The sequence below is a fragment of the Melitaea cinxia genome, chromosome 8 (assembly GCF_905220565.1).
Source record: "Melitaea cinxia chromosome 8, ilMelCinx1.1, whole genome shotgun sequence".
Taxonomy (NCBI): domain Eukaryota; kingdom Metazoa; phylum Arthropoda; class Insecta; order Lepidoptera; family Nymphalidae; genus Melitaea; species Melitaea cinxia.
This window is the reverse complement of record NC_059401.1, coordinates 5,270,902-5,342,990: the sequence shown is the minus strand read 5'-3', so window position 1 is coordinate 5,342,990 and position 72,089 is coordinate 5,270,902. Positions and strand designations below refer to the sequence as shown.

The 72,089-nt window shown below is 31.9% G+C and overlaps 1 protein-coding gene and 1 long non-coding RNA gene across 2 annotated transcripts; one reads left to right on the top strand and one right to left on the bottom strand.

Annotated features, from left to right (window-relative positions):
- Positions 1-13,335: 13,335 nt before the first annotated feature.
- On the bottom strand, positions 13,336-17,340 carry LOC123655938. Its single transcript, XR_006743473.1, has 2 exons — positions 16,883-17,340; positions 13,336-13,496 (listed from the first exon to the last, which is right to left on the bottom strand). It is a non-coding gene; the product is annotated as an uncharacterized LOC123655938 (long non-coding RNA).
- A 9,552-nt stretch (positions 17,341-26,892) lies between these two features.
- On the top strand, positions 26,893-71,024 carry LOC123655970 (pituitary homeobox homolog Ptx1). Its single transcript, XM_045591705.1, has 4 exons — positions 26,893-27,088; positions 51,123-51,251; positions 60,665-60,906; positions 70,431-71,024. The coding sequence occupies exons 1-4, from the start codon at positions 26,893-26,895 to the stop codon at positions 71,022-71,024; spliced, it is 1,161 nt and encodes a 386-aa protein (XP_045447661.1).
- The last annotated feature ends 1,065 nt before the right edge of the window (positions 71,025-72,089 follow it).

Sequence of the window (72,089 nt, the reverse complement as noted above, 5' to 3'; positions counted from 1 at the left end):
TTTTGATTTTTGACCCGACTATTAAAGGGTATAGGTGATATTTCCGTGTGTTTTGTGTATAATGTACACGTTTGTAATATTCTTTGCTATAAGCTAAGGAACTTATCTGATTTGTAAGTATGAAGCTTAAAATACAATAACGAAAATAGACAATGTAAATGTCAATATGCTTTAGATGTAGGTACATGGTTGGCTTAATTTTTTTTTTGTTTTTAATTATAATGGAGTTCTATTTTCGAATTATATTGAAAGTGTATATAATTTCGTAATTTATTGCAACAAATTGCAGTACTGTGTATGGCTAATACTTCATTATATTTCACGAATTTCGTAAAGCGAGGGTGTATCTTGTAGGTGTTCGAGTATGATTAATCACGCTACATGAATATGCATGAGTGTTAGGGCTGTCAGGTGCGGGCCCGCCTTTAAATATCAAATTAAACATGTAGGCGCTCACACGTACCTACCTACTCGATCTGAATAGGTATCCGAAATTACGTAGCTTTGTTTAAATATTGTATACGTACCAACTGGTATAAACGTTGTTAACGTTATAATATAATATAATCTTCTAACTATGTTCGTTGGTATTAAATAGGATTCTATTCCGTACTTTTATTTATTTTATACGTTATCTACTGTTTTTTTTAAACATTTATAACTATTATTATGGATTAAGCGCTGACTTTAAATATAACGATCGCTTTTAATAAAACTTTCACCCTACATTTGCTCTACGTATGTAATTTTACACTTCGTTTTTTTTTTCAAATTTCATTATTTCGTGTTGAATATTATTTTAGGCCTAAGTTTTTGGAGACATTCAATTTAACAATATTAAAAAAAAAAAAAAAAACGAAATAAGTGATGTAAAAAGTATATGTGTCAGCTCCGACACGCGACTGGAGTTTCAGTCCTGTGTCAGTAAAAATTAAAATGTTCTATAATGAATCAAATTATAAGTAATAAAAAAAAAAAAAAAAAAAAAAACATACTACGCTTTTTCGTCCGTATTGGGTTTCGGTGTTTATGACACTGTTGATGTTTATAGCTTAAATAACCAGACCGTAACACACTCTTTCTATGATTCGTGATTTATATTTTATAAAGTTTTTCTTTTGCTAAGTAATAATAAATCAATATTTAAACTAAAAAGGTACAAGCGAGTCTTTTACATGAAAGTTTCGCTATAATCTTCAGTAAGACCGATCTTTTATAACAATGACACAGATCAGTTGACAAACGAGTGAAAGAAAGGTCTGCCAGACAGCAGATATGTAGTTAAAGGGTTCTATTATGACTCTCTGTAAATCCTTTTAAAAATAAAATGTACAAATTTATCATCAATATACTACGTAGGTACTCATTAGTACATTAAAATGCCCGAAAGTTTAATAAAGATAAGATCTTGGTAGTTGTTGTTTTCAATTATATTAATGAATCACGTTTCTAATTGACTCAAATCTTCTTAAGAAACAAATGATAAGTTTTAAGTTTACGAAATCTTAAGACGCAAACGTTTACTGTTTAAATCTTTTAGCTTGGTTTTGAATGAATGAAAATCTATAGTTTTTGTCTAATATTAGATTTTTAAGACAATTCATAGTTCTCAGATACTATATCAAGAAGTATGCTCTGTCTTAAATTATCATAATATTTACAAAGGTAATTATAGTTTTATGTTTATACTAGCTGTGCTCGCGGCTTCGTCCGCGTGGAATTGAACAAAAAAGTTATTTTTCAGTTCGAGGAGCCATAAAATAAATAAATTTCTAAAATAAAAGTGGCCTAAGTTATTATATATAGTTATTATATATATTATAAGTTATAAGTCCTTATTATATCAGCTCTCTGCCAGTGAAAGTCGCGTCAAAATTGGTCCAGCCGTTTCAGAGATTAGCCGGAACAAATAGACAGACAAACAGACAAAAATTGTAAAATTTTTTATTTTAGTATATGTATAAAGCGGTTATTTTAATATTACAAACAGACATTCCAATTTTATTTATTCGTATAGATTAAACTTAATTTCTTCATTCTGAGCAAGCTACTCGTACTTAGCAAAGTCAAGAATAAGAAAATAATAATTTGTAGATAATAACTTCAGAAGGTCGTATCTTTTCAATAATTTATAAATTACTCAAGTGGCGTTAATTACAATTTATGTAAAAATAATATAAAACCGACATTAATTGAAAACCGCGACCGAATAAACAGAGCGAAATTATGAGCGCCGTCCATTATTATTTCTGTTAGGGCATTATCATCTAAATCGCATCGCGCCACCATTTACGGTGTTTAGGTATTTGCACACTATTGTTAGTGGCGTTGTGTATAAAATAAACATTTGTTATGGCGAGGGACCGTGGCTACAATATCGTATATCCCGAATTACCATTAGAATGGAAACGGCTGATGTATGGCCAGTATTACTCCAGGTTGGGACGCTGTTTTCAAATTCCGCTTTATGGCAAGCGCGATTATTTCATAATATATTGTGTTTTATTGAATGGGAATTTTAGTTTTTGCTGTCTCAAATAACTAATGTGTGATTTTACGAATTAAAAATTTGGATATAAAATTAATGGACTAACTATAATCAAGATTATTATGGTAAAGCATAAGGCCTTTAGTGTAGATACTTACCTAGTAGCTACTATACATATACTTACGTGAGACCAATTAGATTTTATTAAGGACTAGTTACCAAACTTTTTTTATTGCAAGAAGTTCACTACTTATGAATATTTATTGTATTAGAGTATGAGAATCATTATCAAAATAAGGCTAAAAGCCTATGAGAAAATTTTGTATTTTTGTTGAAATATGTGTAGGTACATGTACTACCTTAACGGTTTCGTAGAAATATCTTAAAGATATGATGATGAACTCTGGTGATACTCGATAGAAAACTTCAATCATGTTGATGACGTTTTATTAATGTTATTGAGAATAATTATTCATCATTCATCATTACAGCCTATACAGACCACTGCTGGACATAGGCCTCCACAAGTTTACGCCAAAAATAACGTGAACTCATGTGTTTTGCCCATAGTCACCAAGCTGGGCAGGCGGGTTGGTGACCGCAGGGCTGGCTTTGTCGCACCGAAGACGCTGCTGCCCGTCTTCGGCCTGTGTATTTCAAAGCCAGCAGTTGGATGGTTATCCCACAATCGGTCGGCTTCTTAAGTTCCAAGGTGGTTGTGGAACCTTGTTATCCCTTAGTCGCCTCTTACGACACCCACGGGAAGAGAGGGGGTGGCTAAATTCTTTAGTGCCGTAGCCACACAGCATATAATAATTATTACTGGTCCCTAATATTACTTTGTAAGCCTGCAATTTCTTAATGATATTTTTTTCATTCTTTAAAAAAATTGAAGGTTTTGTCACACAGTGATGACGTCACCTCCATCGTTCTTAACTAAATCAACAACGTCTCTTTAAATATATTAGGACTAATGATAATTTTTATGTGCTCCTAGGATAGTACTATGTAGCAGACGTACCAGGCATATATTAGATAGTAGATATGTACATATTTTTGTATGTACACACTTAAATAACTGACTTCACTATAATACTTGCTTGCGAAAACAAAACATTACTTTTTACTTTGTAAGTTTTTTTTTGTCGCTTTGAAAAAAATATTTTTATCAAAATACAACATATATTATTTTACGTGCATGCGAACGAACCCACAAGCTAATCAAAGTTTAAAGATGCTCATTTTAAATTCACAAAAGAAAGTACTCGAGACAATTAAATAATAATGCAATCCGGTTGTTTGCTTAGCGATGACGTAACTGGGGTACGAGATGAGATACAAACTAAATTTGCGCTGGTCGGATGACACGAGCTTACAATGAGAGAATAGTAGTAGAATAAATACTAGAAGGGGGCGTTGTACTTCGGGAGGCGCTAGGTCGCGTGGTGGTCACGTGACTGGCACGTGACGACGCCCGCGCACCGGACGCGCTCAATTCCAATTTCGCGACAATACTTCGGTGAGAGAAACTGTTTCATTTATAATTCTAACGGGAAATATTACACGCTAATTTCGTTTGCGATCTATTGATTGTGGGGTGTACACGGATTAAGTTATTTATTTATAACGCCGTCTTTATGTTACTAGACAGGGATTAAAGTTTTATTTAATTTATCGAGATATAATTTTTAGCTTTATCCACAATTTTAATATTATATAGCACACATATCTAGTAGGCACTAAGAAATCTTAAAAAAATACGTGAGATTATGGTTTTAAAATTCCTTATTTTATAATAATTTATTCACGATTTGAGTAAAAATGTGCTTAACAACAAGCACAAGATTATAAAGATTATTTTGTAAATGAGCTTATTTTAACTGTACATTTATGCATATAAAACAAATAAAATATCAATGTTTCCACATTTGCAGCCTCTGATCTGCTTCTGGGAGCCATCGCATGAAATTTTATAGCGATTATCTTCCTTAATAAACAGAATTTCTGACGCAGAAAGCAATTATAAAACCTGATAGGTTAAGAAATTATCAGATCTAAAGATTCAAATAAACAAACAAACTCTTCCGCTTTGTCATATACGAGAAACATTTTAACATCCGAATTAATTTACTATTTCGCTCAAGATCACTGATATTTACCTACAGAATGAGGGTAACATGAGCAATAAATTCAATTGTAATTATATGTAGTGGAAGTAACTACTGAACTGCGGGCTTTACGAGCCGTGTGATTGACTTTAGCTCCAACTATTCCATTAGCTGAGACGTCTATTGATTCTAGACGGTAATTAAACTTTAGTTCCATGACTATTAATGCGCTTCAATCGCTCGTTTAATTTAATTAGTCTAAAGGAGGTGTCTTTGCAAAACGTTGTAAAGTTGTTGCATTACTTTAAAATATTATATAATCATTTCATATTAGTTGGGTAACTAATTTTACAGAAATCTTTTTTTTTTGGTAAATACATTGTCGTCAATCGTTCGATTGTAACTGAAACATTTACTACTTATACCAACCGCTCTGGAGTACTGTTGCGTACGAGTATAGTTGCCTAAAACGTCGACGGTTTGCGGGTTCAATTTTTGCTCGGGATGGATATTTATATAAATACAAGTATTTTTTTCCGGTTTGGATGTCTGTCCTTGTGGTCCCGGTAGTTATCATAAATATCTGATAGCGATCATTACTCATAGTAGGTAACTAATTCTAATACCATGCAAATTTTCAACGAGTCTAAACAAAAAACAAGAAAAATACATAAAGTTCATGAAATAAAACGGATGAAGTTTGTTACTTTATCAAATTTACGTTCAACAAAATAGGTAATGATCACTTTTTAATTTTCCGTATAATAGTAACAATAATAATGTAGGTACACATGAAAAAAATTATAACGATAATAACAATTCATTTATGAATTTTCTAAAACATAAACAAACTAAATGTTCTATATTACATTCATTGTCAGTATTATTCGAAATGTTTATAAATGAAAGAGGTCGGCCGAAAGAGGTTCGCAGTAGAATTAGCGCCTTTATCTCGGGATCGTGCGGAGATCGTGGCCATTGTGATCGCGCTTTGAATCTGCATAATTTCACTTCATTAAAGCAATGAAATGATTAATAACTGGGATCTTTGTATATATAGTACGGTATGGTGACTATCGTTTAGATATTTGTAGGATGAAATATGATGGCGGTCAAGGTATAACTCTTCTTATTGACCTGACTCTGTTAGATATATTCATATCTCATTAAGTCTAATAAAATATGATAAAATCGTAATGCGAAAGTGGTAGCAAGGTTTTGATATTGCTAGACCAACGAAGTTACAATAAAATCATTTGATTTAATTCTACAAATTATTTTTATTTATATAATTAAGCGTAATCGTAATATTAACAATAATAATATCGTACGTTAAAGTAAAAAATCTAGAGAAAATCTAGTTCTAATTACAAAGTTTTTTGTTAAGGTAGACGATTTTAAAGAATGGTTAGATTTTTAGCATATGTTGCAAACATTTTGGTTATAAGTTGTAAAATACTAAATTATCAATATAAATTGAATTTTTTTCTTTTCTTGAATTGAACTGAAATCTTTTTATTCTAAATTTGATCAAGTATGACATTATTTTTGACATTGTTTTTGCTGCACTGTTTATCACATAAACTGTATCTTTTTTTTTGTAAATAAATAAATAAATTAAAAAAAAATAAAAATAAAAATAAAATTATTCAATCTGACATATTGAAACTGAATTTAATTGTATTAGTATAAATGTACTAATTTGTGTTATTATTATTGAATGTTTGTTTTTATGGATTTTATGATGTTTTTTTTTAATTTGATTATTTGATTAATTGGCCGTAAAATAATTATTATTACTATTTTAATTGATTTTATTGAACTGTTTAAATTAATTGTTAAATTTAATGTTACACATTGAAATTGATTTTAATTTCATTAAAATGAATGTACTAATTTGTGTTATTATTATTGAATGTTTGTTTTTATGAATTTTATGATTTTTTTTTGTGTGATTATTTAATTAGTTAGACTTAAAATTATTATTTTTTTAATTGAATTTATTGAATTACATACAATACATACATAAAAAAATATTTGTTAAATTTAATGTTATTTGTATACAAAAATCTGTAGATATAGGTAAAATTGGTGATCAACTTAACTAACGCATTGGGTTCACTGTAATGTTAGTTTTAAGTTTTTTATGCATAAATAAATAAATAAAAGTTTTCTTATTCTTAATTATTAATGGGCACCCTAATCGGTGACGCTAAAGTACCTATTATTGAGTATAATTTTCCACAAAACATCCTCTAGTTATTTTCTATCTTAGAAAATTAAATGAGTATTGAGCAGTTATGAATATTCATTAAGAATAAATTACGTTGACGAAACGCGTACCGGCAACAATCTAACAGCATTACTTGTAACGTAATTTGCTTAAATTTTTATCAACAAATGAGACTATATGTATAGTAAAAATTAAATAAAAAAGCTAATGAAAATACCGAACTTCCTAAAGGAAACTGATCTTTTGTTCCACTTGAGTGCAATAACGAAACTTCAATGTTTATTTTAAATTTAAACGCGATGATGAGCCATAGAGATTCGTAGGGCGTCATGCATAAAATCAAAACTTATTTTTAGAAATATTTCATCATTATCATCTCTGTAGAACTATGTTGCTCCACATATAGGTACATATATATTCTCCTAATAAAAATATTAATATTGCTCATAAATACCAATCTCTGATTACGTATCTATTAATACCGAGAAGTGCTATAAAGAGAGTGGCTCGTGCCTCAGGCCTATTCTATCAGCCCTTCGCTAGAGCTGACCTCAAGCTCTTTAACCGTCAGACTGATTAGGACTTATAACCAGTTGTGTGGCATTGTCGATATTTATAATGATAGTGTCCGGAGCTTCAGGAAGAATGTGTAAACCTTTTTAAAAGATTCCAATAAAAATTAAGTTAAGACAGAAATTGCAAGGAAAATATACCTAGTTAATTAATTTCATAGATTTAACCAAGCTGTGACACCTTCTTAGGCTGCACAGCTGCGTTATTTGTTATTTAGTATTAGTATTAGATATAAGATTTGCTGTATTAGCTACTGGCTGTCCATAAATAAATAAATGATGCGTAGGGGGGCGTCGATTTTAGATAGGTACCTTCTTTCTTTACAAGATAGGTAGGTAGGTTCGTTTGTCTTTATACCCCTTCTTATATTAGTGGAACACCATCACAGAAAATGAAATAATTTTAAATTTATATGGAAATAAATTACAACAAAGTGAATGCTTTATTAATAATATCTTTTCATAATTTTTCTGACAACGAAATTAATATATGTTATATATGTATCTATAAGTTTCTTTCAATTGTTTGCGTATTTCTTAACTTTATAATTTAAAAGGATTACCGTGTTTTATTAATAAGTAAACCAAACCGAGTACATAGCTTTCGTGGATATGAGAAATAAATGATTGATATCTAATCGAAAAATTCAGTGGCATTGATAAGAGCCTAGATTTACTTTTATTTATGGCTTCGATGATAAGGATGCTTTGCGTTTGCAATGCTGTAATTTAAACAACTCTTAATCCTTTTATTGCCGCCACTATCTGTTTTTTGGGAAATACGAAAGTTACGAAGGGGAATAATTTTAATTTTCGGTTACATGTAGTTTTGTTATGACTACAAAGTCACACATGTTTGTGTAATATTGTATACATGCTTAGTACCACATACATGCTTGAGATGTAATTTACATATACATACAGTTTTTTGTTTATTAGTATTTCTACCCCTTTTTGGGCTTGTGGGCCTTGCTAATAAAGTTTATCTCGAGCATAGGATACTGATAGGCTAGCAGAGACCTTATTTAACGAACCTTAGGGCCTTTAAGCTTGACTAATAAGCTAAATCTTTTGTTCTCACAGGTTTCAAATAGAAATATCTGATGGATATCATTTAGGTGAAGTGGGAGAGAAGTATTGGTAAAGAAATAAAAAAGAATGGTTTCAATGAATATTAGTTTCGTTGAGGAAAATGTTTCTTTTTTATTATTAATTGTCAAATAAAGACATAAAAAGCGTGAACGAATTATCTATTCATTCATTTATTTCATTTCATGACTTTCAATAGTGTTAGTCAGGGGATTTCACAAATTCAAGTAGGATGGTGAATATATGAGGAAGATATCACTAGAAGAGGTACTATTCATTTATTATATTAGGTATCGTGAAATTGTAAAAGATATTTGATCCCATTTACTATCGGAAAATATTTAATTTTGCTCCCTTTTTTACATTTTTTAGTAAAATAAAGTAATGTAAGTAAAAAACGTAAATAAAGTTATAATCATAAACAAAAGTTAGTGCTAATGTCTATAAGTACTATAAACCTTTGACATAAAACCAGTTTTTTACTTATTTGACAGCCGCTAGTATATATTTTTTAAGAAATAAATAGTGTAATGTTGATGACAATTTTGTTTCAAGGTTAAACCTTAAATATCAACTTTTATTTGCCATGTAATTTGAAAACTATTTTCGTTTTAGCGCAGTTTCAGCTTATTTACTCACATTACTAAAAAAAAATGATTTTTAATTTGCGGATTTTTAATTTTACACCTCTCACCTTAAGATAAACATATATATCGAATGTTTTAGCAAACAACAATCTGACCATGACAATCTAGGTCTCCTTTATTCCCTAGTTTGTCTAGTAGTAGTACTCCATAATAAACAAAATCAGAATATAATTTTAATTATCTCGAACAGCAAAATTTTCCAGAAGAACATTCAAGATAAAGTAGGTAAATCTATTATAAGTATTAGCACATGTTTGTTTGCATGTGTCAGGCGGTCAAGTTCACCCGGTGACGACTGACAGCGGATTATACTAAACGCTAATCGCCCATAAGCTACGCAGCATCTTCTATGCTTATAGATATTCATATTAACGCTTACTTGCGTTGAATGCAGCCGGGATGACTTAGATCAATTGAGGATTAGCCGGTAGGTATGAATCTAAGAGTATGTATGTCAGTGTTTGTGCGAAAAACTAATGTAAATTACTACGAGTGCAGCTGGAGGATACAAAAAATGTAAATTAAATTTAAAATTAATTTATTAAGTGTATTACAAAAAGAAAGAAATTATAACTAAATTAAAGTAATGACAATTGGTCGATGTTTGTACCAAAAATGACGCTTCCATGTTTTAGGCTTCGAAGGAAAACTTCCATTGACGCCAATGCTTGCTTGCAATTGCTGAGCTTGTTCAACGTGGAGTCTATGTAGGTCGTAGGTGCCGTGTATAATGTACATGCAATCACGCTGATGCAGCGATCTACTGTTGTAGGACATGTGTAACATGTATGTATGAATACTTATAAATATTATGTTTTATAAATATTATTTTATATAGTTTTGGTGTTTTCTCCTTAAGAAACGATATATAGCCCATAATATGAAAAATAATGGGGTGAAAAGTTAAGGTCACAACATAAGTAGGTATGTACCTACATGAAACGTTATTTACGACAATTTTTTTGTATCTATCATAAATATTACTTAATTGACATCGCCAGATACTTATAGCTAAGATTATTCCATCTGCTGGATTAGCTTTTAATTGGATGTTGTTAATTTGCGAAAAGTTTGACAAAATTACCAAACTTTTTGTCGTCTCAGAATTTAGAGTTAGAAAGTTCTTAAATCGGCTATAATAAAGAAACAATTAAACAAATATTTTAAACGTAAAAAGTTAATCAAATGTCTCATTACTTACATTAAAATTTCTTCTATTGTGATGTGACCTTAATATGTATAAGAACTATTTCCTTTTGTGAAAAGCTATGTCCGATCTCTTATGAAAAATTTACATACGTTTACCACGTGGAAAAATTACTTGAGAAGTTTTGTTTATGTACAGTTTATAAAAGAAAAAAAGGAGGAATATTAGGTATACGTAAAGAGAGCGGACTCAGAACGAGGAAATAAACGACGGAACTATTTCTCTACGTGAAGCATTATTTTGAAAGAATAAGAAAATAAACACAATTCTTTTAATAAGTGTTGAAAGGTAAATTACGTTCGTATACATATATTTACGTACATGTTATAGATAGTATAATGTAGATTAAAAGTTTTTCAAATTAATTAAAATTTCCGTACTAAGTTTTCTTCCTTTAATTCCTCTTTTCCTGGTTGATCAACAAATAAACCGTGAACCGCGAACAGAAGACGCACTTCAACCGTTAATAAGGTATATAGAATTAGTATAATATTATAAACATAATTATCTAGTTACATTATATATCGATCAAGCGTTGATTGGACCATTACCTCCAATTTATGTAACCACGATAAATGTTTATGCGTTTCAAGGTTCACATTAGCTTTACATGATTATTACGTCTCAGTAATGGCTATTATCATAGCACGTAGGCTCTGACGTAGGTGAGTTATCAATTAATTATAGTTAATAGTTGAGTTTTAATGTATTATATTGTTTGAGATACAAATAACGTTTTAGTGGCGTTTTGGAGCAGTGGTAACAACAACTGGCCGTGCGACTGCTTGTTGAGAGTTTGATGATGAATGTTTGTACAGATCATACATAATTATGAGTATGTTTATTGTAGTTTTGGTGTAGGTTTTTATTGCGTGTCTCCAGACTTCTTATACAAGTTTATCATCCTACTGGAGTGCTATTGATTTATTTTGTAATTCGATGATGTGTATAATTTTCATGAGTTTTAAATTAAAAATTGTGTAAAAAAACTCACAAATATATTCTATTTTTAACTATTTATTTTAAGAATTTTATCTATATTCTATACAAATAAATAAAATTGGATTGTCTGTTTGTAATATTAAAATAACAGCTTTTTACTAAATGCATATGGATTTATACATGATACGTATACCAAAATAATATGTTTTCAATTTTTGTCTGTCTGTCTGTTTGTTCCGGCTAATCTCTGAAACGGCTGGACCGATTTTGACGAGAGTTTCACTGGAAAGAGTAACTTAGGCTACTTTTATTTGAACAAATATTTATTTTATAACTCTGCGAACTGAACAATAACTTTTTTGTTAAATTTCACGCGTTTAAATAAAAATAGCGAGCAAATTAACCAGTTGATAAAATGAATATAGCCGTACCTATAACTAGGCACAGACTTTGTGCAGTGATACTTCGTAAGAATCGTTGTGATTTCAAACTCTCTCTCAAAACTCATTCTCAATTCGATATTATGTATATTTTTTATCTATGTTACCTCATAGCAGAAAAAATCGCGTATCTACTTTACTATTTTTTTGTCTACCTACGTTGTACTACTTGTCGATGTGATTGTAGCCGGTTTTCACAGACTTATTTTAAAGTGTTCACATCTTGAATAGATGCTTAGTTTCATAAAAACGGAGTCGGGTGTAATGACTAGTTAAATAAAAACAGATTTAAATGATGATCACAACAAAACGATGTAAATACTATCCATTAGTGTTAAGGGGAATGCCCCCGGTTTAGACGCGCTTACGATCCCGAACTCCCGACCCTACTCTCCATTATTTTTGTCCAGACATCTGCGACGCTCGATTAATCAGACAAATCGTTAATATTTGTTGCTAGTGTTGACATCAACGGGTTTCAGAGCATTGTGTGTGATTACAAATTATCTTTTGAATATCTTTCCGTTCCATCTTTATTTTAAAAATTATTCTGCTCTATCTAATTTATTTGTGATTAGAGTAGTACTAGTTTTTATGGTCTTTTTTTGTTGAGAAATCAATTTATATTCATAATACAAAATATTTAACTTTGAATGCCTCTTTTTAAGCTGATTGATAATTAAAGTATCGTAAATAAATCGTTTCAGTGTTCAGAAGCAATTAAGATGTTAGTTTATTTATTCCCGTACGAAACCTTGAATTTTTTTAAAGACTGTCTACATATTTTCCGTGGGACATTTTTCTTACAGCAATGAAAACTTTATTGCACACATTCCTCCGATTTCGATTCGATGAAAAGTTGGATAATTGTGTGTTGATTCTAGCACTACGGATTCTATCATTGTACTCTTTAATTGTAAATATTAATTAAAATCTCATACAAATTGATTATTTGTTGAATATTTGTCGTTTTAGCGTCTCAATTAAAAATGAAAAGGGCCTTCCTATTACCGTTCTAAGGAATATGTTTGCTTGGTTTTCTTTTTAACGGAACAATAATAAAAATGAAATTTGGTTGTATGAGTATTAGGTATATCTTTTAAAAATAATCCACCGAAAGACAAATTGGAAAGCACGTTATTTTGTACAAAAAACTTAGCAAAATTAGTTTAACTCACAGATTGGATTTTGAATTTTTATCATATTTAGTATGCTGAGTGAAATTCTTAATGTGTCAATTAGTAAATTGAACACGTGCGAAAGTGGGGCGGGACGATATTTTGTAGGTAATCGGTATATATTATTCTATTACCTTCCACTGTGTTCAAACTTAACGTAAATAGCTGCAGCATTATTTTACTTAATAAATACTTTAAAATTTAATACTTTTTATATAGGTCTTAATTAAAATGTTGCATATATGTTGTTTATAATTTATGTTTTAAGACTCAGTTTAAATGTGTGTGTTTTTGTTGTTTAGTGCAACGTGACAGAAGAAACGTTAAAGTGGGAGATATAAATAAACTCATATATGCAGGACGACCTCGTGCCTTAGTTACTATAAGTTATTAGGATTACAAAATCGATGATGTGTTTAAATAAAACAACATTTATGTTATATGTTCATATATTCTATAGTCAATTTTTCTATGCTGGATCACCAATCTATGCTAGAGAAGCAACTACAACTAATTAAAATTGATACAATTGTCTTGATGGTTTCTCATTTTTATTTGACTTTTTCCATTGATTTTATTTCACTTGTAGAGTCTGAAAGGAAAAAAAATGGGTTTATAAAATAATAATGTTAAAGGACAGGTTCAATCAACCTGCTTTACTTAATGTTCATTTGATACTTTAATTAACAAAGTTAATATGATTTGACTACTATATATAAATAAAAATGAATGTTGCTAAGCGCTTAACTCGAGATTGGCTCGACCAATTCGGCTAATTTATTTTTTTGTATGTTCCTTAAGGCCCTCGGAAGGTTTTTATAGAAAAAAAAAAAAAATTAAAAAAAAAACATTAATTTTAATATTAACTTTTGACAAAATGAAGTCTGTTCGGGCAGCTAGTAATATAATAACAATTACAAAAGCACAATCACACTCATTTTATCCAATAAATACACATTTATTGATATAGTGTAAAAATTATGAGCTACATATTAGCATTTACGTTAAATCATACGATTTCTTAAAATTATACGCATACATAGAAACAAATAATGAAATATATTGGTACATATTTCATTTTTTACTAGACTTAAATTATCCATGCATAATATTTCTTAAGCTTACTCGTAGTGTATTATCATAATAAAGGTAAATCAACAACACACCTCAAACAATTTTAAAATACAAGTCGTGTAACATTCTATATGTACAACTTTAAAGCTTTCCTGAATTTTAATGCAATATTGTATGAAAGTTTTACAAAAATAACATTAGAAATGAAATCATTTTCACAATATGTACATTTAAATACCTACGTATATAATACAATTCACAACATTGATATGAATCGCTCCACGTGATATAATATTAACCAATTGTATAAGTAAATTGTAGAGTAATAGTAGTAGTCGTATTAAAAATAAAGAGTAAACTCTAATAAGTGTTGTATTAAAATATCTCTATACATTAATACGTGAAGCAAAAACTTATGGATTACTATGAAATTTCGGAAAAAACACTTATAGTTTATATAGAGTGCATAATGCTAATATATTTTTAAAATTATACATAAAATATATATTAAATTAATAAAAAAAAATTATACACACTACCATATATTTGACACACACACGCATATTTGAATATATATAACTCTTTTGTTGATTGTCAGTCTGTAGTCAAATTGAAATTTTTTAAAAGAGGTTCTATATTTTATAAATTTTTGTTTTTCTTTAATATAAATTTTTAATTATAGTCGAATTTTGACCCACTATTATTATTAATTTCTTTTGAAATTATCAGTACTGATAATTTTGATGCTGTCGGTTAGGTATGTATATAGAGTAAGTAAGTAATAGCTAGAACTCAAATTCAAAACAATAAGCTGAAAATAAAATTCTATTATCGTATAGTCTCTACTTTTTCTCATAAAACAAATCAATATATTTTGTAGTGTTAAATAACATACTTTGGTTAATTATACTATGAAACGAATATTTCATACAATTATATCTTAATTTTTTTTACTTTATTTGCAAATATGGCAGCATATGAGGTACGACGAGATTATTTATTTTTAGTTTGACCGAACGATGAAGTTTTGTTGTTGAGTATTTATTTGATATTTTCATACTGATACGGACAATAAATTAGTAAAATTTGTTTTTTTAAATGGTATCTGAAACGACTAGGTATTTAACGTGTTAAGAAATAAAAACAAATATTGAAACTAAAATAAATACATTGATCTTTTTAAAAATTAATTTAAATCAGTGTTACTAGTGCATAAAAATCTGTTAGAACTATTAACAAATTTAGTAAATTAAATGTAAACATATATATACAGTAGACATAAATAAACACATATATATCTACAAAATGAGAGATATAGGTTCTTAGCTATTTTGTATTAGATATATTTTATGATTACAATTTATTCACATGAAATAAACTTATTTGTTCCGTGTCTTAAACTTAATTTTGTAAAGATAACTATTAAAAAAAAGATTAATAATAAAGAAGATTTACTTTTTTCGAAAGTTTTATCAATTCCACTTTAAAATAGGTGTTAGTGTGCTGTTAACTTTTAATTCAAAATTTTGTTGTATCAATTTACATTCAGTTTTATTTATTTATTAGGCTTACAATTAATTGTTACACGTAAAATACATCTATACAAAACTTATTATATAGCTTGAAGCTAAGTGTACAATAATAAAACGAAAAAAAAAGAAACTAAAAAAATTGAGTTGCAAAACGAGAAAAAATAGTGAAAATTAAATAATAATACTAAAAATTACTAATAAAATAACTACTTAATATTTAATTTAAGCTGATATTTCAGCTTGCCAAGAGAAGAACAAAACATGTCTGCATAATATGCTCCTGTCTTGAAATTGGGGTTCAAGTTGGAGCCAAATGTGGTCAAAACTAGTTCGAACTAGGCTAGTTTTAAGATAAGAAAAAGTTTGTTCTTAAATTAAAACTTTTCAAGCAGCTTTTTTAAAATATTAAAAATACTAACATACGGCTATTTATAAATATTCCATTTTAACGATTCATACAGCTAAGTAACTACATAAGTAATCTCTAAATTACCTAATAAATAAGTTTTTAAATATTTAAATACCATCTTTAAGTTCGAAACAATAACTGAAACTGACAAAACAATCTTATAATTTAAATAATATGGAAAAAAAGAACTTAAGTAAATATTATAAAATAAAAATTTTCACCTAATGTGACTACTAAATTTTACAGTTTTTCTATTGATAAGTAGAGATGGTGTCTATAATAAAATAATAGAAGAAAGAGTTATAACATCTAGTCTGATCTCCTATTCTTAGAAATTTAAGCTTTATTATAAGTCTTAGTTATGACCAGTTACATTAAATAAGGTATAATAAACATTGGGTATATATATTGATAAAACTCTATATTCTAGAAGTTATCAAATATAAATATTAAGTTATTAAATATTTTAGAAGTTATTACATGAAAATAATATGTATAAACTATTGTTATTTTGTTCTATTTCATAAATCATAAAATAAATATATATAATTATGTAGGCAAAAAAAATAGTTATGTACAGTGCATATAAAATTCTTTTCGACTCAAAGATTCAAACGATTTTATTATTATATTACTTAAGCTTAGGTATTTGCTACATTATTATTTGTATTTATCTTTTAAGTATAATATAGAGTACTTATATACATATAAATAGAAACATACAACATCAACGAAACGTTTTTAATTTTGGCGTTCCATTTACTCAAGTATAGATTATGTAACAATGACGTCAACATACCACTTTATATATAAGTAAAATTTATCTTATCTTAAATGATAATCTGTTATCTGTTTGTTATATGTTACCTAAAAAGGTAGGTATGGAGTAAAAATTACTATTATTAGTTATAGCTCGCTTGGAGATACTAATGAGATATTATTTTATTAATTGATAAGTCTTACCGTTTCGTCGTTTGTATTACGTTATCAATTTATAAAGATATTTTGTTTCGTTTTCCGCCGTCGGGAAGTTCCCGTCGGAACAACATCAGAGCAGATTATAAATGACATTACGCTTTCTCTCGATGAATCTTAACTCCGGCACCAATTAATCGAGCGGTACCGCTTCATTAAACACTATTAAACACGTGTAGTCGACTCAGTGAGACGTACTCGCAGCACTCCGCAGCGTCGGCGTCGGCGAGTTCCCGACGCGTTCGCCTCAAGAAGGTTGCCGCTCTGTCCGCCATATTGCCGGGCGCCCCTCCCTCAGCGCTGCGCCTCCGCCCTATTGGTCCGCAAACACGCCGGGGGCGGAGCTCCGTGCGCCTAAATGTTGCCAGCTTTTTGAATAAATAATTTCAGTAATTTAAGTAATGAAGGCAATTATGGCGTTGTTTAGCTAAGTTTGCGCGGCACCGAGTGGGAACTTTATATTTATACCGCTCTCTTTATGTACGCCGACGCGCGGTTAATGCGCTCGATCTGTTTACGTTGCGAACGCTCGTTTATTTATTGCGGGCGACGCTGCATGGAACGCGATTTAAACTGCAATTATTTGTGCGCTATAAGGAAAACATATTGCACGATTTAAATGAGCTTTGGACGTTGTATAAATTTAGATAGATACATTACACTATAAACTTATCTTCAATCTAATTGTTGAGTTTTTACCGCGCTAAATGCTATCCTAACGAGCTTTCATTGCCTTTATAATTTAATAGATAATTGTTAAAAAACTTTACGAACAAAACTATAACTTTTTATAATCTCAAATAAGCTTTAAATATATCCTACTATAAAACTTACAATTTTATTGCTATTTCTGCTAAACAGTTTTCTAGTTAGAAACCATTTATTAAATTTATTACTTCAATAATACACTACTATATTCACGTCTATCTGAAGTAAACAGTGACGTCACGAGGCGTCACAGCAAGCCGATAAAAAGTCGATTTTATCCGCATAAGTTCGGCCAGCTGACTGCACCCCCCTCGCCCGCACGCACTGAAAACTCAGCGCGGCGAGATTTCAGCGCGATAGAGATGACTGTAAGCGGGAAACTAGCGGGTGCGAGTGAGACGAGAGTATAGGGCCGCGGCGGCGCGGTGGGCGGGCGTCGCCGGATGATGTATAGAGTGGTGGAGTTAGGTTCAAATTGCGTCGGGAAGTGGCCGAGATTAGAGCCAGTGCGGGCCGTTCCGCGCCGCGTTCGTAAGCCCACTTAAGACTGTTTTTAATACTAGTATTTTTTACGCGATCCCCGCAAGGATTTAGCGGATTCTCGTCGCGGATCGTGCGCTTTGATTTATCGGTATCGGTCTGTTCTTGTGTTTACGTTAGTGGGTGACGGGCGGCCGCGTGGACGGTAATCCAGCGGCTTGGACGAGATTATGACGGATATCATCGGATTTGGTGCACGCACACTGTGACCGTGTCCTTCCGTCTTCCTGAGGAATTCCGACTGAACTATCTAAAGCAACTAACCTACGACCTACGAGCTAAACAGCGCTAAAATAGATTTATCACGGTGAGTACTTCATGATGAACTGTGATGATGTATCCAGAACACACTGTTCGTGATATCATCTTGTCAAAATTTCGGTATAATGGAAAATGAATATTGATAAATAAAAATAAATCATTATATTACAGAAAATGTTAGTCACAAGAATAATAAGAGGACATTTTATCATAGGGACTTATATCATAAAACTCTCCACCACTCAAGTAACTCTACCAACATTGTTGCAGAAATACAAGTAAAATATTCTTGTAAATTAAAATGAGCAGACCGTAAATAAGGTATTGACTTATTTTCTTTAGTTTTAAACGCTCTCGAGTAAAGACTTACTTTTTACATTTTGTTAATACGCCTAAATATTAAAAGTATCGAGTAAGAGTAAGAGCTCAGTAATTCATACATACATTACATAATTATTAAAATTGAACCATGTATATAAAAATACAATTAACATCAAGCAAGTGGAAAATTTCTTTAAATTTTAATTCAATTACTGCAAAACAAAATTAACCAACAATATGATGATAGAGCAAAACTTTTAAATACAAAAATAACAAATCTTGAAATATAGATAATGTATGTATGTAATAAAATATATGTTAAATTTATTTATTTATTTGGAGATTGATACAGAAACAATTACAAGAATAACTATCTAACTGAGGTAGGGCAAAGCAGCAACTGAGGTAGGGCAAAGCAGCAACTGAGGTAGGGCAAAGCAGCAACTGAGGTAGGGCAAAGCAGGAATTTCCTGCTCAAAATATGGAGCAGCCCGACTGGGGTAGTACCTCGACCTTACAGAAGATCACAGCAAAATAATACTGCTTTCAAGCAGTATTGTGTTCCTGTTGGTGAGTAAGGTGACCAGAGCTCCTGGGGGGGATTGGGGATTGGGTCGGCAACGCGCTTGCGGTGCTTCTGGTGTTGCAGGCGTTTATAAGCTACGGTAATCGCTTACCATCAGGTGAGCCGTACGCTTGTTTGCCGACCTAGTGACATAAAAAAAAAAATAATAACAGCGAGGTTTAGACTTTACAGCAAGGACAGTACTTATTACTTACTATTCATAATCTAGAGCTAATGGGAATTAAATTCATCATTGATCTAAACAAATAATGTCCCAGTTTAAGTTTTAAAAAATACGATTTTTAAAAACAATTAAAAAATATTTATAATTAATTTCTTGTGAAATTAATATTTAACAAATTACTTGATATTAATAACTGACCGACGGAGAAAACGAACAAAAATACTTTGATTATTTTGTATACACTTATATAGATTCTTAGATATTAGATAATATTTATGAGCACTTATAATAATGATAAAAATTAAACTAAACCTTTTTAGATTAGGTACGTTACAGAGCGCAAATTATGAAGCTTTTTTATATTGATGTCCGTTTTTTTTAAGTCAAACTGCGGAGTTTCATGAACATTCTTCATTGCAGAATCTACATTCCGAATTGGCTGTAACTTAACTTGTAACTAAAATTAATTTAAAACAAATATAATTTTGATTTGTAAAAAGACGAAACCAAAAATTGTTTTCAAACTGTGTTTGAAAGCTTCTTGATAGAAAAAAAAATGTTTTGATTTTATTGAAATAGTAACAGACATGCCTAACAATGAACACACATTACAGATACATGAATACGTAATGTACACAAGACACTTTTTATAATAAAATAATATATAATCATATAATTAAGTACATATTTTCGCAAGTAGGTGGAGTTATATTGTTCTATCTTATACATCAATATAATATATTCAGTCGCTTCTATTAATAACTATCACTAATTACCTATAAGCCTAATATATACATTATTTATTTTTAATGGAAACAAACAGTATATATTAATTTTTATAAAAAAGCACTCATTTGGAAAATCATCATCAGAACAGTTTCCAAAGACTAATCAGTATAGTTTAAATAACTTGTATAATCACAATGTTATCAACATGTTGATGCGTAGTAATCATTATGTATAACAACAATTACCTATACTGTTTTTAAAAATTGATATTTGTTTTAGCTTTAAAACGACTAATTCGATTCAATGGCCAATCAAAGTTTTCATGGATAATTTTCAATACATTATTTCACGATTCAGCTTGTAACATTCCACTGCTGGGCATAGGCCTCTTTTCTCTATGTAAAACAAGGACCGGAGCTTTTTTTACCTCGCTGCTCACTCGTGGTCGGCGGATATATTCCCTACTATGATTAGCGATCTCTATCAGGTGTATATGATAACAATCAGGGCCGGCAGTTAATGTGCTCTGACAAACAGCTGGGGAGACCCAAAGGGACAGACATCTAAACCGAAAAGAAATATTAGTAAATACATACCGAACGGGAATCGAACCCGCAAGCCGTCGGTGTGTAGGCGTCGACACGGCACATGACACACTAGAGTGGTTGTCCAGCATTCGCCATTTTTTACCTACCTAGTGGACCTAATCACGTTCAGGTCTTCAACATTAAATGGTATTTCATAGACAAAATTCCAGTAATTTTGTTTTTGTATCATCATTAAATTCCTCCTTACCCGTTTTACCTTTCTATTTACAACCTGTAAACCAACCAGTACGCCTGTTTACCTCGGTCTGAAAGACATGCTTGTAGAATACCATTAACTTTTTATAAACTTTTTTAGTATTCGGTGGAAAAGGTCCCTGAAGTTGAGATTATAAAAAGATTGACTTTACTATTTTACTATTGGATGATAATATATTTCATCCCTTCCAAGGTAAATTTTAACAGGGTGTAAGACAGAATTTAGGCCACGAAAAACTTATGTTTGAATTATAAAAAGTTATACATTGATTTTATGTTATCATTTTTTTTGTACACTTTTTGTAATATGAGAAGATCTTAATCTATTAATTATTTTATTCTATATATTAAATATTAATTCGACAAAATTTGTTGTCTCATTATTTTATTTCAATTTTGACATATCTTTGGAGGATAGTTAGGAAATCAATTTTAATGTAGGTTTGTCTAGTCTTTACTCACATAGCTACCTAATTATTCTATTGTGTGTCATAAAAATAAAAAATAAAATAAAAAACAATCCAACTGAAAATAAACATTTATATGTAAAAAAAATATTAAAAACATATAGGGTAAATGAAATCACGGGTTCAAAACATTTTGTTGTATTATAATCGTAAAATGTTTCAGTAAATTAAAATTAGTGTACATGATATGACTTAAAATATTATCGTTTTTTATTGTTTCCCTAAGAATATTCAGAATCATAATGTAATCTATAACAAATATTAAATAAAATTACTTTAATTCAAATTAGTATTTTCTAGCCAGGCCAACGCCAAATAAAGCTCAAAATTCCAGAGCATAAAGCTCTGTCTTTTTCAATTATTTTAGAAAATTAAATTAAATTTTAGTATTTTTTATTATGAATGTATATAAAGTGAAAAAGTCGTTATACTTGGTAATAGCTGAGTCAACATAGTTTAGATTACATGCGCACAAATTTAGGCTAGCGTTGATAATAATAAAATTATTGTAATAATTTTTAAACAGTAGATAATTTATCAAACAACCTTAATCATAATGATATTGTATCAAGTATTTCAATACATTGTACGTATGAAGGTATGTGTTATATAAAAGGCGTAACACTAGTTAATATTAGTTCTTTTCATATACCTATGAAACTATTGTTTTAGCTTTTACAATGTTACATTATATTTTTAGGTTTTTACAAAATGTTTATAAAGTACTCTATTATATTCACTAAGCAGTCTAAAGCTCATAATTTTCTAACGGTCCATTAGGTTTCTTTTAGTGGCTCCATATATTATTTATTAATTTTTTAAATGGCTAGGAAGTGTTTTATGGTCAATTCTCAGATCTTCAGCTATATTGTAACTACTGAAATATCGATCTAGCTCCACTTTTTGGTTTTCTGTTTCAAAAATGTAGTCACGTTAATTCATAACTAGGCGACCAGTGCGAAATGCATCTTTGACATCAAAATTTCTTGACTGAAAACCCTTAAAACATTTTGTGGCACTCTTACTCCATTAGGCCCATAAACGGCACTAATTTTTTTTAGGCTTGTGTCGCATTTTTCCCTTTTTAAAGTAAAACTTTAAAATTTACAGAATTTCTTCGTTGGATTTATCGATTTTGCCGGACAGGGAAACAAATGAAATGTATCGGGAAACTATTTTTTACTTTTAATTAAATTTTTAAAATGTCTCCTATTCGTGGTATCAAAGACAACCACTTACAAACGATACAACCAATATGATTTTATTGTATCTTTTTACTAGAAAATACCTAGGTATAATGTGAAAAAAATGGTTGGATGAAAACTGTTTTTTACTTTATTATTTTATTTTCAAAATGTCACCTTTTCATGGTATTAAAACCAACGTTAAATACCCGTCTAAGAAGTGAGAACTAGCATTACGGTTGACTGTCTTGATGTTAACTACATTATAATACCAGAGTTCTCGTATTTTTGTGGACTGCATCGACTCTATCAGATTCCTATTAATATTTCCTAGTAAACATACATTTTAAATCTATAATAAATTATAAAATAGAATTATAATATCCCAAGATAAGCTTGTATCAAGATCTAGATGACCCGCTCTAAGTTTTACAGTCAGATCATTTAACATCTATAGTTACAAGTTCACTTTCACGTGTTATCGCGTTGATATATTATAGCAAATGGTATAGTCATATATTAATAGCTTTATGAAGCTTATAACACTCTGAAACATCATGCCATTTTGTTTATCAACAAAATTTAGTCAAATCAAAATTATACAATACAATTAATGTTAGATTGCTTGTAGGTACATATAAGCAATATTATCAAAAGTTGACAGTGACTAACCAAGTATAGATAACAACATCTACCACATTTCGAAGAATCACTATACTACAAAATCAATACAATATTAGTAAAACAATCACGCGTACGAAGGTAAATAAGATCGCGCTCGTGATCAACTAGCGAGACAAGTAGCGATATATTAACAATTTTTATTCACATTTATGACTAGCTACGTTGAACGTTTCTCACGGAACGCGGGTATCGTCCGTGTCAATATCGACACCGCCATATAAACCGTTATCAACTGATAGGCGAGATACAAGCGAAGATACACTCAAATATTTGCCGTGTTAGATGTCGTTACACATGTTCGACACTCACATTTCATTCACTTACATGTTATTGATACGAATTTTCAATGTTCAGTTCTTGATTGTATTTGTTTTCACGTATATGGGTTTTGTGACATGTGTTAACATTTTTGAGTGAGTGCTCTCTTTGTTGATTGTGTTTATACACCATTAAATTTATAATGTGTTTTGTATCTTTTTTAAAATGTTCATTCCTAGACAAGTTTATCTATTAGATGAAAATGTTTTTGATTCAATGCTACACGTGATCAGGAGATGGTCTGTACTTAGTTATCTCGTTGTTATATTTAATTTATTTGACTACAAATCCTATTATTATTTTCCAATTCCTTTTTGAAATGTTTTTTCGATTCTTGTAATACACTCAATATGTTGATATTGTGTCTACTATAAATCTATTTAAGTTTTCATTATATCGTAACTTACCTGTTTAATTATAAAATCTTTTAATTCTATCAATAAAAAAGTAGGTACTTGTCTGTTTGCTAATACGAATTGACAGTAAAGTAATAACATAAAGTCTAAAATTGTAAAAATAAAAATAGATAGTTTTTTTTTACAACTTCTCTGAATACTCTGTCACTAAACAAATTGGTTGACATGTGCATTTGAAGATAATCCTGAATTATCTTGAACGATAATCTTTACAACGTGTAATGCATTGTACGTTTTATAATTGACAATAAACAAATAATTACATTATTTGATACCTTTTTTATTAAACAAGTCAAGTTATAGAAATTACGTTTTTTATAGCTAACTTTGTAGTCGAGTGGATTGAAAAGTTAATTAAAAACGAAAAATTAGAGTTACAATTAGCACTAGCAATAATGACTTATAATGGAATAAAAAATATTAATTACTTAATGAGATGAAACTAGTATACGAATTGGTCTAAAGGTCTCTTTGTTAATAATGTCCTTAAAAATATTACAGTTTGTTCTCTTACTAGATTTTATCTGGGGCTTTGCTCATGTAGAGGGTGGATGAATTTTTTAAACTTGTTTTATGATTTAATAAAAAATACTTGAATAGGTTTCGATTTATTGTTTTGAAGATAAGTCTAACATTAAATTTTTTTAATTAAAAAATAAGAGACAGTCATAAAAAAAAAATCCATTTCATTCAAGCCAGAGAATAAGCAACAATTATTTCGCATATTTATGTAAGTACCTACGGTGCGGTATACAAAGAATGCTAACTTTCAAAATTCATTATTAGCCAAATTTTAACTAACTTTTTCATTAGGCTACACACGGCTTTGGTATTCATCACAAGTCATTATTTCAAGCTTACGAAACTTTTAGTAACAACTGATAATAATATTTTTTTGTAACTGTTAATCAGTTTACCAGTAGTAATTAGTACATCCAATCACTAATAAACGTTTTGCACTGAGACTTTCTTAATCTATAAATATATCAGCCAGTTTGATTTTAAATTTAAGCGTAAATACTTTTTCATTATAAAACAAAATATTTTTTTCGTCTTTAAATAAAATAGTAGTAATCGAATTACATTCTAGATATACATGCGTGTGTTAAGCACCAAATAATTATTAATGAAAATCAAACACATAATAATGTTTGCACGCATACCTACGTTGTTACTGGTGGGCTTGCTATAATATCAATTAATCCTTAGGTATTTCTGTCAACATTGTAGGACAACAGACGAGATATATGTCACACTAGCTATGCCTGCGACTTCGTCTGCATGGAATTTAACAAAATAATTATCTTTCAGTTCGCAGAGTTATAAAAAAAAAAACTAAATAAAAGAGCCCAAGTTACTCCTTATTACATTAGCTATCCATTCCAGTCCAGTTAGCATTCCAGCCGCTTTAGAGATAAGCTGGAACAAACAGACAGACAGACAGACAGACACAAGAAATTTAAAAATGTTATTTTGGTATATGTACCGTGTATATATATACGTATGAATTTAGTAAATAGCGGTTATTTTAATATGACAAACAGACACTCCAATTTTATTTATTTCTATAGATAACGTTGTCATATACATCAAGTGTAAAATTAATTCAGTCAAATTAATAGATTTGTACTATTAATTAATCTCGAAAAAAAAACTAGTCTTTGTTTACTTTAATGGACACGGATGCAATCATGCATATGGATGTACATACGGTACATATACCAAAATAACATTTTTTACATTTTTGTATGTCTGTCTATCTGTCTGTTTGTTTGTCTGTCTGTCTGTCCGTCTGACTGTTTGTTCCAGTTAATCTCTGAAATGGCTGGACGGATTTTGACGGGACTTTCAATGGCAGATAGCTGATGTAACAATGAGTAACTTAGGCTACTTTATTTTATAAATTTACTCATTTTATAACTTTTTTGTTAAATTTCACGCGGACGAAGTCGCGGGCACAGCTAGTGAGAAATGGTAAATATCTACGTCAATTTATAAATTAATAAAAACAGAATGGATTTAAAATAATACGACATTTTGTTAAAACATTTTAGAAAAAGCAAAAATGTGAACGGAATTTTATTTTTACTCACCGGCAAGATAATAACAACGGAATAAAACTGCACAGGTCGCGCAAAACGAGGACGTTAGCGCTTCAGCGCCGACCTTTGTTCTCTTTGTTGAATATTGAATTTCCGACTGAAGTTCCCCGTAAAAAGGCAATTAAACTCATAAATCACTATATTCGAGCATTTTCCACCTACTTCCTATTATCCAAACGAGTTTTATGATAGAAAAAAAAAACGTCCATCTACTGACATCGCCATTTGAAATATGAAAGTTGTTAGGCTGTATATCTCCATCGTACGGTTATTTACAACGTTCACTTTTTATAGCTTTGTGTACACGCCCTAAATCATGTTGATAATATAATATATTATGTTGCCCTGATGTATTATCTCAGTTGGAATTTTTCGAATGAGCCACTAGCTGAAACAAAGGCAGATTTTTACAATAAAATAAAACGCTTACCTATTACAATATGTACTACTAGATGATAAAACAAAATTCAGAAAAAAGTGTTCCGATAATTTAAAGATTTCCTCATTATCGCTCACGATTGAATTAGCTGTATTAAGTTCAATGAAACTACTAAACTTATTTACAACATTATTTTATTTTTATTTTAGGTTTACCAAAGTATGCGTTACGCCCAATAAGCGTATAACTACAGTCGCAGTCGCGGCTCATTCGCCCCACGTTAGAAGAAAGCATCACCATTCACCTCCGCGTGTACAAAGAGGCGCTGGCGGCCGGAATGGAGCCGCTAAGCGAGAACGGCCTATGTCTAAGTGAGTTGGAGCTTCACGGAGGAGGACACTTACATGAGTCCGTGGCGGCGTCAGTGGGCTCGGCCATATCGAGTCTGATGGCGCCGTTGCACCATGAACCACAACATGCACCGCTGCATCACACCCAGCCGCTACACCATGAGCCCCTTGAGAAATTAAAACGTAAGTTTGATATTTAAATTTACTTTGAATTATGTGGAATTAATCATTTAAATAGTTGTTAGTTGTAACATGGTATCACAACAAAGGCAACAAAGGCAGAGGCTGACTGTAAAAGTTCACTATTAGTGATAAGATCATGTTTGCACTGTTTTACTTTAAAATATTGTTAGTTTCTTTAATTTTATCATTCTCCTAAATGGAGAAAAAGGCCCATGCCCAGCATTGGGATGTTAGAGGCTAAATGCGCTACTATGCGATGTATTACGACGCTATTTTTATTTTTTTTGTAACTTGTGCTATAGTAAGGACACTTCATCTTCATTTCCGACCATCTCAGTCATTTTCACGCCAAGTCTAGGGTCTTAATAAATTTTATTTAACTGTAGGCCTATATAAGGCAATACAAATCCAGAGTGAATAGGCATCTTCTAGGCAAGCGCGCACCATCTTAGGCTGCATCTTCACTTACCATCAGGTGACATCACAGTCAAGCGCTAGTAATATTTAAAAAAGAAAAACATAGACTACTTTAAACCTCGAAAGCCAATTTTTGCGCCTGCTTCTTCTTCTTTCTCTTTTTCTTTATTAGGCACATCAAAATATAGGTCTGCATAATATAGCACCCAGGACTTAAAGCTCTCGCTTTTATACCTGAAAAACAAAACAAAAAACTCGTTTGTGTGCATTTATATTTCTTATCTGTTCATTAGACTTATCTCACTTTCAAATATAAGATCAAGCAATAACTCACCCGCCTCTTTTTATACAACTAGGTCGGCATCCAAGCGTACGGCTCACCTGATGGTAAGCGAAAGTAATAGTTTTTAAACGCTTGCAACACCAGAAGCATCACAAGCGCGTTACCGACCCAAAGGAGCTCTGGTTAGCTTATTCACAACAGTAAGACAACACTGCTTGAAAGCAGTATTATTTAGCTGTGTTCTTCTGTAAGGTCGAGGTACTTCCTCAAACGGGCTACTCCAGATTTTGAGCAGGATATTTTTTGCTTTATCCGCCAACCCGCATTGGAACAGCGTGGTGGATTAAGCTCTGATCCTTCCCTACATGGGGAAAGAGGCCTATGCCCAGTAGTGTGATATTACAGGCTGAAGCGTTATCCTACCTTAGTTAATCGTGTTTCGCTGCCGGTTAGTGAAATTATGGTCCTAAATTCACATCCTTATAAGGATATTTCTACTTCAAAAGTTTATTTATCCTCTAAAAGTAATTCTTATGCTAACGTGGTTGCAACTGTCCCCGAAACAAATGTTTCAATTCTCCCAATCGCTTCTTTTAGTTAAAAAGCAGAAATAATAATTGTAACAGTAAACACATCTAAAAGCTAGTTACGATGCCGTATTCCACAAGTTTTATTTGAAATAAGAAATAGCTGTCAATACTGTCACTAATATAAGAACAATAATAATTCGCAATGCCTACAAAAATATTTACTTTACCTCAACAAAAGACAATTACCTTACATTATTATTATTTATTATTGTGCGCCGAAGTCACTGAAATTTACTTGTTTATGTTAAGATCTTTCCTTTGCTTCGTTCTTGTCTAGGACATGTTGCAATCCCACTAACGGTTTGGGAGAAATTCGCGTTGATTCATCCGTCCCTTGTCTCAACCGTATCTAGGTTACCTATATTTTCATTCAAATTCGTAATAATTATGGTTATAAAATAAGTGTCCTTAATTTTATACAATATTTTAATTTATGCAATAATTATGTGCAATTCGAAGATGATCTAAAATAGAAAGCTTAATTTCTCGAATATCCTTTAAACAATAGAAATGATCGTGACATAAAAAATAACTAAAATTAAGTTAAGAACACGTTCAATAAATACGATATAAATTCAACTGTATCTACTATAAAATCTCGAAATATTTCTAAGAATAGCTTGTCAGTTTGTGCTCGTATGAATGTACCCTAATTAAGTTGTTACGATGCTGTGCCCACATCGCGTCACGCTTGTCCGTGACAATTTGTGTATCGTATCTAAATAAAATCGTCACATCATAAACACGTGCACCCATATCTATTAAAAACGATAAAATTGAGATGAGGCCACACAAAAATAACTTGTCTAAGAACGCGATTTTATTATTATAAACTTGAATATCACTTTTTAGTAATTATATAAATAAATAATATTTTTATCATAAGATTATTTGCTTAATGGTGGTAGTAATGGCTAATAATGGTATCTATTAATAAATTCTAAAAAGGTCACGCTAAGAAAATATCTGAAAAAAAAAATCATATCTTTTGGTAAGATTCGTTATCTTATCAAAAGCAATATGACATTAATAAGCTGTTTTATTCAATTGAACTTAAGCAATACACATAAACACTTTCATAAATATAAAAAAGTAAATAAAAGTATGGTTTTAAAGAAAAATTTATATAAAAAAATTACAAACAAAATTATTATAGTATTTTATTCAAATAATAATGTAACTATTTTTGGATCATTTTATTCAGAAGTCGAAAACATGGTAGTTGTAACTATGTAACATTGTAAATAAATAAGACTGAAAGTGTGCACTTGTAGCTTTCATTATAAAACTCAAAAGTCAAAATTTATTGATAAGTTATCTGTTCCAAATCATACTCGATACTGGTTGTCCAGCATTGGAAGGTTACGGGGTGAATCAATCAAAATAAAAATGGTATGTCTTGACACTGTTCAGATTTTATACTTTTTTAACAATTAGCGCTAACAGCCAAAATGTCCGTTACGGAAATTTCAAATTTGTGTTATATTGTTATAAAAAAAGGAACTAAAATATACAAAGAAACAAATAAGTTTATAATGCACCTGTTTGATGTATTATTCAGCGAGAACGCGTAGGGAGAGAGGGTGCGATCAGATAGTTTTTACAAACGCATCAATATGGGATTACGCGCCCCTGCCGTTTAGTTACGCAATTAGAGTCAAAAGGCGCACGAATGGATGACGCTCTACTCATTTTATATAAAAAATGATGTTTTTTGAAAAATAGCCTCAATTTAAAATTAAGCATATTTTATAAATTAATGAATTTTTGTCTGTGTTGTAAGTACAAATAATAATCTTAAACGAAAAAAGTAAATTAATATTTAGGTTTTTTTATAATGTATTAAATTACTATTTTAAACATTTTATTGGAATACTATAAACGATGAAAGTAAATTTTTTGAGTGTTACATTTGGATTGGCACTGACTTTAAGCCTGTCAGTAGGTAGCAGATACAAATTAAAACGAAAGTGGCTTAAAAAAGTATTTTATTAAAGATTTTTTTTATTATTAAACAGTATCCTATGTTACTTGTAATTCCTCCAGGAATATGTGTACAAAGTTTCATGATGATCGGTTTCGCGTGAAAGCGTAACAAATATAAACTTACTCGTACATTCACATTTTTTAATATTATTAGGGACTAGGGATAGTATAGGTTTGCATAATAAGACGAAGACGTGTTTCAAATTAATACTTTATTAAGTTATTTTTTGCTTTTTAGTTTTAGAAGTCGGTTTTTTAATGTTTAAAGTTTTTTTTATTACTTTTTAGTGTCTGTAATAGGTTATTTTAGTAGGACTTTACTAGATTAGAAGAATCACATAAATCAGATCAGAAATCAAGGCGTAATCGGTGTACAACCGAATTAATAACCCATACCTTTTGAATTTGGTAAAAAGACAAATATTTAAAAACGGTGGTATAAATATGCTGTACTTTGAAGTTATTGATTTCATGACACAATAGTAAGGTACCAAAAACAAGAATTTAAAAAGTCGATAAATATATAAAAGTTTACCCATATTTAATCGAAATGAAGGAAACTTACAGACTCCTAACTTTCTTATCTCTCTGTTTCATGCTTTTTAGCTACTAAGTAAACAAACAATTTTAGTATAATGTATTTAATAACAGTCAAATTTTTATTTTATTAGTAATATTTTTGACAATTAATATAATTTTTACTTGAATTAACTTCTCTAACACCGGTATATTTTAAATGTACATTAAGCAATAGTGCCACGGATAGTACCCTATCTAAAAATGTTTGTTTTTCTCATTTTCAACAAAATATTTATACATCATACAAATTAAATGTCAAAAATGTATGTTCGTAAGTAAATTTTATGATTTTTACAGACAGTTAACTGAATAAATTCTATAATATGGATTTTAGGATAAATTGAATTAAATGCGAAAGCAATTCCTGTAGGAAAAGATATTTTTTAACAAAAATATAGACGCAATTTAACACACGTGAAGCTTGGCGTAAACAAAATGATTCGCAATCCATCACCGCCGAACAAAAAAGGCAATCATTTAAAGTCAAACCAAATGAATCGACTTTAGCGTTATCTATCTCTTTCATTTTATAGTGATTTTGTATACAAATAACTTGTGCTATCTCTTTTCCACAATAAAAACGTTCCCCCCGAAATCGGTGAACCATTATATTGTGATGATTAGCCCTACACTTGCTTCGCCATTGAATTTAAATGGGGGATTAAAAAGACTTTGCATTTTATTTATTAAAACGCTATTGTGTGTTACTTCATTAGTCAATTGCTGTCGTTGTTTACTGTTCGAAATTTTCACTCTTTGTAGTATAGTGTCATTTTTTTGTTATTCTTAGTTTATGACGATGATGATTTTAAGACATATGTCTTAGGCATGCTATGATATTAATATTCCAAGGCTATTGTGAGTAGTAGGTATTTTTTTTTTTTAATATACAAATGATATACATCCACGGGCTTATGAACCCATGTCCTTATTTATTTAGTAGTAGGTAATCGTTTCATTAAATTACTGGTATAACTAAAATGCGTAAAAAATATTATTTTTAAAAATGTAATCGATTCTGCGTATGGTTTAAGCTTATCCGTCGAAGATTGTTCTCATATCCCCAGATTTTTATAAAATATGCGAAAAACACGTTTCGTGGCTTTAATTTTAAATTGAGCTGGTTTTACGGAATCTTGCTAAAGCCTTCGTTGATTTTGTACGTTTTTTTCACCTTCCTGCTAAACCCGCTTCTTATTAGGTTCTAGGGAAAAATGGGAAACTAATTATGTGGTGAATTGAAAGGCTTTCCGGGCTTTGTCTTTCAATAATTTAAGGTTCTATATCAGTTTAACGGATTTGTACGATTCAAAGGTACGACGTCAATTATTATGTAATTGTAGATTGAAATATCAGCGCACTTTTTGAAAATTCTTTTAGTGACATGTATTTTAAAAGTTTCGTTTTGTAGTTAATGAAAAACGATTTAAAGTAAGAAAATAAATCATATGCCTATAAATGAGTAGTTGTAAGATAATCTGCAAAAGTGTACATCTTCTCGATACAATATTTTGTTTCATACTAATATTAAAAGTATATTGTGAGTTTTTCTTGGTAACTATTATATAATAAATTAAGAATTTAACATTACTTCTCATTTGTTTCGTAATAGTAGGTAACTCTTTGAAATTGTACAATAATGTGTAGTCTACTTACCTTGTAATTTAGTTTTAGTTTAGTCAAAGTAATTGAGAATTTCTGCTTTTTCAAGATTCGATCATATTTAAATCTATACAAAATTGAAGTGTCTGTTTGTAATGTTAAAATAACCGCTTTTTACTAAATGCTTATTACATGGTACATATACCAAAATAGCATTTTTTCAATTTTTGTCTGTCTGTCTGTCTGTTTATTCCGGCTAATCTCTGAAACGGCTGGACCATTTTGACGGGACTTTGACTGGCAGATAGCTGATGTAGTAAGGAGTAACGTAGGCTACTTTTATTTTAGAAATTTATTTATTTTATAACTCTGCGAACTGAAAAATAACTTTTTTGTTAAATTACACGCGGACGAAGTCACGGAGACAGCTAGTTTGCATATAAATCAATAAAAAAAATCACATGTTCAATAACTAGACTAGACTAGTTAATTAATATTTTGTTTATAACCGATTTCAAATAAGGAGGAGGTTTCTCAAATCGACCTATATATTTTTTTTATGTGTGTGTTCGCGGATAACTCGTCGTTTATGAACAGATTTTGCTGATTATTTTTTATTACAAAAGGAAATATTCCAAGGGTAGTACCATGATAAGGGAATCAGGATCTGATGATGGCATACCAGAGAAATCGAGAGGAACCTTCAAAAGTCGTAGTGGTGACTGGTGCGTTTGTTAATTTGTTTCGACTACTTATGTTATATTACTTGTGCTAACTAATACAATTATATTAATATCAGTAAAAATACTGAAGTCGTGGCTATTACAATATAGGTATCTCATGTATAATCGAGAGTAACTGAGGTAGGGCAAGGCAAGAAATTTCCTGCTCAAAGTATAGAGCAGCCCGACTGGGGTAGTACCTCGACCTTACAGAAGATCAAAGTTAAATAGCACTGTTAGCACAAATCAAATCAAATCAAATCAAATCACTGTTTTTAGCAGTGTGTTTACACTGCCAGTCGTGTTGCGTTGTGAGTGTGAATTGGGGATGGGTTCGGCAACGCGCTTGCGAAGCTTTTGGTGTTGCAGGCACTATAAGCTACGGTAATCGCTTACCATCAGGTGACCCGTACGCTTGTTTGCTGACCGCTTTGAATAAAAAAGAGTAATTTAAACTGACAAAACTGTAGTAATTAACAACATACAAAAAACCAAGATATATGTTTTTCAATTTCATTAATAATAATTAATCTATCGTACAAGTATCAGAGTAGTTTCCAAGTAAATGCACTTATGATGTTAGTCTTTATTGCTCAAGGGCTGATCCACGAACGGCAGTGTGTTACGGGGTGAGTGCGCGTCTAATCCGGTACAAATATTTGTTTTGTGAGTTCGTGTCCCGGCTCAGATTATAAAGTTTATCTCAACGTCTCCAAATCTGACCGGTAGATATCTCGGGGCGTTTACTGTTTCTCGTATTTTGATAATAGTTAGATGTTTTACAACGTCCTTTAAATGAACTTTAGAAGATTTAAATTCTATTCGAAAATATCAAAACAGACAAATATCAAAAATATTCTTATTTTTTGTGAATACCAACGATAACAGATAAATGGTTTTAACTAAGTCAAAGACCTCAAATATATAAAATAAAAACTTAAAAAAAAAATAGGTCCTATAAATCTCTGATTGACATCCGACATCATCAGGACTAATAAAGGATTCTAAATAACTTTATATTATTACGTATTTTACTATGATATCATTTAGATATTCATTTAAAAATTCTTTCTGTGACACGTTACGTTATAAGCTCTTATGGAAAATTCCAACGGGCAGTGTGGGTTTCAAGTAGCTTTGGGTTTATTAAGTAGCTGGATAAAAATTGAAAGTAGACTAAAAACTGTCTCTAAATAGTTTTATAATCAGAATACAATTAACTAAACATATAACTAATTTGGTTGAACACTTTGTAATATAAGCCTATAGAAAAAAAATCACTCTCCCGATAACGTTTACGTTACTATTGTGATTTATGGTGCAAAAAGTGACGAAAAAAGTTGGTGCCACACTGTCTGTCGCTATGATCCGCCGTTACTATAAAGTTTTTGCGATGAAAAAAAAAATCGCTAACCCTCGTAACACGGGAATTTAACACCGGTGCCGATGCCGTACGCATCAAAGCGACGTTTTTGTTTGATTTTTTTTTTGTTTTGGAAAAAATTAAAATTTTATTGAGTGAACGTAATTTTATTTGTTTAAATGTATTTCGAGTTACTATTTTCAAATTAATTATCTCAGAAGAATTTAATTAAAAAGTAGCAAAAGAATGTTAAACGATTTGATTACAAATTTCAGTGCGATGTAATTAAACTTTTGTTGTAATTCTTTGATGTGTGTAATAATAATTGTGTCAGATGTAAACACATAATAAGATAAAATGATGCGCACATACTGCAGCAAAATTACAAAAATTTCACACTCAAGATGTTATATCAAACAAAAAATTTCCTACGTCAATGTCAATATTTTCAAAACTCGCTTTTCGCGTAGGCGTGTATGCATTTTCTGCGCGACAGATGTCGCATCCGCCTAAAAAACCCTAAAGAAGGCGTGGCGGTAATAAATTTTGTCAAAATACGCTTGACGCGTACACTCGCCCTATTAGAATAACAGAACAAATCGGTTTAATTTGTTAACAGCCGCTTCGAATGGTTGTCACATGTCTTGGAGGTGGGCCTATAAATTGTTTAGTCGCGCCTTTACTAATTGCCGATGACAAAGTTTAATAGCTTGAACACATGTCTATTGGTATTTTATTAATAAAAAAAAAATACGGTTATTCTTGGATTTTTCACCAGTTGTTCTTAGATTGTTCTCAGGAAATTTTATTTGATCACGTTTCTTTACCTTTTTTATATTCAAACACAACACAAGTATGAAATATTAACCTAGAGAAATCATGGTGCAACGATATCTTAATGTCGTGTTTTATAATGAGAAACGAAATAATTCAAAATATATCGTACTGAAAGTATGATACCTTTAACCGTAACAAACTGTCTAAATAATTATAAAGATAACCCTATATTTACTAAGGTTGATACTAACTTTGACAGTTTTACCTTAAAAATCATACACGAGTACATATAATAATTTACATGCTATATAGTATAAGTCAATTAATCAACCACTAGCTATTTGTCTGATTCAGAAAAGTCAATGGGAATTAAGAATTGACAGATAGCAGCAAACAATAAGTCGCCGGTACAAACAATATTTGCGGTAAGAATGATTGATAGTGGCCGACAGATGTAGAGCTAACCCTTACACTACCGGCCCATCTGTCGTGATTCGTGGTCAACGAGAAATACAGCGACCTTACATTTTCTCATTAAAGTGACACCACTGAGAATACCCAATAGTGTCTATGAATAACAAGTAAATACAAATAATCCTATGAAAGGTGATGGAAATCTGTGCAGTGAATACTTAAGGACATCATCATTAATTACCATATCCTCATGAATTGTTAGCTCTTCACTGCTTAGGTACTGCTAATAATACGAGATGTTTTTCTTGAGATTCCAGGATACATAATTGTTTTTCAGTGCCAGTGCTATGAATATCTTATTATTGTTTGCTTCCTGTCTAGTCGTAACTTACAAGATAGTAAAGTATTACAAATTTTAAAAGGTTTTATTTTAATGAACAATGGAAATTAAGTAAAAGATAAAACAGGAAACGAAGGAAGTTAAGCTTAATATTTTAGTAGGTATATTATAGAAAGTAATTTTAATGCCATAATAGACTTTTTTTCAGGCATTTTAATAATAAAAAGAAATCTCCATAATTCAGAACGTTGTATGAATATAGTCCATCACAAATATTTGAAGTCTATATAATGCTCATGAAAATTTCACGTCGTCGACGTCTCGAATTTTATTAGCTCCGACGGTACTATATTTAGAAAACAATGTCCATATCTTTTGTATAATATTACTTTTCTCGTTCCTATTTTATTTGTTGCTATAAAAGGGCAAATAACGGTTGTTAAGGAGTAGCTGCGTATTACAAACACATAGGACGATAAATCTTTTTATTTTATGACAAATTGTTGTCTGAACGTTGCTCAGTCACCCTCACCGCAACAAAAGATCTAGAACAAATAGGGACATAATAGTCTGTGATGGCCAAATAGTGTACAATGTGAAACATACGTAAACATAAACACAATGACAATGCCCTTCTATGATATTGGTTTAACTGCAATTACATTAAATAGTTTATTGTTGATGTTATTTATGACCAACGGGTAAATCTCTTATTCTCACAAAAAATATTAGTTATAAGACTGAAAACTTTCTTACTATAAATGTATATTATAGTGGAGTTATATTAAAAACTAATAGTAATGTAGATAAAATTTTATTTACGTTTGTGTTTGATATTTATACGATCACACTAAACTAAATTTTATATACAATAAAAAAAAAAACGTTAAATGTCTCAAATTACAGTGTATAATAAATATAACACGATTGCTGAATTTTTTTATATATTTATAAATATATGAGTCATCATGCGTAAGGCGAGGGTTTTAATGAATCTAACATGTAAAACTGACGAGGCGTTTGTATAAAACACGTTGACATGTCACGTGATATATGACAGAGCACAACAATAGAGGATGATGCTGCTTTGTGAGACGTGGTCTCCGAGACCCGCCTCGTAATTGTAGTGTTATGACTTTACAATATTATGCGTACCCTGTAATGGGACTCGGCTATGGGCTATGACTGAAATTGAATTACAATTAATTACACAACAAACATAATAACTGTACATTCCTAGGAGCATAGGATTATAGAAATTTATAATGAACAATGTTTTGCTTAAAATAAAACCTTATCGTTTAATCAACATACGGAATATTATAGATATATTAAATATTGATAGGTCTTTAGTATTAGTTATAAGCTTATAATATTGATTAATATAATAATTTTATAATATAGCAAATAAACGTGTCTCATATAGAATTTAATACATTATAATAATAACAGAATATTAAACCTGAAAGTAAAATAAATAGTTAATGTATTTTCGCCCTCTGCATTCGCGGGTATAATTTTGTAATCGCCATAAAATCAGTATTACCACACTAATATATTTATGATATTACAGCTCGCACTAATATTTATGCAAATTGAAAACATACAGAATGGCATCGTTCACGCCACCCCAATCCTTATGCAGAATAAAACGACATATGTCAAGCGAAATGATCGTACGTTCGTGTATTTTATTTCAATTTTTTAAATAATTTCAATACATATCAGTTACCCGTTTGCAAGATTTTTTTAACATGAAATTCATTAATCAGTAAAATAATTTAATTTGTGTATACTGACCGAACCATTTAATTTCTAATTGAATCATTAAAATTGTGAAACTGACCTACTGAATTACTAACGATATCATCTGCGTGCTAAAAAACATACTAAAATTTGTAAGCCAATAACATTCAAAATAAAAACATTGACAAAAATTTAAGACATAAAAACCATAATCATCTTTGTTTATGATATTCATATAATAGCAACAATCCAAAGTATCACTGCACCCCATTCGTGTTGTCATCGAAGGGAAACCACCATTGGAAAAGTAATTTGTGCCCATATGGGACCAGTGATTACCTTCTGAATACTTTCACCCTCGTTGTCTTTTACTTGCCAATTTTACGTCCCCGCCTTATTCTCTCGCAAATCTTTGACATTGTTTGCTGTTTTGTTCATAGCTAGCTTATTGCTAAACACTATCCCTATTTATGTACATATTATTACTTTTATAAATTTATTATTCTAAAAATAATTTTATATGCCAGATCTATTTACCTGTGAAAATTCGTCGAAACCACATATTTATGTCTATGACTTTGGGAAACTAGTAGAGACAAAATGAACAAATTGTCATAAATTTCCGATTGTCAAATATATTTATTATAATTGTGCTTGCTCGCAAACGAAAAAAAAAACTACTTCAATTACATCGACAACTAATACAACGTAAGTAGGTGCAAAATAGTCAGGTAAATCAGCGTCATCAAAGATTAATCAAGGAAAGTTCTGAGGTAACATACAAAGAAAAATAGAACCTCCTCCTTTTTTGGAAGTAGGTTAAAAAATAACAAACTGCTACCACAACGACCCCCTAAATTTATTTACCGCAGTTTACAACTACAAACGATTTTGTGGGGCATTTTTACAAGTCTCAGGTGGTCGGTAATTTGCTTGCGGCGGTAGAAGGGTTACACTTGATTTATCCCATTAATGTGCGCAGTGGGACAAACTATTTCCCCCCAGTGCATCACACGAAACAAAGTCATAAACACTAATTTAGCCGGGTCTTATTTTCTATTTTATTGTATTAATCTTTTTCAAGAGATAGATTATAATGAGAAAATAGATTTTATAGTCACAGCGCGAGTTAAAAATTAAATAAGGTAATAAAATAATTCATATTCATACTCACTGAATTGTTCACTTAAGTAAAAGACGACCTTGAGACAAGCGCGTCTTCATATTTAATAGACATCGGATAGAATCCTCAAAGGATACATGTCACGTCTCTTCTCTAAAATAACGAAACATGAAAAATTTCCAGACGCCCACGTCAGACTGATAAATGGCTTCCGAAAATCCAAAAGGAAGTTACAGCTTACTTGGGATTTGGTCTAGAACCTCTCACGTACCATAACTGGTGCACTCCGCTTTATTACAATTACTGTAAGCCTCAAAGTCCCGCACTCTATGCCGATTGGCCATGACTTCATCACTTTGAACCTACTAGCTAGAGCAGTAAGACGGTTATTGCTTGGGTGAAATAGAAACCGAGTTCGTGCGAACTCTCAAAATGATACAGGCAGCTTTGGCACTTATGTTTAAATAGTTAAAGCTCAAGTTCCGGATGCAGGCGCTTGCAGTACAAAAGTAATGCGACGGTCGTGCTACCCGAGCGGTCCACTCTTTACATTTATGTGTACGGTATGTCGGCGGCTATTTGGAATACTAATTGAACATGTCTGGAGACTTCAAAACAACGACTATTAAATTTTTTTTCAAAGTTTCTAGGAGGGCTTGGTTATATAAAATTACGTCTTCGCGTCCGTTTTTAACCGACTTCCAAAAAAGGAGAAGGTTCTCAAGTCAACTGTATTTTTTTTAATGTATGTTACTTCAAAACTTTTGACTGGGTGGACCGATTTCGATATTATTTTATTTGTTCGAAAGATAGTGTGTGTCATTTGGTCCCAATTAAATTTATTTGAGATCTAACAACTACTTTTCGAGTTATATCTAATAATGCGTTTTCCAGATCAGGATAGCCTGAAAGAAATTACGCGAACTGAGCCTGAATCACGCTATCGATGTTTTTAGCGCACTTAGTATATTTATAGTTATCAGGACAGTCTAGCAGGGAGTCCATTTCTACACAGTGGAGCAGTCGTAGTAGTAGGAAGTAGTTATTTAGTAGTTAATGAATACACGTTAATAAATAAAATTTAATAATAATTAATTAATAATATAAAAATAAATAATACATTGGAAAAAATAAACGGAAATGAATATAATAATAATTACGTTAAGTAACATATTTATAATATCAATTCACTTTTTTTTATTAAACAATTCTTTCAAGAATATACATTCGTGTTTTTTAAAAGGACCGAACCGGGCATACCCGACCTGGAACAGGCAAGGTATGTAACGCAGATGATTGATCTGGACCCGATCAGGAAATCTCATCTCATCCTGATCAGGTCCAGTCAAATCTTCTACGTTACATATCTTATCCGGTCCAGATCGGGCATGCCCGGTTCGGTCCTGCTAAGGAACACGAAAAAATTTTTACTCGGTTTTTTTCGTCGAACTTAGTTGTATACCGTATAACTTTTTACTGGATGCACCGATTTTAATGATTTTTAATTTAATCGAAAGCCAATGTTTATCATGTGGTCACATTTAAATTTCATCGAGATAGGATAACATCTTTTTGAGTAATCTTTTGTAACGCGTATTTGCTTGACTATTTATTCGTTTACTTACGTTGTATTGTAGTTGTAATTAAAGTCGGTTTTTCTTCGTTTGTGAGTAAACACAATTATGTCTGTCCGTTTCATTACTGTATAAGTAATTTTGTTTCGGTATCTTATATTACATTTAACAGGCGATGCATGTTTGTCAATAAATCTAGCCCCTTTTCTTTTGAATGGAGATATTTTAGATCTGAATAGAAAAGCATTAAGCCGCGAAACGATGATGAATCGTAGCACACTTGGGGTTGTCAGAGAGAAACAGACGTACGTTATACGGCGGGCGCTAAAAAGAGGGAGTTGAGGAAAATTAGCGGATGTTCCCGCGAATTTGTGTACATTTTCAATGAAGGCTCTTTGTGGTAGTTACCTACCTCTTCGTTGTAGGTAAAATAGGAATAAAATGGAACGACCCTAATCCACCGGCCATTTATAACTCACACGCCATTAATTCGAGCGATAATTTGCGTTACGATGCGATTGGTCGGGCTGATACCGCGCTACACCGGTACTTCTGAGACGTGCCTCCCGAACACTAATCACGGTATCGTTCGATATTTTTATCGAACGATACCGAATCGTATAGTGTTATTATTTGGCTACGCAATTTTATGATTTCGTTTTAGTAGGGCTAACTTGTTATTATTAGACACGATAGCGACGAGTTTACATATAGTTTTGGTGCTCTGATTGCGTTTATTGTAAGTACGATATTAAATTAAATAATTAGTCATAAAATTTAGTAAATATTCCACACATATTTTTTATACTTTGCCTACTTATCAAGGTATAAAAATATATTTATTAATGCAATAGGTAGTGATTTAAAATTTCACGTTTCTGTCACATTATATTTATACTAGCTTCTGCCCGCGACTTCGTCCACGTGGAATAGTTACTTTGGGCTAACGCTAACTTTAACCTGCACTTAAACTGTTAACGCAGCGCACGCAGCGGAAGCTCTCGAAAGGCAACAAAACGATTTTGATACTATTGGTCATATAATGATGATATATAGCCTATAGCCTTTCTTGATAAATGGGCTATCTAACACTGAAAGAATTTTTCGAATCGGACCAGTAGTTCCTGAGATTAACACGTTCAAACAAACAAACTTTTCAGCTTACAATATTAGTATAGATTAGCGACACTAAATATTCTTGCAAGTACCTATATGTTGTTATGAATGTAACTTTATAATAAAATGGAGCTATTTCGACTGCTAAATATGTACCTACATCTATTAAGTCACACTAACCTAACAAATTGTTTACACATTTAGGAACGATAAATGAACGAATCATTTTCAAAATCTATTACACCTCCGGTGAGGTGTTTGTTGTGGGCAAACATCTCGTGTCGGAAGCGGCCACTCCTGCCCTTCCGCATCAGGATTATGGCATTAAGCAGACACAGACTCGGTGGTCCACACTCGTGAGATTAACAGCTATTTGTTCCGATCTCATTTAGATAAACGGAACGAATTGGATGAGTTCATTTGAGTGCTTTGAAATAAGGTCGTAGTGAATTTAGGTAGGAACGTTCTTGTTTCAACAATTGTAATTAAGAGAGTTGAATCAATGGATTTTGGAATTTTTATTTTAATCATGACAGAGATAAGTGTGTTAGTTTAAAATAAATATACAGATAAGTAGTAATTTTTGTATAGAAAAGAATATTGAAATATTTAATTTGAGCAGTTTATTTAAATTTTAACATTATTTATCGCGTTTTTTGTGTTATTTTGCTGTAAATACTTTATAGTGCAACTAAACTAAAAGTAACTGCAGAAAAATACCTCAGCTAACGTTGTTTTACAAATTCGATTGGTTATATCGATAACGTTAAGAATTATTTTTTCATAAAAAAACTGTTACTTCAATTTTTTGCTACACTTTAATAAAAATAAAACAGTATGAATTCTGAACAAATAGGTCCTGAATAACCCAAAAGCTATTATTACGTAAACGTGGATAAAAATGTTCTAGTAATATCAAGCTATGTCGGTGGTCCGCTCGTGCCGTGCTTGAGATTACCACTTACACATCCACACACAATGAAGTCATTAAGGACGACATCAGATCTAATTGTGAGTGTTTTGGTAAATAATTGTTTTTCTTTTTAATTTTGAATACATATCGTAAATGGAAATATTTAGAGTAGCATTTTTTTTATATATTCTTTATCGTCGTCTTTTTATTGTTCGCCAAGAATTTTATATTTAAAATTGTTACCTCAAATATAAATATATTTGAATGTGAATGAGCTACGCAATATTTTTCTAAAATAATGAGACATGAAATCTTTTATATTGTTTCAATAATGTTTATAAAAATCAACAAAAAATAAAAAGGATTCAATTTATGTAAAAAAATGCGTATAAACTTAAACGGTTAGTTAACTTACTCTTTAGTATTAATAATTTTCATGCCTTATTTTATAAGATATAAAACGTGTATTTGCTTTCATGCAAATGTCTTTCATACAAATGTATAGTGAATGACGAAAATGTACCAACAGGAATAACTGATGGAGATAAATTATGTATTATGTTGTAATATTTATTTGACATTTGTTTTATGATTTTATTAAATTGCTAAACATTAGTTACAAGCAAAAACAATACATTAAATTCTGTGTAGATCACTATTTAAGAACAATTGATGTTAGTATAATCGTCCATATTAATTCGTTATGTTTGTAGCGCAAACATTTGTTACGCTGTCAGGTCAGAACCGATACAAATGAGGTATTTAACTATTACGTACCTACTACTAATATTTGCCAGTTATTATATGCTTAATATACAATGTGATTTATCGTCGATTGTTTGTAATAGAGATTTATTTGATATCAGGATCGAATGTGCCAACTAAATTAGATAGATTTATTTGTCATTCGTGACTTATTTCAAAGTAAGATTTTGAGGGATTTCATCTGTTTAACTTTTCAATCATTTTAATCTACATTTATAACTGAAATGAATGTTTTAAATCAATTTTCTTACTAATAATAAACTTAGTGTCGCCCTATATTAGTTTTAATGAAAACGTTTTTATAATACACTACACACGTAATATAAATATATTTTTTATTTTTTTTAATCCGTACGTAATTTATTGCAAAAATACTTCAGTACTGTAATTTTTATTTTTGTAAATGCACGTAGGTTCCTACACGGTAAATGGATTTTATTCAAACACTGACCAACATAAGTATATTTTCGGAGAAAATATTCGTGAGTTTACGTGCAGTGGGTACTCAGGGACGAGATCGTAAATTATAAGAACTTATCTCTGTTTGCATCCGAGACTATCTTCCGTTAGTGTAAATACAACATTTTCTGTATATCATCTTTACACTTTTAACTTGAAAATTTATGGCATCGCGCCCTTGCTTTTCGACTGTCTCTGTTATATTTTTATAATATACATTACTGAAATGTTTTATTAGTATTATTATTATTTAAATGTTTATTAGTAACGTTAATTTACTTTGATTGGTTGTTTTCTCCGTCGTTTGGACGTATTATTTGAGTTGTAAATCAAAATGTTAGTAAAGTAGTCTTTAATAGGTACTTTCATAAAGTATACCACCTTGGTTGGCAATGGTATTTTTATACATATAATTCAACCTCATCATTATCATTCAATCGTTCCATAGCTTAATTGGCTAGAGCGCCGACACGGTCAGTCGGAGACGCAGGTTCGATCCCCGCTGGAACGGTCAATTTTTGATATGATGTTCAAAAATGTTTAGAATTCCTAATGTGTGGGTAACACAAAAATAAAATCGTACATATTAAAAATAGCATGGCGTCGTCTCCTGTCAAAGATTTTCATAGTAATATGAAACTTTGAATAGATACGGGTTTCTGTAAAAAGAACTCACTATAGACGGCGCCACGGTTCGCTTAAACCGAAAATAAAAATCATCATATCAAAAATTTCGATCTAACGGATACATCGTTCCATAGCTTAATTGGCTAGAGCGCCGACACGGTCAGTCGGAGACGCAGGTTCGATTCCCGCTGGAACGGTCAATTTTTGATATGATATTCAAAAATGTTCATAATTCAACCTGTAAAATCCCACTGCTGGGAATGTGTCTCTTTCTCCATGTAGGAGAAGGATCGGTGCTTAATCCACCACGCTGCTCCACTGCGGGTTGACGGATATCTTGAGTAACGATCGCTATTAGGTTGTATATTATAAGAACGGAGACTGACACCTTAACATGCTAACTGGAAAGAAATATTTGAATCAAACACATAAAACGTCGGCGCTTAGGCGCGCACATCGTACACACACCAGAGCGGTTGTTTTATATATATTAAATAAAATACCACAATTCAAAGTAGAGTTAGCGTAATAATGTATTATTTTTAAATAAATTTATTAAATCTAATTGAAATTTTGTAACTGGGAAGTGAAATTGTATTTTGAAGAGACATCGAATACAAAATATACTATTTTTATTCTGGTACAAGCTTTGTGCAAATGTTTGCTTGCGTCGTGTTATTAGCGCAGGTCAACATTTTTTAATTGTGTGTTACATAAAAATGTAAATTATGCACCGTAATCTGTTGCAAACATTATGGAGTATGGCATGTATGACAATAATAGTACACGTACTGTTACAAGTACAGTACAGTCGTACAGACAAGTTATAGTATAAAATTTAAATGGTAAAATTCATCATAGATGTTACATACAATTCAAAGCTATTAATATAATTGAAGTTTGACCCCATTTTATAAAATATATAATAAATTTAAAAAATTAGTGAAATTGATAAATCTTCTATTACGTACCTATTTTTACGTTGAGTAGGTATGTAGTAAAAATAGTTACAACAATTGTTTTTCCATCCGTTCATTGGAAAGTGCATTATCAAAAATTTTAAGTACATTTAAGCTGATAACTAATTAATATACTGAAAGGCTTATATAATAATGATATATGTAGTTATACACATAAAATCAGTTCCGGAAGTCACTGATTACGAGTAAGTAATCTATCTATCTTTAGAAAACTTTAACTAAATATAGTTTAAGCTGATTACCGAGTAGTTTTTAAAAGATACATTATAAGAAGTTATTAAAGATACATTTAATATTTCTATTTTATTTATTAATTATAGAAGAAATGAAATTATTTTAAATTGTATTAAAATTCTTTAGATATATTATTTAAATGATAACAGAACAGTGCCATCTACATTTATTTAAATAAATGTATCTTTAAAAGTAATTAATTAGTTAATCGCTTTTACTTATGACTGTCAGCAGTCCACTGTAACCAAGACGCTTTACAACCCCAATAAAACAATAAAAGCGCTTATCAGGCGTTATCAAAGCAGCAAACATAAAATTTATTTGAACGAGTGTCGTCTGTACGTTTGTACGAACCGACATTTGTTCCACTTGTGATCCGATAAGACGTAGGACAATTAAGAATATCCACTATGGTTTAATTACATTTTTACAACTAACCTATTATTAAACATTAATTAAAACCAACTTAAATAACCTTATATTCTCCATGTCTCACAAATAACACTTAAATTGCAGAAGCCTACAAATTACATAAATACACCAAACGATTTAGGTAGGTTGTATTTTAGTTGTATAAGTTTGCGGTCAACCCCAAATGCATTATAAACTATCTGTCCACTATTTGGTGAATTAATTTTGATATTAATATTTTTTTTTTTAAATAAAAAGAAAAATCCATAAATCTTTCTGTAATTGTAAAGAAAAACATTCTGGTGAGTTTACATTTCGTGTTTAATTATGAGTGCCGTCAATTCTGTACGTGACTTTCCCCAAAACAATAGTATCAGTCTGTCACAATAAAGATGTTAACTTTTAAAGCGACGTTGAGAAAAACAATTGATGAAAGTGACTGTGCATTCTTGAGGAGACGAAAATATTTATTGTACTGACTTCAATATTTTAAACTGTTTATCGTATTAAAAATTAAAATAAGCTCAATCAGTATTTTTAAAACGTAATGAAATATGTAAAATATAAGAAGGTGCTGTTTTATCTCATTTAAAAAAAAACCTTAATTTCGTCACATTAAAACTATTTGTTACTTTTCCTTTTATTTATATAACATGATGGGCATACTAAAAATACATTTGATATTCCATAATAGTTATATACATAATCATAATAATCAAGCTAAGTGAAGTTGAAATAAACTATTTGCAATGAATATGAATATGTAAATATACCTTCTTACATTATGTACGCATTCCGTGAGTAATTTATTTACGACATCGTTTCATTTAATTACTACAAAGCGAGTAACCGTCAACGTCGCTAAACGAATACATGATAATTTCAAGGATTATTAATGTCTAATTTGCTAGTTGAAATTGTATCCCTACATTTTGTAATAAATACTAACTATTCTTCATTTTTTAATGTATTTTTCATTAATTTATCATAATTAAACTTATACAGCGATGAAAGTAAATTCGACAAGAACATTTATTTTATACAGTTGTTTATAATATGTTAGTATTATTTTACATTAACAATTTTTGTTTATTCTTAAACGTTTTTAATTGTACAAAGGTACGTTCTTCGTATTTGTCTTGAAATATTTGCTTATGATAAAATACTCGTAGATAGAAGTACCTAATTGATTATATCTCATGAAAATGTAGGTACAACTTAAATATAAAAATGAGAATATAGTATGATTATGCTACTGTATCACATCATTGTGATAGATAAAGTTTGTCGCATCGCAATGGCATGGCGTAGTCTTGCCGCCCTGGGCCCACCGAAAATTTGCCGTGCCATTCTTATTTTTTTTTTTTACAATTTTCCTTGGGGTGTATTTTTAATAAAGATTAAAGTTTTTGAGAAAAAATATCGAAATATTCGACCTTTGACCTTGAATAGCTTCCTTGATGCACATCGAATATATGGCGACTTTTGGCACTTTTTTTTCTACTGGCTTACCCAAAGTGTCTACCAAAATTCAGCGCTGTCAAAATTTTCATCATTAAAACTCAGGCTAATTGTTGACACAAAATTATTTTCATTTGGTTAGCGTTCAGATTCTTTGTATTACAGAATCTATAGGTACTAAATTTTCTTTTAATAATCTGTTTTTGATGACAGTAAAATTATTTAAGTAATAAAAGTTTTGTTACTTTATTCCAAATCCGTAAAATAATCAATTATATCATGAAATCTTTCTCATTAATTCTGATTCTATTTAAAAAAGAAGAAGAAAACGTTTAACTTTTCTTGATTGAAAGTAGGTCGATCATAGTTTTTTCCCGATTTAAGCAAAAAAGCTTCTCTTACCCGAACAATTGGTCGCTGGAGTGTATTTGAAGAGCTATTATCAGAGTGAAAATTATTAAATGAGTTGAGATGTGAGTAGTTCGTAAATATTGGGTGAACAAACCTGCAGTGGAAGCCTGAATTTAAGCGTTCTGTTTGTCTATACTTTCCAAAAATCATTCCACACAACAACTATTACCACCGTTTCTAATTTTTCTTAATTCAAATGTATTCACGCCGCTTCTTATCGCGTTACAAGCTTTTCAGTAGAATCAGTCTTGATCGGTTCCAAAGTCTTAAGAATTCGAACCAAGAATCTCTTAAACTCTTACATGCGTCCTCTTTAGCTGATAAACGTCTGATTCACTATTTTCAATGCTTTTCATTTCCCAAATTCACTCATTAATTTTTACCAGCATTGCGTCAAAATACAAAAAAAAAAAAAACGCAAATGTTGTGTAGCAACACGATAAAGCTTCTTCTGTACATGATTCAGCAACTGTAGTTGAAATAACAGTGCAAGTGCAAGGCACAATGACAGTGAAAGGTGTTTGGTATAGACATTATTTTATGATTATCCCCAAAAGTCTTCATTATTAATGCCCTATGTTTCTAATTGATATTTCATTCTCGCTTCTCTCTCTTTCTCTATGTTTCTCTCTCTCTCGACGCGGTAAAAGAAGTATCGATTAAAATTAAGAAAAAAATTTTGAATTCAAATTGTACTTGTTTTTAAATTCATCTTCTTAAAAGTATATTTTACAGAGCGTGTCGGCGTGTGGTAATTTTTTGTGTTCAGACATTGTGAGTGTTAAGTACCTACACTGTACAGTACTGAAATATTGACATTTTTGTTAAATTTTCGTGATTTTTTCGTGATTTATTTTGTGGCTTGCGTAGCCTGCAACACCAGATACTTCTGCGTCTATAAGCTATGGTAATCGCTTACCATCAGGTGAGCCGTACGCTTGTTTGCCGACCTAATTATTATATAAAAAAAAGAAAAATATAAAATCTTATACGAATATTGTTTCCGCATCATATTTTTGTAGGTATCATGTGTGCATAACGGGGCTGTAAAAATGTAAAGATAACATTTAAATGCTTTGTTTTATGTTCGAACATATTATACTAGTATATTTACTGAAATAATATTGTAATTGTTATTTTGTCACGCGCTTTACGGTGAAGCGGATCATTTGCGAACTGACAATCTAACCAAAGTAGTGCTATTTAGCAGTGTTAGTTTAGAATTGGACGCTGGAATATGTCATAATGGGAATAAACATAAATATGTAGATGACATTCGAAATAGCATATATTACACTAAAATTTTGATCTATAAAATGAGCTAAATATGCGTGCTACCGGTGCCTAAACACCGATGGTCGCGGGTTCGATTCCCGCTCGGAGTGGATATTTGTTTTTATGCAAACATTTATTCCCAATCTGGTTGTTTGTCATTGTGGGTCTCTCCACTATGCCTCGGAGAGCACGTTAAGCAACACATTGGAGCAGCGGGGTGAATTAAGCTCTAATCCTTCTCCTACATGGGGAAAGCGGCCTATGCCCAGCAGTGGAATACACAAGAAAGATACAAGAAAGTGTTACAAGAAAAACAAGAAGGTCGTTTTTTGTGGAAACAAGCCTCCATATGTTAATCTTCAGTCATAAAAACTACTCTACTACTGTTACAATCATTACAGCCTATACAGTCCACTGCTGGATATAGGCCTCCACAAGTTTACGCCAAAAATAACGTGAACTCATGTGCTGTGTGGCACTAAAGAATTTAGCCACCCCCTCTCTTCCCGTGGGTGTCGTAAGAGGCGACTAAGGGATAACACAGTTCTGCTACCACCTTGGAACTTGAGAAGCCGACCGATGGCGGGATAACCATCCAACTGCTGGCTTTGAAATACACAGGCCGAAGACGGGCAGCAGCGTCTTCGGTGCGACAAAGCCAGTACTGCGGTCACCAACCCGCCTGCCCAGCGTGGTGACTATGGGCAAAACACATGAGTACACATGAGTACTGTTACAAATTTACATATAATTTTATTTTACTGTATTTTATTTATTATGAGTATATATTATTAAGTTCTGTGTTTGTGTTCGAATATTTGTAAGTTTGTGTGTATGTATGTATGTGTGTGTGTTTATATATGTCCGTAGTGTACTTATATATAGATATATATGTTTACTACCCTATTGTTACCGCCTGCAATGTTTTCTGTTTGGTCTAAAGGTTGACTGGGAGAGAATGCTTCTAGGCATTAAGTCCGCTTTTTGTTACAACTGTTTATATTGTTGAACAATAAAGTATGTCAGCAATAGCACTGTCGTACGCAATTAGAAAGGAATTTATAAACAACAGATGCAACGATCGCGCCACCTAGCACATCGTTCGATAGTCATCTACCCTCATTTATTATATTACTCGAGTTATTCTGACGTGTATAAAACGAATAGTGCAACCGCCGCTAAGGCAGTCTTGGCTCTGGCTTGGCACGATACATTTGTTGTATCCTGCTAGTAGCTTAACCTAGACTCATTCGATAATTAATTTGTGCATACGAATTAATTGTTACATATTATGGCGGATAACTCGAGCAGTGAAGGTGAGCGTTGATACGTATTTCAAAGGAGATCTCCTTAAACCTACACCTGGGTCGCAAGTCCTAGGCACTGCTCTGAGTTACTCCCTATGCCACACGATAGATTGGATTGGATCGTATTACAATTTTGTTATAATCATTTTAAGTACTACCTACATAATACTGTAAAGAGTGCGAGTATAACCTACGCCCGCGCCCTGCAAATATAGAAAAGGACCTTCCAATATCAGTCGAAAGACTACAAGTATATACATAAATAAATAAATAAATAATACTCGCGGTCTCAATCTATAAGAGACTATAACATGCGATAGATGAAACATAAAGTGAATAAAAGTTTTGTACACAATTAAATTTAAGTTTAGGTTGACATGATAGGAACACAACATGAGTTGTTTACTAATTTCCTAACAGTATTCAATTTTTTCATAATTTATTATATAAGTAGTACATATCATATCAATAATGGTACAAAAGTAGCTGTATATGACGAAGAAACTAAATACAATGAAATATGAAATACAAATTAATTTCAGTAATGTTTTTGTTACAGTATGGGCAGAGACTGGCGAGTTTCGAGACAGCGGTCATTCATCTCTCGCTTCAGGCGGTTCTGGCGTTGACCAGTCCTCGCTATATGCGCCGCCGCGGCCTCGGCGCGATCGGAAACTTACAGACGACAGTGAGTACACAAATATATTTTTTGACATTTGACTAGCTTCAACATAATATTCCTCTGCCACAGGCCTCTCCGAGGGATTATGGGGAGACCCATGAGAGCAGACACCCGAATTTGAAATACATATTTGTATAAACAAAAATACCCATTCCGAGCAGGAACCCGCGACCGTCAGGGCTGAGGGACCTGCACGGCACACACACCAATACACCAGAGTGTCGTCTAATTAATTTAATTAGTACAACACTTCCCTATATGTACATTCCTTCTCCTATATAGAGAAAGAGGCCTATGCCCAGCACTGGGATGTTACAGGCTGAATCTTGTATATGTATTATTTACATTTAATAATTATGTTTACTCGCAAACAAATAAAAACCGACTTCAATTTCATCGACCAATAATACAACGTAGGTAGACGAAAAAGTAGACAAGTAAATACGCATTAATAGAGATTGCCCAAAAAGTACTTGTCAGATCTTGATTAAATTTAAACGGGTCCACATGACCAGTATTACCTTTCGACTAAAAAAAAGAGTCGATATCGGTCCAAAAGTTCTGATTTAACATACAAACAAAATACAGTCGTATTAAGAACCTCCTCCTTTTTTGAAGTTGGTTAAAAATATGACAAGTTGGCAACTACCTATAAAGCAAGCATTTGTTTGCTTAATGTAGATGGAATGAAATGACCGTGCGTGTATGTCATACATATTTGTATTAATATACTTCTTTCTACTTATATATAAAATTCTCGTGTCACAATGTTAGTTACCATACTTCTCCGAAACGGCTGGACCGATTTTTAGGAAATTTTGTGTGCATATCGGGTAGGTCTAAAAATCGGCCAACATTTAATTTTCATATCCCTAAGTTATAAAGGGGGGGGGGGAATAAGGTGGTTCATAACATATAAGGCAAAACAACGTTTGCGGGATCAGCTAGTATACATATATACCTACATACCTAGGAGGTTCTGCCAGAATATCAGCGTTTTTGGCAGCATATCTTTGCTGTCAAAAACAATGCTGGAGCAGTAACCTAGTTAGCCTATACTTTTTTAGTTCAATCTATGTATTCCTCGTCATTTTTTTTCACTGTATTTCATTGTATTTTTGTAATGTTTGTATTATTTCAACGCTTGTATACTGGTAGGCCAATAAAAAAAGTTTATCTTTTTTCTTTCTTTCTTTACTTTCTACTAGCTTTGAACTTATGTAGCAATTCGGCTTTTTAAGTATCTGCTTCCTAAAGATCATCGAAAATGATAACAAACATTCACTCATTTGAACATGCAGCTGTACACTCTAATAATTTCAAATTCTTAACAACACAAATAGAGATTTGTGTAATAATAATATTTACAATAAATATCGAGTACCTTCAGGAAAATATGTAGAGTATTAACCTACATACCTACTATCACGATATGCATCGGTTGAAAAAATCTAAGCTAAAGCTATACGATTATTATATTATACTTTATTATGAATCACGCCGAGTAATCAACGAGTATTCATTTAGGTAGTTAAAATGTTTTAGCTTTAAATACTTCTTATCACCGCGCTCATAAGACGCCGAAGTCAACTAATCTTTTCTTAAGTTCGTTGTAGAGACAAACTTTTTCAATCCTGAATGATCGTCTCTCGGTATATACTACAATATTTAAATGTTGTGTATCAAAAAGAAATAGAACATTTTACTAAAGACAGTTAACAGACGAAATTGACAGAATCAAAACTGCGCAAACTGAATGAGTCGGGAAATCTAGGAGTAAATACGGTGCGAGTTGCTATAAGGCTCATACAAATATTGTCGCTCAGACTACCAGCCTCACGCGTGTAATATATGCTGTTTTTAATGATAATTATATATCAATCTTTCTTCTTACTATATAGCATGATTTTTTTAATTCCTAAAGTTTACAGAGTTCACTAACAGATCTTAAATACATGAATAAATTGGTACTCTAAATAACTTGTACGTTTATCGATAAAATACTCTATTTGTGCTTCCTGTCTAGTTAAAGTATTTATGTACTGAACTGAAATCTATTGCAACAAAATTTAGTATTCATTAAAAATGATATCTATCCAGATACAGGAAGAGTAAACGCTGTCACAAGTAGCACTCGTTATATAACCAGAATTCAACATTAAAGGCAATGTGTTATCAAAAACGAGTGTCGAACGTGAAGTGGAATCATGTATCTATATCGAAACACATGTTAAATGCGCTATTTACCTTTACTAGTGTCGTCGGCCAAACGCAAAGGTTATTTCGAGTGATGGATGGGTCGGCGGGCGCACAAAGCGTATCGATGATAACACTTATCAGCCGTATCGACTATCGACACGTATCGTAATCGCCCGCGAATGCAAGCGGTAGCGTCCTGTTCAAACTGAAACCTTAATCCCCACCTTGTTCATTATACTACGATAAATATACCTACAGATTGATTATTTTTAATACGGTGTTCTACCTTTTTAACTTGGCCAATATTACAAATATTAATTTGCTTTATTGCCTCTAATTTCTTATGTCATTGAAAAATACTGTCAGTTATTGTTAATGCTGAAAACTTTATATAAAACAATACTTGTGAGTTTTTGACCAACAACAAGATGTAGGACACATAGAATTATTAATCACTACGTAATATAAAACAAAGTCGCTTCTCGCTGTCTGTATGCTTAGATCTTTGAAACTACGCAACGGATTTTGATGCGGTTTTCTTTAGTAAATAGAGTGATTCCAGAGTAAGGTTTATATGTATAATACATGCATAATATAGTAGAGGAACACTGATTGTTTTAGAGGTTTCTAATGTGATGTCGTAACTAAACACATTTTTTTGCGCTTACATTGCAAACGCTGGCTGAAGCCTACGGGATAGATCAAAGTAATGTACTAGAGTTATGTTATGTTATGCGGACTTTTTTGTAGACCATTTTAAAGTCTATATGGTATATGTCTATCTCGTAGGGATAACATGTTTCTAATTTTGTACTAAAACACAGTTTATATTTATTTTCAAAAGAGTAACTGCGGAGTTTCTTGCCGATTCTTTTCTGCAGAATCTACATTCCGAATCGGTGGTAGCTTCACTTTTACAAAAATAATAATTTATTTTTAAAGTTTTGATTTGTAAAATGACGATTCGAAAGTGCTCTTAGAGCCTATTTGAATAAAGCTATTTTTGATTTTGATTTTGATTTTAACCCATAACACCTTTTTTATCCTTTACTTTTTACGACAAATAATTTGTATCAGCATTGCATACGTGCGAAGCCGGGGTGGGTCGCTAGTATTGTATAAAATAACTTTTAGAAATTCCCAACAGTCAAAAAGTCCCTTATACGTAACACCCAATAATTTTCTACAAGCTTAACCATTGCTATTAGGGTATCGCATTACAACACTGGAAATAAATGACAGATAACGTTGATCTCACTCGTATGCATCACTGGTTGGTTTGAGTCAATTAGCAAATTAAGGTGTCTCTGCATAATGCATATTATCTTAAGTAAACTCTTTTGATATTCCTTTGAGCTATACTTCGTCAAGCCTTATCTTTACTAGGAACAAAATCGTTTTTAGTTTATTTGTCTTTAACGCGTCAGTGGCTTTTAAAACTGTTAGTTAGGATAATTATGTTAAGTCGAATTGTAGTATGATTTAATTAAAACACTTTTAAAAAGTTTCTCGAGAGTATAAATTTTTGTTTAACGGATAAAGCGATAAAAAAAAAAACTAATAACTACTAATTTTATAAATTAATAGTCTACGACACATAAATTTGTAAATTATTTAATTTGTCTTCAATCAAGATAAGTTAATGTAATAAAATTGGCGTATTTAATCCGATTATAATATAAAATTACAAATAAAACATATCATAGTAGTAGATAAGCGAAGTCTTTATCATTTACCTACGCTTTTATTATGTATGACTATTAACACATAGGTACTGTTATTGTTCTCTTTATTTTAATAATTTTTATGACTTGTTTTGCTTCTTATGTATTATTTAATAGTAAGAAAATTATATAACTGATAATAACAAAAAAAAAAAATACTAACACCTTCTAATTTACAAATAAGTAACACCGCACTTAATGAGGTAACAACTATTAAGATATAATAAATATAAAGTAACAAAAGCAATACAATCACACACACCAAAAATCACAAATAAGTAAAGATAAAAACAAGACAAAATTTTTTGATTCATACTCGACAAACAAAGCTTAAACAATTAGAATATTCAAAAACATAAAATATACAAGCAGAAATGGTTGACCAAAAATTAAAAAAATTGGTGAAGTAAAATACAAGTGACCACTGAGTTTTCAAGTGCCACTTTTTATTTTAATAATTCGTCACGTACGTGGCAATGAGAAAAAACCTTAGATGTTTTGAGGCCATTAGGATGCATTGAAACATTTGTTGGAACTATTGGTCGCCAAGAGGTCGAAATTCGACCATAATTAAAAAAAATTAACCAAAGCAAACCAAATTATAATGAAAATAAAGAACCCTTTTTAAACATTTTATATTTGACTTCAGAATTTAACAATCAACAAAACAGTATGCGCGTGTGTCTCAAATACATTTTAGTGTGTGTGTAATGTTTTTTATAGATTTTATATATTTTATGCATAACTTTAATAAAATATTAGCATTCTGCCCTTTTTCTCTATATAAACTTGTAAGTTTACGAAATTTAATATTCCTCCGTCCGCATAATTTTTTTTTAAAGGGATACAAAGTTTTTGCTTCACGTATATATAGATATCTTATGTTCTAAGATAAGCGGACATCCATTAATTACTTGAGCTCAGAATGGGGGGACGGGTCCAATGAAATCTCATCAAATCTCATTTAAATCGGGGGGGGGGGGGGTTAAAAAAATAACAACATGTTTTTATATGTTTCTGTTTTGGATTTTATTTAAATTAATTGAACTATAATATACCTGAACTGTTTTTTATTTCCCCGAATAATAAAAATAAATTTAGTTTAAAATATTTTTAAAATATTTCCAGCCAAACTCACTAAATCTCACCTGGGGGAGGGGAGGGGGGGGTCTAAACTGATCGAAATATAGCTCACGTAATTAATGCATGTCCCCTAAATGGAATAGCTACAATTTTTGTGCATAGAGCATGTAGTTTTAGAGCCTGCAATAACAATCCAATCAATTATTCGAAATTTACGTTAAAAATTTTTTTATTCCTAGTGAGCAAAATGATATCTTTAGATCTATAATCAATTAATTAATTTTGAGATTTATTTTTGAGTTAGTTTTGAACTGTTCAGTACATTTTAAAAATCACTTTCGATATACTCGTATAATGAAAACGTGAAAAAAATGTGGATTGAAGACATGTGAACATGACGAACACACATATGCGAAAACACTTGAACGCCTGTCAATTTTTATTTATCAAAACAGTAGTAACCTATACATACACATAGAAAAAACGATATATTTTATACTAAGTTATACTATTAACAAGTGCGATAAGACCAAATTTCTTTATAATCGTATATCAAAATTATGTTTTACATTTGCAAAATAAAATTATGTCAACACAACGTACGAAAATTGTGATTGTAAAAAGTGAACTGGTTTTTAACCGACTAAAAAAAAGGAGGAGGTTACTCAATTTGACCGTATATAAAAAAAATTAATGTATATTCGGGGATAGCTTCGTCGTTTATGAACCGATTTTGATAATTCTTTTTTTGTTGGAAAGGCGATATCCTAAGTGTGGTACCATGATAAGGAAACTAGGATCTGATGATGGGATCCCAGAGAAATCGAGGAAAACTCTCGAAAACTCGAATAACATTTTACTTGGTGTACCGATTTTGATGATTTTTAATTTAATCGAAAGTAGATTGTTTATCATGTGGTCACATTTAAATTTCATCGAGATCTAATTATAGCTTTTGGAGTAATCTTTGTTAATGCGTATTTACTTGACTATTTTTTCGTCTACCTACGTTGTATTACTTATCGATGTAATTAAAGCCGGTTTTTTTCATTTGCCAGCAAACACAATTAATTTTGGTCATTTGGTTAGCTTTAGGACAAAAAAAGAAGCAAATAAGTTCTTATAGTTCATATATAGTTTGTATACATTATTACATAATATAGGTACAATATGTAATTACATATTGTATTACATATTTGTGACTTAATAATTCCACTAAGTCACAAATATGTAACGAAATAAATATAATTTAAATAGTAGATCTAAACGTTGAGACAGAACCAATGACGATACCTTTTCGTCTGATGATGTTTGAATGAAAAATAGTTTCAGTTCTTTCTTGACTGATAGTTCTACTTCTCGTAGATAGCAGGTATAGGAAACCTCTATGTCTCCAAAGATATTCCGTGTGTTTTATTCAAACATCAGAGGTACAACTTGTAATAGCCTTAATTTCTTATCCTTGACGAGAAAAGTACCATTGCTTTGTAGCGCGTTACGAGTTGTTAATAATAATGTTTGTATTTATTTTTAAATTGACATTGCTCGCTATGTAAAGAAAAATAATAAGTCGCCGCATAGCTTCCGAATGAATGCGCCAAATTGCGTCAAGGTTTGTCTTAAAGAAAATTTGTAAAAAATCCGTATATTCACGCAAAAACCATGACGGTACTAAGTTCGTTGGGTCAGGTATATATCAGTATGGTATCTTCTCTATACATTTACGCTTTACACCATATGCTGGTTATTGTTACCTTCTCTACGATAGTTATTAGTTAGTTAGTTAGTTGTTATTAGTGTCGGACATATACATACAGAGCTGATGCACTTTATTAGGTTCTGATGTGCAATTCCTGATATCAAAATCGTTACCTTAACCCAGTTCGAAGCTAAAACAGAGAGTAATTATAGCATGCGAGCGGTTCATTGACACAGGGATTTCGACTAAACCAATATGTGTTGATTGCGATCGCGCTTATCAGGAATGTATTGATGTAATAACTCCTATCACTTGTCCCCTCTATGTAGTTCTGTTTACTCGACATTTGGTCCTATATAATTACCCTTAAAATATGTTCGATCTAATTTGGCAAACCAAATAACTACTTGAAATAATTTTATAATGACAGAATGGCGTTGAATTCGAACGAAATATTTACAAAAGTTATAATAAGCAGCAATTAGTGCTTCAATTTTAGGTTTCTTGTAACAAGTCATTGTAGGTTAAATTTATTAAATAAATCAAGTGCATGTTAACAAGGATTATTATTATTTACGTAAACTATTGTTATCCGATAAAATAAAAATAGACAATACAGAGAAAAAATAGATAAATTTATTATCTTCATCATAAATTACTTTACGATGTCACGTCGATCATTGAGAACAACGAATTTACAGCTGCGTCGTAAAAGTTGGGTGCGCTTGCGCCTAATCCACGGTATTAGCGGCGCGCTACCGTCGGTCATGATTCAATATTTTTTATTTGTAAGCAGTTGAAATTATTTTTATCCTGTGGTATACTTGAGTTTATTATGTAGCATTTCAAGTGTCGCATAGCGGATTAGTGGCATAGATATATCGGAATATAAACGGGATTTTTACGTAATACGTAAACAGCTTTTAGAAAAAGTTATAAGGAGCGTGTTGTTTCATTGACGAGTTTCGGTGTGCATGAATAGATTTCTACAGAAAGTATATATATGATTAATTTGCAATCAAAAAATGCTAAAAATTTACAAACATTTTCTTTAAGGGAAACAAAATTAGAACTAGTAAAGAGTTGTCACGTGTATTTTAAATGAAGAACGCAATGTATGACGTCATTAGTACAAGTAGGTAATTTTTCATTATACTATTTGTTAGTAATTTCAAGTAAATCATTGGTCATCGGTTTTCCACTATTTATTGACATGATAAGAATATAAATGTCATCATTTAATAATAATAATAATAATAATAATAATAATAATTCTTTATTTCAGGTAACAAATGACCCATAAAACAATTCTTCTTACAATAGATAACATAAATACAACTAAAATTAATGGATGTCACGACAATTTGCAAATACAATAATAAAATCATAATAATAATAAATCATACCAAATACAAATAATTAATTTTAACAACAATTTCATTATATTAAAACTAAAACAAATAATTACAATAACACAGTATCAAATATGAATAATGATAATAATTAATATTTAAAGCTTTCGCTCCGGCATTTGTATCGCAAGGTGTCTATCGCAGCAATGCCGGAGGTAGAAGCAGTCAAAACTTTCCGCGATCATCATCAGCACACTGTTTGGGCTGCCCCTTATACTACTGGTGTGGAAGCAGTTGGTTATTTCGTCTGTAAACATGCCTGAGGCGCTGTAGCATCGGGGCAGCTCCAACAATATCCTGAATGCATTATTGTAGAGGACGCCGAGGTCACTGTTTCTTTTCTTTGTATAATCAGCCCACAAGCTACACCTATACAACGAGGTACAGTATGCTCTTAAAAGATCTTCTTTGAATCTTAACTTGGGCTGAGCAACGAGCAAACCTTCGAGCAATCATGTTTGCTCTAACTGACAGTATAAAGACATGTAGAGATGTTATTGTATAAAAAAGCTATTAAACACATACAAGCAGTGTGGTTACGGCAATAAAGAATATAGCCAACCCCTCTCTTGCCGTGGGTGTCGTATGAGGCGACTAAGGGATAACACAGTTCAATTACCACCTTGTTACCAACTTATAAAGCCGACCGATGGCGGGATAACCATCTCACTGCTGGTTTAAAATACACAGGCCGAAGACGGGCAGCAGCGTCTTCGATGCGACAAAGCCAGCCCTGCGGTCACCAACCCGCCTGCCCAGCGTGGTGACTATGGGCAACACACATGAGTTCACGCCATTTTTTGACGCGAACTTGTGAAGGCCTATGTCCAACAGTGGACTGCGATAGGCTGATATACACATATAGATAGGCTACACACATAAACCAAATTTATTAGTTAGCCCGTTATGACTTTTTTTATTAGTCTACAAATCTGACCACAATCCTTTAATATATATCGCCCAGTTCCAATATTTTGTCCATCTCTGAATTTGATTACTAGAGATAGAAATTTGACGTAAGCTCCATACAAATTGTTTGAAAAATCTATCGCTAGTAGACAAAACCAGAAATTAGACATTACGTTAGGCATATGTTCTTATAAGTATCTTACATATAGTGAAAATTTACCGATACGGAATATAAAAAAAAAATAAAAATATCTTATATATATCTTATATCTTATATTTTAATATATTTTTTATATATCTTATATATTAAAAATATATTAAAATCAAAAATCAAAAAACTATTATTATAAATTCGCATAATAACTAGTTGATTCATAGTAGTATTATTTATAGGTCGCCCTCTCACGGAGCCGACGATCAAGACGGAATCAACGACGCCTGGAGTGGGACCTGATGAACCCTCCCTTGACGATAAAGGAGACAAGAAGAACAAGAGGCAAAGACGGCAACGCACGCACTTCACCAGCCAGCAACTCCAGGAGTTGGAGGCGACCTTCGCACGGAACCGTTATCCTGATATGTCAACACGTGAGGAAATCGCTATGTGGACTAACCTCACTGAGGCGAGAGTTAGGGTAAGTCTAAGCCTTATCTATTTTTTATTTATTTAAACCAGCTAAGCCGTGTTAGTAACATTACAATACAATAGACTATTTTGATTTAGTATTAAGCGTACATATTTCGTAGAAGCGAGTATATTCCGAGACGTGGACAATAACGGAGGGACTGGTCCACAAGTTTAAAGTCACTCAGCGCGTAATGGAACGGGTGATGCTTGGGGTTTCTCTCTTAGATAGGTTTAGAAATGAGAATATCCATGAGAGAACGAAAGCCCACAGAATTAGTAAGTTGAAGTGGCAGTGATCTGGTCACCTGTGGTCTGGTCACTTGTGTCTCAGGACTGATAGCGGTTAGAACAGACGTGTCCTGAAGTGGAGATCACCTCTTAGCAATCGCAGTCTGGGAAGTCTTCCGTCCCGCTGGACCGACAATCTACGTAAGATTGCCGGTGTAGGCTGGATGAGGATTGCGGAATACCAGAATGTCTGGCGCGAACTTTGGGAGGCCATATCCAGCTGTGGACTGCAACAGTCTGAGCTGACTGACTGACTGACTGTCTGACTGACTGACTGAGTATTTGCAACGCTGTCCCTTTGTTGTCACACCAAAGTAATCACTCGTCGCCACATCAAATTGCATAGATATAAAAAATTTAGCGCATTCAAATATTAACCATATAGAGATAGCAGGATAAACAATTCTCAAGAATTATGCAAAGATTTACACACTTTTACAATCGAATAGGCATAATTGACTTTGCACGTCATTGTTTCACGGTATATGAAGGTGTATCACAATATTAACGAGCGCGATGTTTAAACTAATCGTTGCATCCGGCGCGCATTCGATATATTTTTGTAGCTCTCCGTCGAACGGAACACGAAATCCTTTAATCCTTGAGGATTTGAAGCATCTATTTCGGTCTTTTCATAATCCACGGCTTAAATGTGATCGTATCCACACACTGTCAATAGTTTTGGAAGACCCTATTAGAGATTCTGCGGTTCAACTCGGCTTGTACTATTTACAATGTTCCGGATACGTAGAATATTTTTCGGTTTCTTCGCAATGTGAAGTATTAATGTCATCGTGTTAAGCTTCAAAACGTGCTGTTTAAGCAAATTCTTGATAATGTCACGTTATGTTGAGAATTTTACGATATTTTTTTATGATAGTCATATAAGTTTGTTTATATACGCTTATGTGGTTTGATAGCGCTCAATTTAGATCACTGCATTGCTGTGTTACCTTAAGTTAGGTCAAAAGATTTCATTGCACCTGTTTAATAGTCTCTTAACTTTTAGAAATTGATTAATTACTAGTTCATATTACATACTAAGTCACACTTATAAACATTCATTTGAATCAATCTTTTGCATAATTACCATCTCTCATATGCCTTTAAATAGCCTTGTTAATTTATAATTAAACTGAAATACTTTACAGATATGTGTAAATCGATATATTCAGAGTTGAAGCTGGTACATTTCAAGTGTTAGATATTAATTTCGAGTCGTTGCAGTCTGTACTGAAAGGCGGCGTGTGCTCTTTAAAACGTTATTTCTCCTTGTTAGTAGGGTTGTCTTAACTACTCAAATTGTTAATATTTTCATAACTATTCATCAACGAAAATAATGTTTATAGTGATTACAAGAAAATCGGAACTATCACTTCTTAGTTAATTTAGACCTGCAGTACTATTTGTACATAATCTAGTAAAAAATTTAAACAAACAGTTTTTATTCAACGCGTTCCAGTGTTTCTTAAAAATTAAAAAAAAATGATTTCGTGATAAAAGAAACGTATATTTAGGCGCTGAATTACATAAACTATCAAGGTTGATAATTATTACGAAAAGGCTATATATTACTTTGTATCCTATACAAAATACATACGTAACAATTTTATTGCCATACCAATATCGTATTATATTTTCTTAGACTATATTCAAGAGATTTAATTATTTTATATTCTTAGCGTATTTAAAAAAAAACAGCAGACGATAAAATCATTAGCAACTAATGAAACATAAAATTACCGACACATTTTAACCACGTGACAGCCCTGACGCGGGGATTAGCGTGCGTTCGTCTGTGCATCTCTCAATAAATCTGTGCGCGCGCGCACCGATAAATCGCCCGACATTATTTTTGTTACCCACTCATTAGGGTCATTGCCTGCTTATTGGCTCTTAAAATATGATATGTTAATACGATGTTTTCTTTACCACACTTGCGAATTATGAGTGACATTTCGAACCGCACGATATCGCTGTATTTTCAATTTTACATTATATTAAATTTTATGCTTTAAAAATTTGTTCATAAGTACCGGCGTCATCTGTTTACGCAGTGTTAATGTGATTCATATATTGTGATTTAATTTAGTAACATGTTTTAAACGCTGTTTACAAATTTATTTCCTGCTGAACGTGGTACTTAACTAATAATATAATAATTCACTTTTAAATGTCGTCTTGTGATTTACTCCTCCCAATTGGTTGTAATTGCTATTACAAAACTTGATGTATTATAAAATATATATTTATTTTTACTAAATAGTTATTTATACGATTGAAGCGGTATTTACTCGACACTAAAACGTTGCTATACAAATTTTCGCTACAGCACAGATGTAAAAAACGAATCGGAATATGTAAACCGTCTGTCTGCCGGCGATTGTTCGTTAGTGAAAATCGAGTTAGGAAAATAGTTGGTTCGCTAAACTGTTTGCGAGCATCGACAGGCGACATGCTCTAAAAGCATTGTAAAATACCGTCCGGAGCGGGCCACGTAAAATAAATAATGTTACGTGCCTCCTGCCCTGTCGGCGGGTGCGTAACTGAGCTTTTTCCCTAGTACTAAAATGTTTTTGCGTCTTACGCAAACAGTTGTACTGATAGTAACGAACGTATCTCTATTTCAATTGGCGTACTGTTGTATGCAGTATTTCAAGTAATGCTCAAGTGTTTTTGTATTGATATTAATATTGTTTGATAGAAGTTAAGTAGAAGTAAGAAGAACTTTTTGTATTTTTATTTTCAATCTACTCGACTTTGTCGATATCATTCTATTTTTAATATATTATTATAGAAACAAACTTCACTATCAAACTATTAGTATAATGCGAAACTCACTTGACTCTATCGATATAATTCCATTTAATATACTGAAAAAAAAAACATTACTAATAAAATCTCTAAATTCTGAAAAATGGATCACCGAAATATTAAATATATACGCCCACAAATTCCAAACCACTGCACCCAATTGAATAAATTTGCTTATTAACCGACTTCCAAAAAAAAGGAGGAGGTTCTCAATTCGATTATATTTTTTTAAATGTATGGTACCTCAGAACTTTTGACTGGGTAGACCGATTTCGATAAAAAAAAAAATGTAATCGAAAGCTGTTGCGTGTCATTTGGTCCCATTAAAATTTATTTGAGATGTAATAACTACTTTTGAGTTATATCTAATAATGCGTTCTTACTTGACTATTTTTTCGTCGACCTACGTTGTATTATACCGCATAACTTTTTACTGGATGTACCCATTTTGATGTTTTTTAATTTAATCGAAAGCTGATGTTTATTATGTGGTCACATATAAATTTAATCGAGATCCTATCAAAAAATTTTGAGTACGACTTTGACTTACGTTGTATTATTGGTCGATGTATTTGAAGTGGGTGTTTTTTTTTTCGTTTACGAGCAAACACAATTATTTTAATTTTTATTTACCAGCATAAAGTTTGTATTAAAGAAAATAATACAAAAAAGGAAACAATCGCAAAAAAAAGAAATGGAAATATGTATGTCGGGACGAATTCCGCCCGGTCACATACTTTAAAAAAATTGACTCCACCCACATAATTCCACTACTTTTAAAACCTCTAAAATTCGACATAATAAATAATCCCCATTTTAATAAAGTACACGTCCCTGTCAAAAAAAATAAATAGCCGAAATGTATGTAACGCATAATTTACGAACGATTGCACCAAATCGGATAGTTATGTAAAAAAAAAATTAAAAATCGATATATTCACAAAAACAAAAATAACATGCCGATAAGACTTTCGCTGGGACAGCGAGACTAACGCCGAGTTGCACGAAACAAAATTAAAATTTAAGTAGAGATTAAACTAATTTAATCACAAGAATTTCATACAATTCTTGCGATTAAATTAGTTTAATCACTACTTAAATTTTAATTTCTTTTCGTGCAACTCGGCGTAAATAAATAAAAACGAATCGCTAAATGTGTTGCTACTTGCTAATCGCTAAATATGGACGCCAATTTATGACGATTTTTAAATTTTTTAATATCATGTAGAATGCGCAGGAAATTGCGAAATTTCCGAAAAAAAAGTAATGAACATTTCAAGTCAACGCCTTTGACAGTTCGCAAGACAGGAAGACGTCTGTCGGATCAGCTAGTTTTTAAAAAATTAGATAGAGTTTACTATGTCGATATAATTCCAGTTAATATACTAAAAAACGAACATCACTAATAAAACTTCTAAAATCCGACGTAAATAATCCCCCCGTTAATACAGCATACGCCCCTGTCAACAGAACACGAGAAATATAATACAAAAATTACTAGTATTCGCATCGGGATCGATGGGTTAATACTCTGTCACGGAATACGATGCGTACGAATATGTAGCGAATGAAACGTGTCGGCAGTCGTTTCACGGACGATTGCCTTGTGACGGTTAAGCCCATTTGCGTTTTCTCAGAACTTAGGGTATTTTCTTATTTGTATTAAAAAATTATTTGTCTAGTTTTACAGTTGGTTTCGATTGCAATAAAAATAATTTGTTGGATTGATATTTTTAGGTTTTCTAGTATTATAAATATTTAAGTTAATCTTTATGGTCTACCTACACATGTATAGTATTTTTATGCTATACAAAATATAGAAATATAAACAAATATAGTACTACTAATAAATTTTTCTTAAAGGAAGAAAAACTTCGGAAAAAAATTGACATTTGAATCGCAAAATTTGTATATTTCTATCAAAATGTCACTAAAATGTTAATCCAAATTTAATTTTAACAAATAAAAACTTCAATTAAATGAAATTTACGTTCAACTACCTAGAAGAATACGTGTGGACTTCTTAAGACTAGAAAAGCTGCTTCCGTACGACTTATTTTTTTATTGTATCTGATATAACACATGGGAGAGAGAGTTTTTGTAATTTTATTATTTTAGTTTATTTTTTTTCTTCAAATGTAACATACACAACAATACAAACATTTTGTATGGCGTCATTTTTTTATTTAGTCGTCGAAATTCTAAGCTTATTATTAAAATTATTTAGTGTCAAGTACGAAATAAAATTACAAAACAAAAAATAAACAAAAATAAAGTAATAACAATCCTGTTATATCTAAATAAAGACCAAAATTCAACTAGACACAATTGAGATGGAAATAGCGCAAAATATCAATTCCTGTGTTAGGCAATACTAGCATATTAAGGACGCTGATTTCAAATTTATTTGTTACGGAGCATACTGCCAACAAAATTCTGTTACAGGAAACTGTACTTTAATATCAAGTTGAAGAGTTAAATGTTGTCTAGCACGCAGTGAATACAACATAGTAAGCTTCTAGGATACTACATAGGTGTCTAACTGATTCCCTTCTCCTGTTTTGATAGACCGAATGTTGAGTGTTTTGATCGGTCGGATCTCGTCCGGATTTATTTCAATGAATTGTGTCGAAACCGAACCGACGTCTTGTGTATTCTGTAATCACATAATCTCTATTTATTGATATTGTGTTTTCTTTATTAGTGTGCAAGTCATAACATGGTTGATTGTGGGTAGATAAACATTTTAGAAATATTCTTAGATGTAGAATATGAGTTGTTTAGTACAATTTAAATATGTTATTAGCAATAAATATATCCGCAGATCACTAAAATAAGTATAATATTTATGTTGGCTGGTATGCTTTTTTTATAATTTAGTTGTTAAAAATTTAAATGACACTATTTTGATTAACCTGTTTATTATATTTCATCTATTTTGCACTAATTTAAAAACGGTTATAAAGAAAAATTAGTCAAAAAGAGTGAAAAAAAATGTGATAATAGTTGGTGGCACGATATATTCGTTTTCCGACTCCGATTGAGGAAGTAGCTCTTTACTCTGCAGGGTGCATTTAATAAGTCAAGGGCTGTCACTATATTAGTTTCTGTTGCATGAAAATCTAAAAGGCCCATAAAAATAAAATATCTGTATCTTTGCTAAGGTGCAAATTAAGTTATAAGAGACAACTTAAAAATCTGATTATTTCGAAATTTATTTCTTATTAATTAATATTTATTAATATAATAATAATTATTCATACTATGTTGCACTTTTAAAATTGCATTAAGGGAATAATAATTTTGTTATCTTTATTCTAACTTAAAAAACGTCAAAGATGGTTATATATATTAAAGTTATCTCGATTACTTATCTTAATATATTACATTTCATACGTAGCATGAATTTTTATTTTCTAGTATTTTGCCATAAATTTTTTCATTTCAATTAAAAATAAATTATGTACCAAACGAATAACTACTACAACCCTAAATTCCGCACGTGTCAAATCCTGGTTCATATCCATTTATTCGAGCCCATGTTTATTTGACTTGCGAATAGTGCCGAAGTAAATCAAATTACGGAATTATGGTCTCAGTTGCCAGGGAAATATATACCATAATCCCGTGCCAAGGATCTAAGAGTACCCGTTCTGATAGACCGTCATTTGATTGATGACACTAATAAAACTGTGATTCTAGTTTAATTTAAATTTAAGGCAATTTAGCAACCCTGCTCCCGCTGACCGTAAAATAGGTTTATTATTCGCATAGTGCGGTCGCGTCTTTCATTGTGGCGTTTATTATGCGGACAATGAGACTTAATGTTTTTGTGAAGCTTAATATCTTTTAATATTTCTTCGTCACTTGGAGTTCTAGATTTGTGTTAGTTGTGTGTTACTTTAGTTTTAAAGTTAGAATTATTTTATTGTATAATTCTTTTATAGATGTTAATTCCTTACACGAACATTATACTCTTTCGACTATAGCAAACTCAAACTTAAAATTCAAATTTCTTTTTCAATTTCAAACCAACTTTTAACTGAGGTAGGGCACAGCAGGAATTTCCTGCTCAAAATATGGAGCAGCCCGACTGGGGTAGTACCTCGACCTTACAGAAGATCACAGCAAAATAATACTGATTTCAAGCAGAATTGTATTCCTGTTGGTGAGTAAGGTGACCAGAGCTCCTGGGGGGATTGGGGATTGGGTCGGCAACGCGCTTGCGATGCTTCTGGTGTTGTAGGTGTCTATAAGCTACGGTAATCGCTTACCATCAGGTGAGCCGTATGCTTGTTTGCCGACCTAGTGACATAAAAAAAAAACATGTAGCACAAATACTTTATTTCTAGTTATAATAAAGCCATAAGTAATTTTCAACATTGGTCATCTATCAAATTGTTGAATTATAAGTTTACAAGATCATTCATATTACTTATGAATTTACATTATTTCTTAATTTGTTTAATAACCATTTAGTCTATAACAAAATACTGCAATAGATAAACAAGATTAACAATAACAAGGCTTAATATATATGTTATGTACTAAGTAATAAACAATAATAAGCAAATATTTAGTTTGTTTCACTGGAACAACGTAAGATGCTGTCAGGTCGATGAAGGTATTAGCAGTGATGGGGGACATTAATCTTGGCCTACGCGCCCCGCATGATAACCCGATAGCATCCTTGAACCTACTGTTTTACTGTTTTATTTTCTTCTGCGTACGGTGAACGCTAACAGTGTCACAGAGAAAATACCGTGGCCTTTTAAATACTTTTTTTATTATTAATTAACAGATGCCTCTTCTAGGAGGACCTACCGTGAAAACACTGTTTTATTTTTGAATAAATTTTTAAGTTAAACATTATCGACTAGCACAAAATCAATGTTTATTAAAAATAATTTTTAAATATAAACATATTGGTATTATTCATAAAATAAATATATTTTAAATAGCTTTTTCTGGTACACAGACACACAGTACACATATCAGAATAAGCTAAAAGCTAGTAATTATATTTAATTTTACTAAAAGAAACATCCATCAATATGCGCAGCTGAGATAACACGAAACTAAACCAACAATATAAAAAAAAAATTAAAATAAAATAAATCAATTTGAAGAAAATAAAGAAATCCTGTTAGAGATTGGCTATTTCGTGTTTTTGTAATAAATGACACTTACGACCTTATTAAACTCAAAATATACAGGGGTTTACAATATTGATGTTGTTTTCAGTAATTATACGAAAATCTTTATTAAAAGGTGTTTATGAGCCGATTTAATTTACTTAACGCGTTTTAAAGTAGGGTGGTACAGTGGATTGTAAGACAAACATTAGTATTGATTTCGGAAACATTAAAAATTTTCTCCCCTTATGCTTGTCGGAGGACAGCCTCAACATCCTACAATAATATATTTAAAGGATTAGCCCCGTCGCAATATCGCGACCCTCCGGTCTCCTACGCCCCGCTGCGCTGCCCGCTATTCAAATAATGGAAATTATTTCCACATATGTGCACCTAAATAAATATCATTCCGCTGTCATTATTGAACACCCCCATGTTCCTGTGGAGCTATTTTCACCCGTTCATCGGTAATAACGAGTAAAAAATGAGCATTTTCAAGTAAATTGTTTTTATTTTTAGATTGTATTAAAATGGCGTTTTCGAGTTTAAAAACAAAATTGAGTAATACATCTGATGGTTTTCCTGTATGCCAAGACACTTGTCCAACTGAATTTGCTAAATTTATGTTTCGAAAAATAAACGCTCGTATATGGGGTGGAAACGACCGTTTATGTTCACTTAACCGAGGAAAGAGGGTATTATTTACCGTTTCGGCTGGGTGAACACGCCACAGTGAGTGAGACAAATACCGCTGCCGGCACAATATTTATTGCAGTCGCTACGTGGATTGCGCAATTTATCGCGGAGGTGTCGTCGGCGATCGATCGCTCGCTGACGGACGCGGCCATACATCAGCGCGCGCGTTATCTGTGCTCACGGCGACTTATCGCGCGTCACTCCGCCTCCGGCTTCGGCCTTTGCTAAATAACAATGTCAACTCACCGAAGGCTTCGCAGTGTGCTCCGTCGACCGCTCATTTACTGCGGCTAGAGCGAGGTCCTGGCGAGCGGCGATGCAGAGACGTCCCGTCCAATCGCGATGCTCGTTTATCTTCATTTCGCGACCGCAATTAGACGGGTCGTTGGCTGCGGTCGGGCGCGGCCCTCGCCTCCTCTGTTACTACGTGGCTCGAATACGCCGATGCTGCGCGTCTTTCTGTTAACTTCATAATGAGTAAAGTTAATGGTACGCCGTGCCCTTGCACTCGCGTTTAGATTTTGAATCTCATCAAACTTTTATCAGCGTCTTATAACTTTGATGTTAAACTGAAATATAATGCATAATTTTGTTGCAGGTGTGGTTCAAAAATCGGAGAGCTAAATGGCGGAAACGTGAGAGAAACGCTATGAACGCAGCAGCCGCTGCGGCCGCTGATTTTAAGAATGGTTTTAGTACGCAGTTCAACGGTCTAATGCAACCGTTCCCGGATACGGACGCTTTATATTCATCCTACCCTTACAACAATTGGGCTGCGAAGGTACCCAGTCCGCTCGGAACTAAGAGCTTTCCATGGCCCGTCAATCCACTCGGATCGGTCGTGCCCGCTAGCCATCACCAAGGCTCCGTGAACTGCTTCAACACAGCGACGTCGATGGGTGGAGTGGGCGGAGGCGGCATGGCCGGCGTCGCCGGTTCCGCCAGCGTCGGTGGCGGAGTGGCATCCTGTCCGTACACGGCACCGCCGAACCCGTACAGCATGTACCGCGCGGAACCGTGTCCGGCGATGTCGTCGTCGATCGCGTCGCTGCGGCTGAAGGCGAAGCAGCACTCGTCGAGCTTCAGCGGCGGCTACGGCGCGGTGTCGCCGGTGTCGCGCGCGGGCTCGGCGCCGCTGTCGGCGTGCCAGTACGCGGCGGGCGGCGTGGGCGTGGCGGACCGCGTGCTCTGAGACGAGGCCCGCGGCCGCGACGACGCGCGCTCGCCCGCGCCGCTCCTCGCCGCCGCGCGCGCCTCCTAGTCGCCGCCGGCGCGCGCGCCCTCCAGTGCCGCGCACGCGCACGGCCTCTACCGCCACCTCTGGGAGTGGTTCGACTGATGCGTCGCCATCATACCTCACTCGGCTCCTTCGCGTGTGATCCCTAACGATAGGTTACTAAACTACGGGCAATAAAAACTAAATTATACGTTCTAGGCGTTACTTTGTAAATATGTAGCTATATGTATGTACGTATACCAAAGCGATGTGTGCAATTTTTACAAGCTTAAATGTATTTAGATTACTATAATAAATTTTAGGTTACGTACTTAGAGGCGTTCGTTGTAAATAATATTTTAGGTTATTTATTTGTATTTAAATTACTTTATTTTAAAGCATTTAATTGTAGTGTATTTTAAAGTTTTGTTATTTGAAAGTTATTGTTAAAATGCATTTGGTGACATTCACCTCAATGATAGAGAGGTTATTTTAAGCCGAAATGATTTTGAATAAGGATTAATTTATATTTTAATTATTTAAATACACAAATATCAATATTTTGATTTTCCGATTAAATTGAGATTAAAATGTATGTCCATCTTAATATAGTGTAAATATTTTATCTTTTGAATTTTAAATATTTTTATTGTGTCCTAAATTGAAGACTTCTTCTGTTCTGGAAAATTTAAAACTCAACATAGTGCAAAATAAAAGTAATATTATCCATACAAAATAATTTTTTAACTTAAAAATGTAAATATAAATAGTGAAACCAAAGTTTTAGTAAAAGAGAATTCCTTTATTTTATATTTTAATATAACTAAAGAATACTAAGAATGTTTGGAAATATTTTTAAAGGTGACCTTCCACTGTTGTAAGATATTTGTAGGTACGTTGCTATTTATTTGTTTACAGCCAACACAAAATTCTATTTTTAGGGTTCCGTACCTCAAAAGAAAAAAACGTAACCCTTTTAGTATCACTTTGTTGTCCGTCTGTCTGTCAAGGTACTTCCCATGAACTCAGAATCTTAAAATT

What these genes read in the sequence shown, in the direction of transcription:
- LOC123655970 (XM_045591705.1), top strand. Translation starts at nt 26,893, where the DNA reads ATGGAGCCGCTAAGCGAGAACGGCCTATGTCTAAGTGAGTTGGAGCTT. An exon ending in GCCCCTTGAGAAATTAAAAC is followed by an intron (nt 27,089 to 51,122) that starts GTAAGTTTGATA and finishes TTTTTGTTACAG; the next exon opens with TATGGGCAGAGACTGGCGAG. An exon ending in TCACTGAGGCGAGAGTTAGG is followed by an intron (nt 60,907 to 70,430) that starts GTAAGTCTAAGC and finishes ATTTTGTTGCAG; the next exon opens with GTGTGGTTCAAAAATCGGAG.